Source organism: Gastrolobium bilobum, unplaced genomic scaffold (genome assembly GCF_033153095.1).
Source record: "Gastrolobium bilobum isolate Gb01-03AN ecotype WA unplaced genomic scaffold, APGP_CSIRO_Gbil_v1 utg1982, whole genome shotgun sequence".
NCBI classification, from domain to species: Eukaryota; Viridiplantae; Streptophyta; class Magnoliopsida; order Fabales; family Fabaceae; genus Gastrolobium; species Gastrolobium bilobum.
The window spans coordinates 107387-179475 of NW_026897008.1; the positions used below are offsets into that span (position 1 = coordinate 107387).

Consider the following 72089-nt stretch of genomic DNA (forward strand, 5'->3'; position numbering starts at 1 on the left):
AAGGTGGGGGAAACTGTGGTTAGGTGGATAAAAGAAATTTTTGAGGAGCCTAACAAGGTGGAAAAGATTAATCAAACTCTTATTTGTTTGATTCCCAAAATTGACAGCCCCGAATTGATAAGCCAGTTTAGACCTATTTCCCTTTGTAATGTGGTGTATAAGGTGGTTACAAAAATTGTTGCAGGGAGGGTGAGGAACCACTTGTGTGAGTTGGTCATGCCAAATCAATGTAGTTTTGTGAAAGGTAGACACTCATCAGATAATATTATCATTGCTCAGGAGATCTTTCATTCTATGAGGAATAAGAAAGGAACTAAAGGGTGGATGGCAATAAAGGTTGACTTAGAGAAAGCATATGACAGATTAAGTTGGGAGTTCCTTCAAGAGACTCTTGTGGTGGCTGGTTTTCCAGACTCCCTTATTAGGCTTATCATGGCTTGTGTGTCAACCTCAACCATGAACCTATTGTGGAATGGCTTTCAAACAGAGGAGTTTAGACCCAAGAGAGGGGTTAGGCAAGGAGATCCCTTATCTCCTTACCTATTTGTCTTGTGCATGGAGAGATTGGGTCACTTAATTAATAATGCTGTTGATCAGAAGAGTTGGAGGCCTGTGAGGTTGGGCAAGAGGGGTCCTCCCATTTCTCACCTATTTTTTGCGGATGATCTCCTGCTTTTTATGGATGCAGAGATTAATCAAGCTGAGATGGTTACTGGAATTCTTTCTCAGTTTTGCTTGGTTTCGGGCCAAAAAGTCAGTGAGGACAAGACTAAGGTGTTCTATTCAAAGAATGTGAATCACATTAGAAGAAAGGATCTTGGTCAGATATTGAAATACTCCTCTACAGCAGACTTGGGTAAATATTTAGGTGTGCCTGTCCTGCATAAAAGAGTTAACAAAAACACTTTTAGGCACATCCTAGAGAAGACTAGCAATAAGTTGAATGCTTGGAAACAGAGAACTTTGTCTCTTGCAGGGAGAGTGATTCTAACCAAATCTGTCCTTGAGGCTCTACCAGTTTACACTATGCAGACAGCACTCATTCCAGTGGGAACCTGTGATCTTATTGAGCAAAAGATTCGGGGGTTTGTGTGGGGTTCTGATAGGGAAGTTAAGAAGGTTCATGCTTTGCCTTGGAATTTTGTTTGTAAACCAAAGAAAAATGGTGGTTTGGGTATTAGGGGACTTAGACAAACAAACAAAGCTTGTATCATGAAGGTTGCTCATGGTCTCCTCACTAAGAAGGATCAATTATGGGCTAAAGTGTTAAGGAGTAAATACAAGATGGAGGAGACTTTGATTCCAAACATAGTTAAGAAGCCTGGTACTTCCAATTTATGGCAGGGAATTGTTCGAGTGTGGCCTCAAATTATGAATGGTTCCAGAGTTATGGTGGGTAATGGGAAGGGCACTTCCTTTTGGAATGATAAATGGTTATCTGTTGGGCCATTGAAAGATCTTACCACTCATGAAGTTCCAGCAGATTTATTAGGTTGTGAGGTTGGGGATATGGTAAAGGAGGATGGAGATTGGAACTGGTTGAAGTTTGGCCACCTAATCACGAGAGAAGCCTCAGATCATGTTGCAGGTATTTGTCCTCCTAACCCTTCGAATGGGGAGGATAGGGTCATTTGGGATTTTTCCCATGATGGAAAATTTTCTATTAAATCAGCTTTTGAAAACTGTGATACAGATGGCAGTTTGCAGGATAATCTGAATTGGAGTCTTATTTGGGACTGGGGAGGGCCTCTTAGAATAAAGACTTTTCTTTGGCTTGCTCTTGGGGAAAAATTGCTCACAAATCAAAGACGGATGCAGAGACATATGTCAGAATCTGAGGTTTGTCCTAGATGTAATTTGTTTGCTGAAAATTGTACTCATGTTTTGAGGGATTGTGGTTGGGCAAATTCTGTGTGGAAAGTTTTTGTAGATTCTAAATTCTGGGGTGTATTTTTTAATATACCCTTATCAGAATGGTTACAATCTAATTTGATACAAAAGAAGAGCTGTGTGGGGGGTGACAGTGGGCATATCCTGTTTGGTATTATATGCTGGTCTCTTTGGAAAGATAGGAATAGTTTGGTTTTTGAGAATCAAACCTCAAGTGTGGAAACTTTGGCTAGAGGATCTAGTTTGTTACTGTCCAACTATATGGAGGCAAATGTAATGTACAGGAAGGCTGGGATAGGAAGCAGTCCTAAGTCTGAAGTGATGATTCGCTGGAACCCTCCTCATCCTGGCTGGGTTAAGATCAACATTGATGGTTCAGCAAGAAGCAATAACACTCAGAGTGGGTGTGGTGGTCTGCTACGAGATGACATGGGCTGCTGGATTATGGGATTTACAAAAAACTTAGGAAGAGGCAGTTCTACTAAAGCGGAAGTGTGGGGTCTTTATTTGGGCCTTTTACTAGCTTGGAACAAAGGGTATAGAAGGGTGATTCTTGAAGGAGACTCACAGGTGGCTTTGCAGCTTGTCAAGGAGGGATGTGATTCAAACCATCCTCTGGTTTTTTTGGTGCAGAAAATTAACCAGCTGCTGAATTTCGACTGGCAGGTGGAATTAGCTCATGTGTATAGGGAAGCTAATAGTGTAGCTGATTATTTGGCTGGGTTAGCTCATGATTTTGGTTGGGATACTTTCTTTTTTGATGTTCCCCCAGAGGGGTGTATAGATCTAATAGGGAGGGACCAAAGGGGTGTCGCTTGGCCTAGATTGGTCAGAGTGATGTAGTTTTGTGTCTGTTTTTTGTTTCTGTTGATATACAAAAAAAAAAAAAAAGGTTGCACACTAGCTTGGCCCAGAGGGCCTACCTGCCCCGCCTGACAACACATTTTTATAATTAAATTATAATTCCATTATTCTTCTTTTATAATTAAATTTCTAATTTAAATTTCAATTTACGTAAATACAAATTTATAAAATTCTAAATATTAACGACACAAATCTTTGCAAAAAAATAATTTTTTATTATTATTTTGTAAATCAAATTGTAGTAAATAAAAGTTCATCTCTGAGATAAAATATAAAAACCTAGACTTAACTATAAGAGCTTTTTTTGTGGATAAATATAAAAATCTATTACAAGCTAATAGTTAGAGGTGGCAAACTGGGCTCGACCCGAAGGGCCAGCCCACCAACATATTTTTATAATTAAATTAAAATCTCATCCTTCTTCTTTTATAATTAAATTCCTAAATTTGATTTTAATTTTTGTAAATACAAATTTGTAAAATTTCAAATACAAACGACACAAATCCTTGCAAAAAATAATTATTTATTATTATTTTTAAATATGATTGTAATAAATGAAAGTCTATCTCTGAAATAAAATATAAAAATCTAAATGTGACTATGGCGTATTTAAATTTTACATAACTCATCGAGTAGCTAACTATATTTGATTTGTATAATATTGATCACTGAATAACAAATTTTTGTTTATGGTTGATATTTCTAAAGTTTTGTGTTAATGCTGTAATTTTTTTCACCTAAAATATAGAACAAGATAGCAACACATTTTTTTTTGTAAGAATAAAGTTTGCAGTGTAATTAACCAACCACAACGGACGACAAAAAATATGATCTTTTTCTCCCGTGCATCGCACAGATAATACACTAGTATATATATATATATATATATATATATATATATATATATATATATAGAGGCAGGATCCTTTGACACCGGTGTCAAAGAAAAAGTTTGACACCTCATATGATAGCCGTTTGATCAAAAAAGATCAACGACTTTGATTTGTAAACATGTGACACCATTATTTTTTTTAATCTAATGGTTCTCAGATGAGGTGTCAAACTTTTTCTTTGACACCGGTGTCAATGGATCCTGCCTCATATATATATATATATATATATATATATATATATATGAGGTAGGTTATACTTACAACTTTTTTTTTTACAACTTCTTACAACCATATCTTAATACCGTTGATTTCCGCCAATCAACTGTTATCATTATTAATTCACAATAAATGATAACCGTTGATTGGCGGAAATCAACGGTGTTAAGATAGGATTGTAAGAGGTTGTAAAAAAAAAGTTGTAAATATAACCTTTCTCGTTTTAAAAATGGGCTCGAACAGGCCGGTTCAACCCGATTTCCGGTGAACCGGACTTGTGAGCGGTTCGAGTTACGCATCATATCGGTTGTGCATCTAAACCGGTAAAAACCGGATCAACTCGGCGGGTTTGACTAAAAACCGGAGACCCGCAAAAGCAAACGATAATCATTCGCCAAAACGCAAAAGCAAAAGCGCAATGGATGAAATTGAAGATAAAATGAGCGAGAAGAGAATAATAACGAACTCGGATTCCGGTGGCCGTCGTCAGAGACTTTGATGTGCAACAAACAACCTTCAATTTCGTAGGAAAAGTAGGAAACATCGTCGAAAGTGGTCCTTCCATTCCAGCATTATTCAGGTATACTTCACATCTCATTGAATTATGGGTATTTGGGTAGTCATTTTTAAATGCAAATGCTCAGTTCCTGAAGATTATGTGTTAAATTTATACTTTACCTCTCTTTTTTAGTTCTAATAGCATCAGTTTTTTTTTTTTTTTTTTTAGTTGAGCACACTCAGTGCTCGCCATGTGTTTGATGAAACAATTCAACTACAGCACATCTACAACACTCTTAGGTTTTGATTGGTTACTGAGGTTCTATGAATTTTTTTTATCTTTGGTTTTCCTTCACAAAATAGAGTTCGTCACCTTAGTATCTATATTTTCAGTTACTTCTTGCTTCCTTAATCCATAGATAGTTCCATTTCCTCTGTCACATTTCTGTGGTTGTTCTCCACCAGTTCAATCTATATATAACTAGTAATATATTTATATTTTCTTAATATGTGAACAGTATATCTGGTTGAACCCGGTTCAACCCGGTTGAACCAATAACCCAGTGACCCAGTACCTCGACCGAGTCGATGACCGGTCCGAATTTTAAAACACTGGTAAGAATATCTCTCCTCCATTTAAAAAACCGGTTTTATGTCAAACTATTTTTTATTTTTTATATCCGTTTGGTTACCGATAAAAAAAAACTTGCAATAATGGATATCCATTTGTTTTGGTCTTACACTGTTGTTATTTACTCCAAGGAGTAGTAGAGGAGAAATTTTTTTTATCCAGCAATCTTAATTTTTCAAAAATACGATTTTTACACTCAGTTTACGATAATATTCAAAAATTTAAAATTTAAAAAAATTCAGTTTTCAAAATTCTATAAAAACCGTCGTACCAAACACCCCCCAAGTGACGCCGTGAGAGGGAGCATCGTCGTGAACATGTATAATTTTGAACCCTATGTTCAATTTTCCAATTTCTCCCTTTTCTGGTTGCAAAAGGCTCAACCCTCTTCTCTAGTTCTCTTCTTCGATTTTGAAGGGAAAATTCATCCCAATCCCAACCAAATTGGGGTTTTTGCTTTGAAGGACCCTTCTTTGCTTATTTGGTGACTTTATTGTAGGTATTTTCTCTTTCTTTTCGTTTGATTCATCGATTTGTTTTGCTGCAAAGAAGTTTGATTTTTTCCTCCCTCTATAGGATCACAATTGCTCATTTCTGTGGTGCCGATCACAGGTTTCTTTCAAAACTTGGGTAATTTATCTGTTTCTTCTCACTCTACATGATTAGAAATTCTGTGAATGCTTAAATGACTTGCTTGCTTCTTTCTTTGTTAACTTTCTGATGTTCAGTTGGTTTTGTTTTAGTATGTTCTTTGCTCCCTAATGTTATTTACGATCTTATGGGGTCTCTAAGTGATTTTGTTGGTCTTGGATCCTCTGTTCATAACTTGGGGCTTGGTTAGTTTTCTCATTAATTTTGCTGATATTCCTGGCAAATTTTCCTGAAACATGCCTTTTACTCTTTGATGAGGGGTCCATGATCGAATCTTTCTTACAATCATCATTGAATTGGTTTTTTACGGAAACATAATATACCAGTTTCAGTTCCGAGATTTAATGCTTCTTAAGTATTTCATTCACTGATAAAGTTGAAGGCTTTTTCTGATAGTTTTGATTGCTCTGGAAGTGATGTTCACGTCCATCCAGGCGATGCATAAAAAAGTTTAAGCAATAACATAAAAAGAAATTTTGTTGACTTGTGTATGTCCTTGACATTTATGGTCTTTGGTCTGTGTGAAGGGTGTTTTCTTTTAATTTTCTTGAATTCTTTTGAGTCTCTATTTGAGCTTCATCAGATATAAAGTTTAGTTGCTGTTTTTACAATAGCAAATAAAGGATAGCTTTATTTTCTTTTTCTTTTCACTGAGCATATCTTTATAAGGAACAAGAAGAAATGGGCACTTTTCTCTGCCTAGTTTCTAGGAGTAGTAGATGAAGATCATTGTTACGGGTCTGACCTTATAACTAGTGATGCTTTCATCCCACATAGACAGACCCACATAAAATGCCTTCATCTAATGTTCATTATTTCATGCTTCTTTAATGTGCTTGTAATGTTTGGTTACACTTTTGAATCTTTCAATGCAAATTCTGTCTGTCCCTTCCCTCTCTAGTTTTGGTTAATGAAGTTTCCCCTGTTTTGACAAATTTACTCAAACAAACTAGTACTGCTGCTATATATTTCCTAAATCTATGCACCAAAAAAGGAAGCAACAAAATCTTGCAAGATAATGTTAGTATATGATATGAAACTTACTATTACTGTTCCTTTGGGGATTTTGATATTCTATATCTTGGATCTAATTTAAATTGGATGATGGCACAATGTATTTTATTTTATTTTAACAAAAATAATAAAGGTATCTTTTATTTTATTTCAAAAAAAAAATAGCACATTCATCAAAAACCGGTTTTGAAGTTATTATAAAACCGGTTTTAAACTTGATAACCGGTTTATGGTTCATAATCGGTTTTGAATTAAAACCGATTTTGATTGATTTTAAATCAAAACTGGTTATGAACCATAAACCGGTTTTGAAACCAGTTTCAAACCAGTTTGGATAAACAAAAACTGGTTTTAAAAAAAAAAACCAGTTCGGTTTGAAAACCAAACCATTTAAAACCGGTTCGGTTGGGATTTCGTCAAAACCGGTTATGAACCGCTCCATGCACACCCCTATTAATATATATATACATGTCTCTCTCTCTCTATCTATATATCTCTCTCTCTTTCTCTCTCTCTCTCTCTCTCTCTATATATATATATATATATATATATATATATATGTCTGTCAGTCTGTGTGTGTGTGAACAAATGCTACTGTATTAATTTTCCTTTTAACTGTTATGTGAGAGACTGAGAGTGTCTATGTTAGTTCTTTATCTAAATAGGTGGATGATTTTGTATCTGTTATTATTCTCTTCTTTATGTATTCAACTTTCATTGGTTGATTGTTCTGACAACTTACAGCTTCAGTCTTGAGAAATTGATGGGCCACCTTCTGAATCTACTCCATGGAACAGTTTTGTTAAACAATTTCTGCTTCTTTGACTGCCCTAAATTGCTCAAACAAAAAAAATGTTCCTATAATGGAAAAGTTTCAAAATTTCAGAAATATAATGGTGCCTCACTTGCTCTGCAAGGTTGTTTTACTTAAGGGAACTTTTTTTATTTATTTTAAGTTTTAAATTTTTCTTAAGCCTTATAAGGTTGTTTTGTTTTATGTTGTTTCTGACAGGCAATGGGGAGTTTGGGGATCATGTTGCTAGCTCGTTTAACCATAAGGTACTATATTGTCTATGTCCCTTTTGTGCTACAATCTTATGTTTTTATAATTCACCATTGTAAAATTCAGTTCCTTATAATATGTGCTTGAACTTGATTTCATATTTTTTGAAATTTAATACAATAAGCATGCTTCTGGAGAAGTGCCAGAATTTTCTTTGCTCTGATAAATGATAACACTTAAGAAGGAAAAGAGAGAGAATGAAAGAGGGTGGAAGACATAGAGAAAGCAAATGCATTGAGTCTGGTCATTATGACTTCTATTTGGTGCTCTACTCATGAGTATCTCAAGAGGATTTCTGTGGCTGATGTTAAAGAAATTGGACAGCTTTGTTGTATTTTTGAGAACTTTAGTTTCCTCGTTTCTTCATATCTTTTTCTTTTAGGATTAGGAGGAAATCTTATTGTCACCCAAATGCATTTTCTCCTCTTTCTTACCAAATCTCCTGAAAGTTTAAGCACAACCCCATCATACCTTGTGTTGAAATTTAACTCAATTATGAAGGGCAAGGGTGGCATGGATCTAATTCCTGACCCTTAGGTCATAAAAGCTTTGATAGTATGTCAAGGACTTAAAATTTCTTCAAAGCTTAAGCTGATGGATGTATATCTAAGATGACACCTTATGCAAAAGCCCTTTGGAGTTTGGACTCAAAGTGTGGACAAAGTACATTCCTTGTGTTGAAACTCACTTTAATTATTAAGAACAAAGGAGCTAGGAATGAACTCCTGAGTTCTAATCACTTGGTCGCAAAGGTTTTGATACCACATGAAGGACCAGCTGTTCCAAAACTGTAGGTTGTTAGGTGCATGCCCAAGAATGATTTTATATCTCTAATACTTTCTAATATACTATTTCAAAAAAAAGTCGTGCCTGATGGTTATTGGCACTAATGTAGAAATAAATATGCTTTGGTTGTTTGGATATCAAGTTTTCCATTATGTGTTGTTTGAGTGTTGTGATTCTTTTTGTCTTAAATTCTTAAAGTCAAATATCAATTAGATAAAATCAGAGACCATTAATATCATATAGTATAACCAATTAGAATATATGTTATTGGTTGTATATCAAATAATGGTTGTTGTAATCTTACTTGAAAGAATGTGTTATTGGCTGTATATTTCATTGTGGCTCTAAAGATTATGGTTTTGCTGTTAGATTTACGTTAGCAATGGAGGAGAGTTGAATGATATTCCTCATATACAAAATCTTAGAGAATTTCCTAGGGAGGAGCTTTTTGGAAAAGTTGTCATGGTTAGATTTGATTCTAACATATTGCTCAAGCAAAAGAGTTACCAGGAGAGTCAATCAGTTTTTAATGCACTATTTACAATTAAATATTTATATGAAGCCGGAGCGAAGGTGATCCTGGTCAGTGATTGGAATATGAATACTTCACAACTTCTTCAGACAGAGTCAATTGCAGGTACATTCTTATAGGCTATCTTGCAATCCTTGGGTTTAGTTGTCTCTGTGAAGTTTAGCTATTATGTGAATTGTTTATAGCAATTCTAGTTAATTTAAGGGGGGGAAAGACAAAAGAAAATTACTTGATATTGAAGCGCAAAGTTGTAATCATTATGGGCAATGAAATTAACAAATGGTTTCTATTATATAAGGAAGCTTCAGTATTAGATAATTGATGGTCCTCTATATTATAGATTTCTTATCAGCAGTTCTTCAAATACAAGTTGTTCCAGTGCAAGGCATTTCTTGCAACAAGCTATCAAAGATGAAAGGCCTCAAGAAAGAAAATATCTATCTTCTTGAGAACCTTTCTAATATTAAAGAGGAAGTTGCCAATTGTTTGGAGTTTGCTAGAGTATTATCATCAGCAATTGATATTTTTGTCAATGACTCCTTCTCCAACTCTCATAGAGTTCTAGCATCAACTGTTGGTGTTACTCGTTTCTGCTGTGCCTGTCTAGCTGGTTTTCACTTTGAGGAGAGGCTTTGTCTACTGAAGAATGTTGCAGAAGCTAGCAGGAAACCATATGCAGCAATTGTATGTCTCTACTTCTGATATAGCATTGGTTATGAGAAATAACTCTTCCATTCAAGACGGCCTTAAGTTTTTCTATCGATAAATTTATTCACTGTTTGTTTCTCATACAATCCAGATTGGAGGAGGTAATCTCTATGATAAAGCAGCTTCCTTTCAGTTTTTATCTTCCAGATGCCAGGGGTTCATTTTTGTTGGAATGATGTCATTTCAAGTAATGCATGCATTAGGAGTACCAATTCCTCTTAATTTGGTGGACCACAATGCATTTAATAAAGCTCTAGATATAGTGAGACTTGCTCGAGATAGAAATGTACAGATTCTGTATCCAAAAGATTTTTGGTGCAGGAATAAATGTGATCCAAAGCAATTGCAAGTATTTGCTTCGCATGGAATTTTAGATGGTGAGTTTTTATTCAAATCGGTAACGGGGTTGGGATATTTAGATATTAAGTCAGACATTATTTATTCTGTAAATAAAATTGATCCAGATTTGATTTTGATCTAGGTTGGGTGCCTGTTGACCTTGGACCTGTATCATTGGATGAAATAGATTCTATGCTTCCAAATTTTAAGGTACAATATCAATTTATTTATGCCTAGAATTTAAGCATAAGCTACTGTTGATTTAATTTCTTAATATGTTTCAAAACATCTTCTGATGACTATCAACATTTGGGTTGAATTATCTTTGTGTTCTAAGGATAGGTAATCTTTTTAGATTAGCATTTCATGCCTGCATCTTATCTGCTAATTTCAGTTCAAATTTGTGCATTTAATAAATATCATGCAATGGCTATTATAGAAAGTTTGAATGATGGAACCAGTTTTTCCATTAAAACTAAAAGAAAAAAAACGTACAATAAATAGACACCAGAAATATTCCAGTGCAACAAATCCCTATAATCAGGGAAAGAGATAAAACTAGAAAACTGAATCCATTTTAACTAAACAGGAAAAATATCAGAAACAAACTAATCCTAGGAATTTAAATAACAAATAACGAAACAAACTCCTAAGATTAAGGAGGAAAAATAAAACATTCTAGATGCTGAAAACTAGGGATTGCAACACTCCCCCTCAAGATGGGTGGTAGATGTCCAGCATTCCCAGCTTGGAAATTAGTCCTTCAAATTTAATTCTTGATAAAGACTTGGTTAAGATATCAGCAATCTGGGACCCTGTGGAAATGTGACTTAGATCAATAATATTTGCATCAATTTTTTCCTTGATGAAATTTCTATCAAGTTCAACATGCTTAGTACGGTCATGATGGATTGGATTATTGACAATTCCAATGGTGGCCATGTTATCACAGAAAATCTTCATAGGATCCTTGTATTCGAGGTGTAGCTCCTTTAGGACTCTTAAAATCCACATTCCCTCACAAGTGCCTAAGGACAATGCCCTGTATTCGGCTTCAGCACTGCTTCTGGCTACCACAGACTGTTTTTTACTCCTCCAAGTGACCAAATTTCCCCACACATATGAGCAATAGCCTGTGGTTGATCTTCGATCGATAATGGATCCTGCCCAATCAGCGTCCGTGTAAATCACAATATCACGGCTGGAATTTTTCTTGAAGAACAATCCTTTACCAGGAGTCATCTTTAAGTATCGTAGGATTCTGTAGACGGCTTCCAAGTGCTCTTCATTTGGGCTGTTCATAAATTGACTGACCACACTCACAGGGAAACTAATATCAGGCCTAGTGTGGGCTAAATAAATGAGTTTTCCAACTAGTCTTTGATATCTCTCAGTGTCTACCGAAGCACATTCTTGTTTGAGTCCTATCTTGTAGTTCGCCTCCATTGGTGTATCAGAAGGTTTACATCCCAACATCCCTGTTTCATTCAGCAGATCAAGAGTATATTTTCTTTGAGAAACTGAAATTCCTTCCTTAGTTCTTGCCACTTCCATTCCAAGAAAATATCGTAATTTTCCAAGGTCCTTGACCTCAAATTTGTGAGCTAACGTCTCTTTTAATTGCTTTATCTCATCCTCCCAATTACCAGTAATCACAATATCATCAACATAGACAATTAATATTGTAATTTTCTGATGAGGTGCAGTTTTAACAAACATAGTATGATCAGTTTGACATTGGGAGTACCCTTGATTTTTGACAACTGCAGTAAACTTATCAAACCAAGCCCTTGGAGATTGCTTCAAACCATAAAGGGATTTTAATAATCTACATACCTTTCGAGATCCTTGACCATCTTCCACTCCTTGGGGAATTTCCATGTAAACCTCTTCTTCTAAGTCACCATTTAAGAATGCATTCTTCACATCCATTTGCCAAAGGGGCCAATCTAGGCAAGCAGCAATGGACAAAAGAATTTTAATTGAATTAAATTTTGCTACTGGAGCAAAGGTTTCCTGGTAATCAATGCCCTGTGTCTGAGTGAATCCTTTGGCCACAAGTCTTGCTTTATGGCGATTAATACTCCCATCTTCATTATATTTGATGGTAAAAATCCACTTACAGCCAACCACTGATTTTCCTTGTGGTAAGGTAACTATCTCCCAAGTGCCATTTTTTTTGAGTGCATGCAATTCATCCTGGATAGCAGAACACCATTCAGTAGTCTTAGATGCCTCAAAGTAGGATGTAGGAATGGTTTCCTTGTCAATGTTCTTGACTAGATGCTGCATCCTGGAGGAAAGATTAGCATAGGATATAAAATTACAGATGGAATGACTTGTACATGTCCTTACCCCCTTACGAAGTGCAATTGGCATGTGCAGAGCATCATCAGAACTTGGCAGCAAGGATTCAGTTTGGTCAAGTGCAGGACTAATGGTTTCTTCAGTTGGACCAGGAGCCAAGGTAATCTGTTTGTCAACATGTTCAAGCATCTCAGAAGCTGTTCTGTATTTGGGCCGTCGCGTGTAGACTTGCAGGGGCTGCTGTTCAGGCGGTTTCTGGAGCGGGCCGGAAGAGGATAAGCCATTAGATGAAGTGTCATTTTCCTGAGATTCACCTAAGACCGGTGTAGGGGCTGTTGAAGCAGAGTTTTCTGGAGTATTAGTCACAAACAACCATTCCTTGGAATTAGGGATCTCCCCCTGAATGGCGGTTTGGGAAAAATAAGGCTGATGTTCAAAAAAGGTGACATCTTTAGTAATGTAGAATCGATGTGTGGCTGGACTGAAGCATTTATACCCCTTCTGAGTAGGGGAATAGCCAAGAAAGATGCCCTTAAGAGCCCGAGGATCCAATTTACCACCTTGAGAGTTATGAATGAACACGGTGCAACCAAAAATTTTTGGTGGGAGATTTGGGGTTAAGGTCAATGAAGGGAATGCAGTGAGGAGTGTTTGGTAAGGTGAGGAGAAGTGTAATACCCGAGATGGCATGCGGTTGATAAGGTAAGTGGCTGTAAGAATAGCTTCCCCCCAATAATTTTTGGATGTATTTGAGGCAAAGAGTAGGCTACGAGCAACTTCAAGTAAATGGCGATTTTTTCTCTCAGATACACCGTTTTGTTGTGGGGTATTGACACAAGAGCTCTGGTGGATGATGCCATGGTCTTTTAGGTAAGCTGAAAGGTCCAAGTTAAAATAATCACGTGCATTGTCAGATCTAAGGGTAAGGATTTGGGTTTGAAATTGGGCAAGGATCATTTTGTGAAAGACTTTAAAGGTGGATGTGACTTCAGATTTATTGGCTAATAGGTACACCCATGTCATTCGAGTATGATCATCAATAAATGTGACAAACCAACGAGCACCCGTAAGGCTTTTAACAGTTGCAGGTCCCCACACATCACTGTGGATAATGGCAAATGGTTTAGAAGGAACATGCATTTGTAAGGGATAATGAGACCGAGTTTGTTTTGCAAGTTGACATATATCACATGAAGGAAAATTCGAATTCTCATTAAATAAAGAAGGGTACATCTTTTTCATATATTGAAAGTTTGGATGCCCTAATCTAAAATGCCATAAAAGAGCCTTATTCAAATTGCTAGTTGCTGCAAATGTGCTGTCTTGAGTCTTCATAACCGCGGCTGTGTAAAGTTGATATAAACCATTAGAGACCCTAGCACTGCCAATCGTCCTCCCCGATGCCAAATCCTGAAAAATACAATCAACGTGGGTAAATTTGACTGTGCACTTTAAATCCTTGGTCAATTTGGTAATAGAAATTAAATTGCAGGTAAGAGATGGAACGTAGAGAACTCCAGTTAAAGATATGGTTGACGATAGGTGAACAACACCAATTCCGTGAACCTTGGCTAAGCCTCCATTTGCTGTTTTTACTGATTTTGCCTCGAAAATGGGAAAGTATTCAGAAAGAAGAGAGGAATTACCAGTCATATGATCTGTAGCCCCAGAATCTACCATCCAGGAATCACATTTATCAAGATCGGATTGGAGAGCTGTATGGAATGTACCTGATTGATGACTATCAGATGAGGGATTAGATTTGTCCTTATTGCAATCTTGCAGCATGCGTTGTATGGCTATCACTTGTTCCCTTGTAAATGTATGGCCTTCGGATTTTGCTTGCGGAACATCTTCTACAACTGCAGCAACATGATTAAAGTCTCTGTTTTGTCTTGGCTTCCAATCAGCTGGCTTGCCATGGATTTTCCAGCATGTATCCTGAATATGCCCAGTTCTGTTGCAATGGTCACACCAGAGCTTACCATTTCGCCTAGGTCTGGAGTCTGCATTGTTGGGTCTAGAGACAAAGGCTGCTGCTTCCAAAGGTGCATCAACTTTTGGGATGCTATTGGTCAAAACTTTGCGGCTTTCTTCCCACTTTAATTCAGAAAAAACTTCTCGCAAGGATGGCAGAGGGCGAGTGGCCATGATGCGGCTGCGAGCTCCATCATAGATTGGATTGAGTCCCAAAAGAAGGTTGTAGGTGCGGTCTTGTTCAACAATTTTCTTATACTGAAGAGTATCGGCTGGAGTAGTCCATTCATGTTGATCATAAAGATCCAATTGTTGCCAGAATTTTAGGAGTGAATTATAATAGCTGGTGACATCCTTGTCCTCCTGTTTGAGATCACGAAGAATCCCCTTGATGTGAAACAAGGCAGCTCTGTTATCTTCCTTAGAGAAGGCTTCCTTCACGCCATCCCAAATTTCCTTGGCTGTGGAGCACAACATGTATGTTTCAGCTATTTCAGGCACCATGGAATTCAGCAACCAAGACATCACAAGGTTATTTTCAATGGACCACTTCTTGTATTGTGGATGACTGGTTTCCAGAGGAGCAGCATCACCCGTACCGGTGAGATGATCTCCCTTGCCACGGCCTCCAATGAACATACGAACGCTGCGTGACCACAACAAATAATTGTCTCCATTGAATCGATGACCAGTGATGACTAATGCTGGACTATCGTTGGTAATGACAGCTGCTGAGTTGTTGTTGGTTTGGTTTGATGCTGAAACATTGAGTGGGGTTGTTGTTGGAGTGGTATTTGTACCGGTGGTATTGGAAGAAGTAGTTTGGTAGGCTCTCATGGTGCCAAAGAGTGGCACATTGGTAGCCATGGGTGGATCAGTCCCTTAAAAATCAAGCTCTGATACCATATAGAAAGTTTGAATGATGGAACCATTTTTTCCATTAAAACTAAAAGAAAAAAAACGTACAATAAATAGACACCAGAAATATTCCAGTGCAACAAATCCCTATAATCAGGGAAAGAGATAAAACTAGAAAACTGAATCCTATTTTAACTAAACAGGAAAAATATCAGAAACAAACTAATCCTAGGAATTTAAATAACAAATAACGAAACAAACTCCTAAGATTAAGGAGGAAAAATAAAACATTCTAGATGCTGAAAACTAGGGATTGCAACAGCTATATATAATAGTTTTAAGATAATGGATTATTCATCCATTTTAAAATGTAGGCACCAACTAACATTTTTCTTTGAATCCACTACAGAAAATTATTTGGATTGGTCCAGTGAAATTTGTTGATTCAAGTAAATACACAAATGGGGCATCCAAATTGGCGAAAATTCTTGATCAACTAAGCCAAAGCAACTATGAAATAACTGTTGTTGGGACTATGGCATGCCAACTAGTGAGACAGGAGAAAAGTTCATTGTCCTTTATAAGTATGATTGAGAATGCTTCAGTTGTATGGGCATTTCTCAAAGGAAGAAAGCTCCCTGGTGTTATGGCTATCGACAAAGTATGTTTTAATAAACTCTATTTCTTTCTATTACTCTTCAACTTCATATTTCAGGAGAATAATGCAGTATATTCTGAAAAAAAAATTATTTTGCATAAACTATCTTGTATGCCTCTTATGCTTGATTGTATGGCTTTTGCCACTGGAATTTCTGGAAATAGACTCACTTTCTTGAGATTATATTCACCATCTGATGTGAGTTTTTTATGATAAAATAACATGGTCATCAAGTCCTTTATTTTAGATGCTATGAATTGGATCAAACCCAAATATGCAAATGATGTTCCTTAAAAGCAAAAACGTTTTTTCTGTTTAACGAAAAAATTTCTAAATTGGAAAGAATTTGGTGCACAAAATATTTTGACATGCATATTAAGTGATGAATGAAGCTGTAAAAACATGATCTTTTTCCATAGTATGTATAGCAATTCTTCTGGTTGATAAATGTAATTGACATTAAGGCATATGAGGAGCACAATATTAGCAATGTTGCATGAAAATAGTGTAATAATTAAAGTAATACCTGGATCAAGGGTAATTAAGTTGAGTCTCAATTTTCTAAAATAACATCAAATCAAGTACTTGTGTAAGCTATATGTATCTATTAATGCTGACGAACGAATCTGCCGGAACTTTTTTCACTTGGAACTTGGAAGAGCTGAGACCTTGTTTCATTTGTACATCATCATTCATACATGACAACACATACTGAATAAAATAAGAGAATTAATACAGCAAACTAAATTATAAGCATTTTTTTGTTTGGTGGTAAACAGCTAATGTTAGCATTTCATTTAATCATGCTGATAAATCTGATCTTGTGTTAAGCAACTCAAAAGTGCTAAAACATTCTGCATCAATGATATTATTGTCACTTATGGTAGTTATATTTTGCAGGCATACCCTTTTGAAATCAACTGGAACAACATTTATTCTGACCCAGCTCAACCTCTGGTTGTTGATATAGGAAGTGGTACTTTTTGTTTTTTACATATAGTGTCTACTGTGCGCATATCTTGTAAAACTGTGAAACTAGAAGCATATGATCTGCAAGTTATCAAGCAATATAAAATATATAAGCAGTTGATTTGAACATATTGTCATTGCATACATATTCTTTTAACCATAACATTGTTGTAGAAAAGACCCCGAGTTCTGTAATAGAAGATGATGGAGTGAGGGACTAGAAGACAGCAAAATAAATAGAACTTGTGGTATTGATTCTTTTTGACATATCAGCTCTAAATGATAGGCAATGGGCTTTTTCTTCTGGAAATGGCTAGAAGGAGGAAAGATTTAAACTTCCTTGGTTTGGAGATTAATGAAAAGGTTCCATAATTGTTATATCCCCTCCCTTGTATCCTTCTCTTTTTTACTACGTACCATGGTTCTTTATTTTTTTTAACTATTAACATCTTTTTCAGCTTGTTTTGCGCTGTCTGGATTCTACTCATCAGTTTGGCATAAAGAATGGGTAATTCTATTTCTTTCATAGTACAAATAGATGCAGCATCTGTTTGGTTTTTGTTTTGATTCAATAAAATGGAATTTATTCAAGTGATGGCACAAGAACATTCTGGACTTATTATAAGGGCATATTCAATTACGATCATATATAACTAATGTTTGAGTTCCTTCATTGTTGAAATTTTATTCTTTTGTTTAACTTTGTAAATTACTTTCCTGTTTTATACATTTCAGGTACTTTGTTGCTACTAATGCAACATCAACATTCCGCTCCATCGTTTCTTCTTACCCAGGAGAGTTAGTTCTTGTCTCAATACAGGTCAAGCTTAAATTTAGTTACACTTTTAATTCTAACATCCATTTCTTTTTTCATTTAAAGTCATCACTGATGTGCTTGGTATACTGAACTGTAGAAAATAGGCATAATCTTTAGAAGCCTTCTTGGTCATGTCCTGAGGCATTATGATGTGATTGATGGTGTTTTCTAGAATTCAGAATGGATGATTGCTGAAGCAGAAAATGCTTCCTCCCTTGCCCCTAAGGCCTAAGAACCAGCCCCAAAAGAAAATTATTATTTCAGGATTATATTCTTACAATGAATTTGAATAATGTTTATTCTTTGGATTGACTCATTAGCTTGTTCATTGTCTTTCTTTGTGTACCTTTGACTTGTCAAAACCCAAATTATTAAGTAGACACTGTTACTGAGACTTGGAAGTGACCTTGTAATTATATCAATTACCGAGAACTGTCTTCTGGATGGGAAGCATCATTTGCCAATTTAAAAGAATATATATTCGTTTCTTTAGTTTTTTTCCCATGGCATATCTTAACAAAAATACAAGAATTATGGCGATGACCAACTTATCCCACATCACTCTCCATGTCAATATAAAAAAAAAAGACACCAAGTTCAACTAACTGTCTATTAACACAAGCTCACCTTTCTTTCTGTTCTTAGACCTTTTGTTGGTCTTTTCTGTAGTGTTAATGCTGCCATATATACACCTACGGCGATGCCACTGCCACCATTGCACCAATGAATGAATTTGCAGAATGTTAGCCCTGCTATTAGTGACATAAGCTTTGTGGGTATCATTCATCCTTCGGTATTTTATACACACTATTATCACCAATAAGCAATTCCTTGAGCACAAATGGCTTATTAGCATACTGCAAGCTAGCTGCCATTTGCCTACAATTACCTCCTTACTTTTAGTGTTTGCTACTGACATTTTTCTTATGACATCACAACTAGTCTTTTGGCAAGACTGCCATTCATAGAAGCTTTGATCATTCCTTGTATATTGGAGTGAAATGTCGTGTTTTTTTTGGTTTATGATGATCACTAACTTGCAGACACTGAAACAACAACAGTGTTAAATCCATTGGTTGGTGAGAGAGATCCAGTAAAAGGGAGAGAATTCTACTTATACCTATTAAACATTCTTCTAATAATATTGCTAATGCTAATTTATTAAAACAAACATTTATGGCCTGATTTTTCTTTTTCCTCTCAATATTTTCTCGTAAAATTATTTAATGTCACAACCTTCCCAACTTGATTGGCAAACCTCTGAGCAAATCTTCTATCACAGTAACAAAATTTTACTGAAAGACATTAGCTGTAGGAGTCTCAACCTTGCTTATTACTTGTAGTAAATAAGCCAGTTTGAGTTTAATGTAATGTGTAATCAAATATTTTTTCTGTAATTCTTTTTTTTTCTCCATCAAATACTAATAAACCTTAATCTCATTTTTGGCTTTCTTTTCTTTAGTGTCCAAACCCTGATTTCAATAAACCTGAGCATAGATGGAGGATCCTGCAGAGATCTTTAATTGAAGCAGTAGTGGATCTTCTAGCATCTAATGGGAAGGTAAATATACTTTGGAGCAGCTTTACTTGATCAATGTGCAGTATATGGTTAGGTCCCTTCCATTTATCTTATAAAACATCATTGCTTGTCATATCTGAGTGGAGAGCAATAAACCTCATTGTAAAGGAAAATAGTTGTTTTCAGTATTATATTTATAGTTCCTTTCTCTGTGTAATGACACTTTATTGTGATGAGTAGTGACTTACTCCACTTACATTCTTTGAATAGTTTGAGTTATAAATATCAAGGCTTATTTAGATTATTGACAATAACCAGGTCTTTCTGCAATCTGATGTAGAAGCTGTAGCAATAAGAATGAAGGAACAATTCTTGAGATATGGGAAGGGTAAGCTTGATTTGGAGCATTGCCAAACTGTGTGGCTTGAGGAAAACCCATTTGGAGTTAGGTCAGATTGGGAAAAACATGTTCTAGAGCGTGGGGCCCCAATGTACAGGATGATGTTTTCTAAATCATATGATGATATTAGTGAAGTTTCAGTTGCAAATGATGTAATTCTGAAAGTTGGCTAGTCCATCAAACCTGCAAATTGTTACTGTTTTTGCAGAATCTATCACAACCAATGGTTTCTCCATGTTTTAGGTAATATGAGAATTACACAATACAGATATCTTTATGAAAATTATCTTTTATGATATTGATCAATTAATTCATCTGAAGTATTCATCCTGCTAGCATTGCAGGGTTGAACATCCTTACAATTTGGGGGATGAGGAGTGCAGAATTGTTGTTGATGTGGACAGCCAAAAATGTTCAGTAAGTGATTCCAAAGTCATTGTGCGTGCAATGTGCATATGATTCCTAATGTTCTAAGATATCCCCTCCAAGAATGCATGTAGAAGCCAACCAATGAAATTAAAATTGTGGGTCAGAGAGATGTCCAAAGTTAGTGTTGTGTATATTTGTAATGAAATTGTATAAGGCCTAGAAAATCAAAATTTCTATACATGGTATTATGATATTTCATGCCCATGCATTTTATTTTGGTTAAAAAGATACAAATTCGTGTAGGGAATGCTAAAACTAACGTCTAAACTTGACAAAAATACCAGCATTTTGGACATTGGTTTTGATTTGGACTGATAAAGCATAAATTTCCTTAGTATTTTCAAATTATATGAAATGTAAATTTGTGATTTATTTTACAATTAAAATTACATATATTTTGTTCCGTTGTCTTTTTAAGCTAGAGGTGTGCGACTCGTCTAAGCTCATCAAAATGTCTAGTTGTAATATACGTAAAACACCGAAACAAAAAAATGAGACTTATAACTGGCTAGACCTAATAATGCATCCTATCATATAAAATACCATTCAAATTAATCTTATCAAATGTTAAATTAACATGTAAATATGTCGACTTAACAGTAACTTTCTGTATGCTCGGTAATATAACGTAAAAATATATCAAAATCCATTGTACATTGATATAAAATAAAGATGCAAAAAGGTAAAGTGGGATTAAAAGGATATATCAATGCTGATTTGTTTGCCTTTACTCAAACAAGCTTATAAGTGTTAGTTAATTAATGTTAAATATGATGGGGATCATTTAGAGATGCAAAAATTAAGTATTATAAAGTATAGTGCTTAAACTAATCTATATGCACATATGCACATACGGTTGCATGGAACACACAAAAATCAAAAACAATGAGCGACGAAAAAAAGTGTGCATCGGGTTTACTTACTTAATACACTATTAATTAGTCAGTTATTTTTTATTTTTTCCCAAATATAATAAGAATTCCTGTGTTAAAATGCATACATTGGTTGATAATGCTTTGCTTGTAGGATAATTAATTTTACATTATTCACAATAACGTTAATACTTTTTTTTTGTACTTCAATAATGTTATTTTTAGAATACTTCTAAAACGTTACAAAGAATTATTTAGTTGTTTTTTGGTTAAATTATTCTTAATAGTATTGAAATGTGAGATTTCAAATTCCCGTAACATAACCAGTAACCACTACCCCTTATTTACATTATAAATTTCGCCAATGAACATACTGCATAGTACAAAACTTGTATAATAATAGAATTTGATATTACATCGACCAACCATGAAGGATACGATTCATTTTTATTTTTGCAGACTGAAAAGGAAGTTTGTTTTGGATAAGGCTATATGATTCCCGTTTGATTACCAATCTTACAGCATAGTATATATCACCTACATGTAATATGACACATGAACCAAATTCCAATCCACCCTTCTTGTGGCCACAATGGTATAGTATGTATTATAATAAAATAGTAGTGCTAATAAAGTTTTGCAGTCACATAAAGTTGACCTATAGGATCTCAGTGATACCCTTTTTCGCCACACAATGATTCTTTCCCTTTCCTAATGTCTGCTTCATATATTAGAATCAGTTGTGTTCTAGTAGTCAATTCGTCATTTGCCCCCGGACTTAATAAACCGAAGATTTGGAAATTGGTACATAATTTTGGTTTCAATGACCATTTAAGCATTAGATCAAAAATATGCAAACCTCCAAAAGTCAGGAATCATACCATACTCTAGATTAGGTTCAATCATTGCCACTTCAAAATGGACTTACAATATGTATTAAGATAATTAAATATGCAAGCAAATGCATAGGGTTAAACTTGCACTCCACCCCTTTTCATTCCTAAGGACCAAACATATAAACACAACTCCACACTGATCTTCTAAGAAGAAAAAGATAATGAATTGGGTGTTGGTGAATGTTTGAAATTTGCTATGATGACATGAGTTGTATATTCACTAAATTTTATGTTTTTTCTTTTTTCTTTTTACAAGGGAAAAATTCCCTCATGGCAAGTCCACGCATAGATGGGACATAGAAATGTATGGCTGGGGTGCCATCCCTAAACATAACTCGAACGACCATTCCATGGACCAAGAAATAATTGAACTCACCATCAAAACTCTTGATTCTCAATATAACCATGATGTCACTTCTAGGACACACAATAGCACCTAAGTTGACTATTTAGTTGACAACATAACAGTAGTACAACAAACAAAGTCAAGCATAAGATTACCCCAAAAGAATGCAATTTAAATTCAGGGCTGCATCAGGCACCCTCTAAATACTTTCTATATAGCCACAGAAAATTCTCTCTAATAATTTTAATGCTGTCTAGGGGAAGCAGCATCAAATAAAAATCTAGAAGTCAAAATTTTGGATATAGTAAAACAATATATGTAATGTTAATCGAAAAAAGAAGCAATAAAATAGTCTCCATTGAACCAAGCAATAATTCAGGCTTCTGTGATCGGATACTCAAATACTACATCTTTCCCGGTAAGCTTCCTGTAAACTCCAGAAAAAGTCTCCAGCTTGTACTCAGTGTTATTGCGCTCCTTGGGGTCCAAGAAAACCTTAAATTGATACATTGTCATCAAGAAACTTAGAAACAATTTATTAAAAAGAATCTAAATTAACGTCAACTTCACAGGCAGTTACCTTCATTATTTTTGACCCATCAATTCTATATCTGACCCGTTTGCCAACAATCTCTGCAGGATGCACAACATCCTCCAGCATGGCATCATGGACTGCAGTTAAAGTACGGGTTCGGGGACGCTGAACAGCAGAGCCTTTCTTAGGCGGCCGCACAATCCTTCTTGTGGCAATCACGACAACATCCTGTGATTTGGTACAATCCTCAGTTAATATAATTGGGTGACCCAGAAAACTGTGTAGCAAGCATGACATGGTAAACAAATACATTAGGAAAATACAAGCTAAGAGAAATCAAAGACACTTTAATTTCATATGAAGGTGCATTGCAGAACAAAAAACAACCTTCCCACTAAACTTCTTTTCCAACTCTCTGACAAGTCGAAGATGAATCTTGCGGAAAGCCTTCCTCAATCTGAAAGGGACATAGATGACTACAGCCTTGCGATTCCCAGACACATCCATTTGACTGCATGAAACAAGTTTGAATGGATGATGAGAAAGAAAGTTTTGGTGACAAAACATACATCAATTCATCATTCATAACACCCTTACATTGCTTGATTGATATAGAGATCTTTCAAGTCACTTTTCAGATCCTGATTGGTATTCTCCAAGTCAAATAAGTACTGCACAAAGGCATCAATCAAATTGCTGAGTTTCAATAAAGAGAATAGTAGTGAGTTCATAAAAATAGGCTTATTCTCCCAAAACATAGATCGCAATAATAACCTGTGCAACAGTCTCTTCAAATTCAGTGGGTTCAGCATCCTTATCCTTGTGGATTTTCTTCCTCGAAGTGTACATTTTGATCAATCTGTTTCATGACATAACATCCACTAATCAGAACCTAAGTAAAAATAAGAAATCACAATGAATACAACAACAAAAACTAACATATCACAAACTAGTTGGGGTTGGATGAACCCATATAATAAATAATATCAATAAAAACAGAAAAAAATAAAAAAAATAAAATAAAATAAAGTAAAGAATACCTTCTACGAAATGCTATTAAAAGCAACTCAAATCAATATTCATAGGGTTAGAAGGGTCAAGAAAAAAAAAATAGCATAATACTAAGCATGCCGAAATCATAAGGAAAAAAAAAATGAACAAAATAAAATAAAATAAAGCTTCTAGATTTCAGACTCGTAATTATTCAATTAAACCTTGAAGGAATACATATTGATGCTGACTTACATTTTCTTAACAAAGATATAGACCAAATGTTCCCGTTCTTAGTTTCAATAAACGAGAGTTAAGTGCAATCGATTAAAATAAGTCCTACATTGCTGAAATAAATAAATAAATACAAAAACTCATTTAAATTCAAAAAAAAAGTTATAAGAAAAACTCATTTTGAGGGAATATTGGGACGATTATGAATTGGAAAACAAATAATATATAGAAATAGAAGAATGGGAATTGCGTCGAAATTGTTGCTGCACAAAAACCAAGTGAGAGAAAATTGGAGAAAGCATATGATATACCCAATAATCGAAGTGAGTGAAATTGATGAAAAAAAGCAGCTTTTAGTAGAGAGTGAGTTAAATACCAAATGGAGTGAGGAACCCTTCAGCTTCAGCGCCAGAGAGCTAGAGAGGAAGGAGGCGCAGACAAGAGGATAACAAATAGGGTTCAGGTTGCCCTAATTTTGCACGCAAAAATTTTTATATTACCTTTTTTCTTAAATCATAAAAAAATTAAAAAAAAAAAAAAACATATTTCAACAATTTTTTTTCCCGAGGTATTTGAACATAATTTTTTTGGCTGCCTATGACAATAAATAATATATATTTATGATCAATCCAATCCCACTAATTTATGGATTAAAGAAGACACCCACAAAAATCAATGGGCTAACTAATAAAAAGAAAATAAAAATTATAAATGAACTGCTTGATCCAATATTAACTAATAACTGGACACTGGATGAGATACTGAGTTATTAGTTGAACCCATGATTATAAAAGTAATAAAATATATCATAGGAATATTTGACATAGTAATAAATTATTCAATACAATGTGGCTTGGGTTCAACCCTTGTTGGGTGCCAAAAACTAGTTCAACCAGTGAACTGACCTGTGTTTTCACTAGTTGAACCCGGGTCACTGGTTCGTCACTGTCTCAGAAACATGTCTATGTTATATGATAATTTAATAAATAATGCATTATCGCTTCCTTGAAATAAGTTATTTCATTTATTCCTACATTATCATATAAATATACCTATCTCACAAAAATCAAATGACAATCCATTGGCGGATATGAATTTGTGCAAGTGCACACACAAATTTTTAGAGAAAAAAAAGAATAAAATATATTTTGGATCCTTAACAAAAATTACGGGATCTAATTTAATCTCTTAAAAAAAATCGACTCGTGATTCCTATGAATTCCAAAATTAATCCATGTTAGTCCTATTGAGAGACTAATGTGGGTCTTCTTTGAAATTTAAAGGGACCATGATTTCGACTAACTGTGTCTATTTTGGAATTCAGAAAGCCCACGAGTGATTGAATTGGCCCCATGATTTTTATTCAGGATCGAAAATGTTCTATTGTAACAACTTAGTTGTCTTTTAATTACTATTTTTTTAATGTTAAGTTGAAGTTTTTTCTTTTCTTTTCTTGTTTATATTCTTTTGTATTTAATGTATTTAAAACTTTTTTAAAAAAAAAATCGGGAACATTATCCTCAAACTCTCGCCTCTAAGTATGCAGACATAAGTAAAATTTTATGAGTCCGCCGTTGTGACAATCCATCAATATTTCATGATTAGGCAAGGTTCATTAGAAATACGTGAAATTATGAAGGTTTATAGCCATATTATTATGAAGGTTTATCTTAATTATACGTGTTAAGTATTAGATACAATTTTGCATATTTGCTTCACGGATTTAGGTATTATATTATAAGGGCTATATTTTCTTCTGCCATAGAAGATATCACTTTTTCCTGCACACTCATGGAAAATCGTGTTAACAATTTTTTCTTTTTATTTTATAAAATTGTGGGACCTACTTAAAAAAAATGTATCTAATGCATAAGAGAACAATTTTCCAGTGACAGAAGAATATGATTTCCTTATGTTATATTTTCTTTACACATTCCTTATTTTAAGAATAATAGAAAGATATGTTATAAAATTATGGATTAAAATTTAATACTAATAATACCTAAATAAAAATACTCTTAATTTCCTTGCTTTAATCTTCTTCCTTTTTTAGAGCTTTTCCATTTTTTAAATGATACTAAACTCTTTTTTCAGTCCTCTCTTCTATGTCAAAAGAAACATGTTATGACCTTGTTATAAAGATTTATATTCTAGAAGGATCAATAAGGACAAATAACTAAGAAAGGAAAGATTTCCAAAAAGATACAAGTTCTAGTGTGACAAAAAGATACATTCTCCAAGTAATAGTTTTTAGTTTTCATTTACGACATATGAAATTGTGTTATTTATGCTCTTATATCAAAAGAATGAAAGTCTAATTTGTTTGTTATATATTAAATTAAAACCTTTTTTGTAGTGATTAAATTTTATTATTTATTTTTTACAGAACCATAAATGTCATTTTTTATTTTTTATTAAAATTTAAAATTTAAATTCATTTATTTTCTTTGTGTATATTTTTTTATATTTGTAACAAAAATATAATGAACAAATATGGGTTGATACAAAAGAATATTCTACTAAATAGAATATTTGATGAATTGAATTGAACTACATTTAATATAATAAAATATTTTATATTTAAACAAAAATATAATTAAAAGTATATATATATATATATATATATATATATATATATATATTGGTCTTTAGAAAAAAACGTAATTAGAATACTCTGTTTAATCAAATTTCATTTTTTGATAATTTCATTTTTTTTATACTCTTTTCCCACCTATCAAGTTTTAAATTCAAATTTGAAAAGTTTGAATTATAAACATTAAATATTTTCCCCCCAATAGATATAATAAATAATATTATTAATAGATTTAACAATTTTCCATGCAAAAGATAATAAGAAACATTAAAATAGTCTGTAAAATACTTAATGGCAAACATCTTTTTACGATGCCAGAGTTGGATGGTTAGTGGTCACTGAATGATCATTCATTTTTATAATGATTAAATTTTTATATTTTAATTTATACAGAATGATAGATTTAATTTTTTATTAATTATACATATTATTCGAAAAATTATGTTTTTTATCTTTTAATTTATAATTTTTAGATTAGATATACTTATATATATATTCATAATATTTATGTTAATTGTTTTTTAAGAAAATACTTGTACGGATTTTTTTCTCTTTTGGTATTAAATTTTTAAGTTCATTTATTTATTTATTTTCTTTTATAGTATAAATGTGTCATTTTTTATTTGTTTTTTGCATTTAAATTTAATATTTATTTTATATTTTAAAAACTATGCATATATTTTTATAATTTTAAATATTTTTTCATTTGATCTATAATTTTATATTAAACTTAAATTTATTATATATATATATTTATCTTTGCTCTTTAGAAACATTAATTGTTGAATAAATGCTAAACATTAAATTAAAATTGAAATTTATTATTATATATAGGTGAAATTTTATTATTATAATATATGATCATTTTTAATTGATCAAAAAAATTAGCCCAAATAACATAATAATAAAAATTATTAAACGTAACCATAAGAATATATTTTCCAATAAATGTATAATAAGCACAAAGGATTCATTCAAATCTGGTCAGTTAGATTCATCGTAGCTTATTGAACCATAGCTTATCAAGACTACGCATTTGAAGTTTTGATAATAGCAATCACTAACAAAGCACCAAGAAGCTTAACATGAATGAACAACATGGAAAGAAGTGCAACAAGTCCCAAATGGTACTAGAAGACCAAGATAAAGTGCAAAAATAAAAAGACTACTCAAATGTACAAAGTCAAACTCAAAGTCAAAGGACACATATCCCTGTACGTTGTTCTACCTACTTTTTTTATGCCTACCTTACTTACCACTCTCCAACACTGTTATATCATAATCTCAACTAACCTTTATTGTTTCTCTCTTCTCTTAAGATTATGATCTAAGAATATTGGAGAGTGATAGATAAGGTAGGCATAAAAAAATGTAGGTAGAATAATCTATCTCTATAAAATATGATTTTTATAGCTTGAAAATATATTTTTCTCTTAATGAACTCAATCCTAATATTTTATTTATTTAATATAACATAAATTAGTGTGAATAGAAATATATTTATATTGCTTAAATTTAAACTTGACTATTATAATTATAAGCTTAAATTTTTTATTTATTTATTAAAATTTATTGATTCAAGTGATCGGAAAATTTTAAAAATCAAACTTTAAAAATAAAAAATATAACCGTGTACAAGGAATGTCTCTAGTTTAATTCGTAGGTGGATTAGTAGAAAATATCTTATATGCAATGAGCGGAATTAATTTTATCCAAATAAATAGAAAAATCTCTGAAAAAATAAAATATAATTATTTGAAGAAATTTACCTCTACATAAATTGAGCTGACTTAGTTAATTCTAATCCACTGGTTAAAAGATATAATTATTCAGTGATATAGTAATATACTAAAAGGAGTAATTTATACTCATGATTATGATTAAACTCATATAAGTTAATAAATTTCAAAGTAATTGTTTTCTTATTTTTTAAAACTTGTCATGGTTATTAAGATAAAAATTTTTTTTGTCATAAATTGGAATGAGGGCCCAACAATTTATGGTACATGGTTGGGCCCATATTTCTATGAACCCAAAAAGCAAGGAACTGAAAAAACTTGAGGAAGAAGAGTGTGTGAATGTGACTTGTGACTGAACATGAAGAAGAAGAAATCAGCCATGGATTTGTGATTTGAGCTTCGCTTACTTTGATTTCAATCCTCACACTCTTCACTCTTTGCTACCTCCATTCCTAACTGCTTCTCACAATGATGTCACCGAACCAATTCTCAGAGGATCGAGGGTCTCCTCCTCATCATTTCAGGTAAACCCAAAATAAAAACAAAAAAAAATCCCCTTTTTCCGAATAATTTAGTCATAATCATTTCTGGGTATGGCCCATTTTTTAGCCTCGGTTCAAATTAATGGAAAAAAAGTTTTTTTTTTTTTTTAAATCTTTTGAATGGTTTAGTTTCTAATTTTCTTTCCTGTTTCAATTGAAGTGTGCCAATGCTTTTTCTGATTCCTTGAAGCAGTAATCCTAATTTTTCAAGCAAAATTTACTCTGTTGTCTAGTATCTATTAAGTTTAGTGGGAGAGTTATATAAGGTAATATGTGAAAAATAATCTTAAAGGTTGAGATTTAATCTTTAATTTATTCAATAGTATTTGTAATGTAATCCAATGGCATGTATGGTTGTATTGTTCACATGTTATGCTTTTAGTAGTTGTGCATATTTGGTGACCGTGTGCTATACCATACTTATTAGTGATTGATTATTTATATGCTGAGATTTTTGTAGAAGAGGGTTGTATATTTGAAAGTTTTGACTTGGTTTGTTCTTATTGTGCTGATTATTTTTTTCCCTTTGTAGAAATACACCCTTGCAGATAATTCATATTGTTGCAAATTTCATGAGGATATGGTCAATATACTCAATGTACCGATACTTATCCCAGACTGGAGCTTCTGTTGTTCTTTTTCTGTTCGCCTGCCTAGCCCCGGCATCGATCCTGTTTTTGGTTCTGCAAAAGCCTTGGAAGGGCAGGCCACTTTCTAATACACAGGTAAATTTAATTTCTACTTTCTGCGTAGAGTACCAACCAGGAAACATTAAATTTGAAGTAAAAGTTATCATGAATATGCACATTCCTTTACTAGTACCATTTGTTTTTTTCAGGTTGTGCCTTCTATAATAAATGGTTGTATAACAGCACTGTATCTGGTCTTGTGGGGAAAGGGACTGAAATCATGTGGACCAGTTAGGTTGGTTTTTGTATTCGCGAAGAAAAATTCAGTTGGTAACTTTAGAATGTCAAGTGCTTATTCTTAACTATATAAAGAATGTCAAGTGCTTATTCTTAACTATATAAAGAATGTCAAGTGCTAAAATACCTTTGAGTTTTGTGGCATTAAGGCTGATGCTCAGCCATGTAGATCCCTGATTTTCAGTTTGTCATAGTTCAATTGAATTATCCACCATTGTATAGTTATTTCTTAATCATGTTGTTATTGATGTGTTGACTGGTGCTCTGATTTGAATGAGAATATTTTTTTTTTTTTGTTATTATTGGTCTATGAACTTGATGTAGTTATTGTTTTTCTTATTAATTTAGAGCAATATTGGCTGAGTATTCTGGTGCTGTCCTTGGAGTACTGTCTGCAGTGTTATATGGTAGGAGAAGCCATTTGTGGAAAAAGGTAACACTTTCAGATAATTATGTTAGATATGCTATATAAATGATACCATGTGCTCCAAATTAATTAAATACCTATCCTCCAAGAGTTAGTGTTTTTTGCACATGTTTCTCCTTTCTACTTTATCTGTATTGATAATAAATTTCTTCCAAAATTGTAATTGCTTCCTGAATTGTTCCAATGAAGATGTCGTTTTTCTTTCCCATCTCTTTAAGCTCTTCCAGTTATATTGCTTCTTAAGTTTTTTTCATGTTTCTTGTTGTATTTAGTCTCAGCTGTTTTAGAGGATCTCCTATCCTTCCCTTGTTGTACTTTCCTCCTTTCTCTCTAATAGAAAACATTATTTTTGCAACAAAAAATATATAAAATTTTTAAACCTTCTTCTTTGATAAAATAATAAACAAATAAAACTTATTTCCAGATTGTATTAAGGTATATTAAATGATATGATGTGCTCTGCTGGTTGTGCTTGATGTGTTTGAAAGATAAGTTTAGGATCTTCTCTAATCTGGTGAATAATTTCTTATTTTGAACCAGATAGGTGGCCTAATTGCCATGTTGGCATCTTTATACCTGCTATCTGAAGGATGGGCTACAGCGACATATTCTCCATTCTATATCCTCATTCAGACTGTATTATTTTCTTTTTCTTAATTTGACTAAGTTTACTGCTAAAATATCTTTTACACCATGTATTACTTCTCTTGTTTGTCAATATTTTCATCCATTTTCATCTTTTTCATATCTGTTGTAATCTTAACGGAAATCTACCATGGGAAGATAGAGATGATTCTGAAACTCAGACTGAACAAGTTTTGGGCTTGAGGCAAATGTTAGTTCCTATTTTTGCTGGTATTCTATCAGCCCTCAGGAGGGTAATTGCGAGGCGCGTTTCAATCAAGGTGGTATTATTCATGTTATGTGTTATTACTACTTTCTCTTTGGTGTGAGATGCTTTATTTATATACTAATATCTAACCCCAAACTTCTTATGTTTTCAGAATCAACTTAAAAGGCGACTCCATGCTTTAACTATTGCTTCTGCGACATGTTTTATGTTTCCTATTGCCATGTGGGACATAATCATAGTGAGTTCTATATCATGGTTTCCATTTTTAGGTCTAAATTTGGATAGACTTTTGTCCTTGTAGAGTTCTTCTTGTATTGTTTTGTGGTCTTTGCTTGATTGTTGTTTGACACTTTCTGTGACCCTCTTACTTCCCCCCTCTCATTTGAATCCTGCAGGGATCACCTTCTGACAGCAGTGGAAAGTTGCCATTCTCTGCTTGGGCCTTCTTGAGCACTATTCTATTTGGAAATATTGTGATATTCTATGCTGACAGTATTGCAGAGGAGAGGTATGCCACGATAGTCTTGCCATAAGTAATGGTTAAGTGAGTAAAAATGAAGGCATATTTGCATTTTGGCAACCGGGTTTCTTTTGCTCTTTAGATTATCGGACAAGGTTCTCCATGATAACTATCAACTAATTGCATTCCAGCTGTAATATTCTCCTTTTTCTTATTGGAAAATCGGCTTCAATTTTCAATTTTATGAAATTATAATGCCTTATCCAGAAATTAATTACCTGATTTTTTTCTGATTTTATGCAATGTATGAAGAAGTTTGGTTAAGATTAGGTCAAATTAAAATTCAATTTTGATCTGGTAAGATTTTAATTGTATTTGAAATTTCTGTATGGTGTAAGATAAGATAACTGAAAAATCATATATTTATTGTAGATTGCACATGGTTTTCTCCTCACCAAGGCATTTAATGGTAGCTGGTGCATGTATCATCATCATGGAGATTGTGTACAAGATGGATTTTTCTCTTATGGGCTTCATGGTTTGCTGCTTAATATTAGGTTTTGGTATGTTTAGTTGTTAGTTTCGAATATTAAATATTCTCTTTAAATTTTAATTTTTATGGATTATTTTAGATCTGAACTAGTTGTGAATTCATTGTCATGGTTTTTTTTAATTTTTTTCATTAGGTTTGCAATTTCAGTTAGTGGGGAATGTGTTGAAAATAACCACTTACGTACAGTAGCTAGTTGTTGGACTCATCAAATATTATGATTTAATTTATTAGTTTTTTGTTTCTAGTTCTCGCTTTTAGTAGTAAAATGTTAGTAGCAGGCCCCATTTAGGAAAGTGAATGTGAGAAGAAATAAGGAGTTTGACTATGACCTAAAAACTTCACATAATTTTGTTAGAGATGTACCATACATATGTTTTCACTTAACAACTTAAGCTTTTGAGATAAGTTGTTCATGACATAGTGATCTAGAATTCAATTCTTGCTACCTCCATTTTTTTGATAAAAAGTTGAGTTCCATCACATGGTAGATGGGTTTGTGTATTGTCCAAACTTCAATCCCATTGCATAAAGGGGCATATTAGAGATGTATTATAAAACCATTCATGTGTATTTATCTAGCAACTTAAGCTTTTGGGATGGTTGGTTCGTGACAGTTTTTATAATATGTCAACTCATGATTGAGTGATAGTGTATAAAACTTTACACTGACAGTGAGTCAAAATTAAACTTGAGTTCTTATTGCTTGAGAAGTAGTGCTGCAATGTTAATGGCTGAAGTAATTATTTTTCGGGGGAATAAGTGAGCTTAAAATTAGACTTATACAGTTACATGTGGGGGTGGAATCTACATTGTTCAAGCAAAATTGTTTTGTTTACTCTTCTGTCTGATTATTTTTCTTGGATTATTGGAATGAAACTCAAATTTTCAACATTAGTTATCCATCATTATTGGAATCGCTATGCCTATACCCTTTTGGTTTTCATTTTTAAAGACAAAGTTGTTATTATATATGGTGTTGTAGAACAAAGCTTTGGTGAAAAAATACTATGGGATATGCAGTACAGTGATGTATACTTATTTTCACAATCAGTTTTGTGAAATCTGATAAAAGATTTATTAAAACTTCACAGTATACTTATTTTCAACGTGCATTATTTCTGCTTTCTTGTTTCTGTCCCCCCCCCCCCCCCCCCCCTCTCTCTGTCCCTCTTTTTCTTGATAGTTAATCTTAAATGCTCATTGCAATGAAATTTTGTAGGGATATATGAAGCAACTTCATTGGACCGCAATAGAAAAGATTCTATCCGAAATTCTGATTTATCAAATGGAGAATTTGATGATCAAATCCAGATGTCGTCATTACCTACTTGAAGTATGTGCATTTTATTCCTGTAACTTCTTATTGTGAAATGTGAATTTGTTGCTAATTGTTTATTTGGTGTGTGTGTGTGTGTGTGTTTCTATACATTTCTGCCCTGAGCTTGTATTTAATTCAATTTATAGGTATGGAACATCTAATTGACACTTGACACTAATTTTGTAGCATCAGTATCAACATTTTACTCCTGATTCTAATATATAATGAGGCTGATCGCCAGTTTTTGCAGTTGTCCATTTAATATTCACTGTAAGCAATAATCATAATATCATATAAAAATATATAGGGATATCAGTCCAGAACAATATTATGAATTGAAAGAGCACAGAGAAATATGCACCTTTTGGATAGTGATAGGCACACTTTCATACAGAAGGTTGCACGTGGAGCATAATAGTCTAGTGATAAGAATCAACCCTCATCTATTCTTACATGGTTTGGCTTCTTTTTTTTGTTTATTTTTATGAATAAATTGTTTGGCCTTCTGGTGAATGCTGGGTGTGTCTAAAGCTTTTTGTGGTTTTGGTAGAAGTAAAGAGGTTAAATTTTGGTGGCAATATGCAATGCATGCTGTTATGCAGTGTATTTGGTTGGAGGGTGTAACACCAGTCCTTGTGTTTTTAAGTAGGTTTCTTAGGCTCAGCAGCTTATTTGGGATAAGATTAGGCGATTAACTTCTCTTGTCTATTTAAATAGGTTTCCCTAACAGATATGCAAGTGGATTGGATCAGCTTTGTTCACTTGATGTTTCCCTTTTTCTTTGTTTTATTTTTCCCTTTTCATTTTGGAGGATGGAGGATCCCCTAATCTCCAATTTCCTTGTAATTTTCTTCTCTCCGTCCTAATGAATTTCTTCTTTCTTAAAAAATCACTCCCCATAAAATCCCGACTTATAAGGGTAAGGGTGAGAAATCATTTACCTTTACATTTTTTGTAAAGAGGCTATTTCTTGGATGTGAACCTGTGTCATTCTGATCGCAAAGGAGTAGCATTACCACTACTCCAAGCTCGCCCTCGTGAATTTCTTCTTTTATCAAGAAAAAATATAATTACAGCAACATAAACCTACTTTTGTTAATTAGTCTGAGAATGTTATTATATTTTGACTTCTTGATTCTGCTTGATAGAATATCTGAAAATATGAAAAATATCTTATCATACAATCATTCTATCATAAAATATGTTTAAGAGTATCTTATACTATCTCGTAGGAATGGTTTCCATATTTCCATAATTCATGATTTGTTTCCTTATTTAATTAAGATTAGTAGTCTAAGTCTTCTATTAGTATAAATAGAGGTTAGTGTTTTGTCTTTTGTATTATCATCATATCACATCCTTCAGACCAATATCACTATAATTTTATTATTCTGAGAATTCCTTTACTCCCTTCCTTCTTCCCTACCTAAAATCCTATAATTTCAACACAGTTGTTGTCTATACAACATTATTGGTTGCAATTGCAAAGGCGATTTCTTTATTTTCTTCTAGTCATTATTCACTGTCAATAGCATTAGTTGATGTGGAGGAGATAGTTTGCTTTAAAGATTTAGAGCAACTGTTAATGTGTGATCTGGAGATAATTAATCACATTCTGATTGGTTTGCTTCTCTTGAAATCAGATTGAAATGAGGTAAAACTCTTCCTGAATTGAAATTCACAATTTATTGCCAATCAATTGCCACGTTGAAATCTTGGAGGAACAGATAGCAACAAATATCATATGAATTGGATTCTTCACAATATACAAACTGAACATATTTCCCAATATGTAAAAACTTACTGAGATGAAAACTATGTCCAAGAAAATGAAAATTAGAAAACATGGGATAAAACTATAATGATAGTTGTTGGGTCGCAAGTAGTTTTATTTCATACACTTGGAAAGAGATTAACCATGTTCCCTTGTGCGCCCAATTATAGGGATTTAACAACAGTCAACACTATCTCTTTGCCTCTAATATTATTGCTGGGGAAGCTGGTGCAATCACTTGTTTTCCTGTACCCTTATCAAAACAACATTTTAGCTAAAAACAATATATTCTGACAGAGAATTGGAAAATAGCTCTTATGCAATTTCCATGACAGAAGATGGAAGGATAGAAATTGAAAACTTTGGATAGGATTAATAAATAGTTGCAATAAAGATGGCGAGTCTCGAGTAGTGGTAAAATTGCTCTTTTGTGATTGAAAGATCACGAGTTCGAATCCAGAAAACAACCTCTTTTGCAAATACGTAAGGGTAAGGCTGCGTATAAGGATTGCCACCTATACCCTTGCTAGTCGGGATTTAATAGGGAGTGGCTTTTGGCTGTCCATTTTTACTTGAGAATGGGGAGATGATGCATTGTGGATAACTTAATAATGCTGGTTTGTTTTTATGTGAAGGAGTCTTAAGTTAGTTTGTGTTCTTTTTGCCAGGCAGGTTGGGTACACAAAGATAGGATGGACTCTGTTGACCCATTAGCCTCTTGCTATATCTTGAGTTACACTTTGTCACTGGCAATTTCATTTTGTGCACTAGTTGCAGAAGAAAAGCTGTTATCCACTGTCAAGATGTGTTATCCACCACTTCTGGGGACTCATGCGGCGAGCTTGTTATCCACGAAATTGTTGATGATTGATCTGATCTTTCGGGTGGTTGAAGTGCATTTTTAACATACAAAGTTCATTATTTTGCTTCCTACAGGAGCATTAGTCTAGCAGTTCCTTGTGTAGTTTAGGAGGAATTTTCTATCAAAAAAAAAAAACTCATTATTCGTGATCCTGGTAGAAGTTCTTTGAATCTTGATATAATTCAACCCACATGATGAAATTATTGAATGTCAAACAGTTGGTTATTCTTTGCATCACTTTCCCTTTTATCTTTTTCCCTTTCTCTCTCTTTTGTTTTGCCCTTAAAGTATATTTTGACCATCTGGGTTCACAGTAGTGTTTTGTATGATGGACCACGCTGGAAGTGTAAAACCACCCTGGGTTTACAATAATATGAAAAACAGAGGCATTATTTTTTAAAATACTTTTATTAAGGTTGATTATACTTACAACCACTTTATACTTATTACCTAGCAACTTTTTTCACTTACCTCCTTTATTGATCGGGCGGTAATAGAGATGGTTAGTATAAAGTGGTGGTAAGAATAACTAGTCTATTTTTATTTTATTTTTTATAACAACAAAATTTGGGGGAGGGAATGTTGGGGACAATGACCATATTGCCACCTTTTAGGCAAAAATTTACTTGATTGACACGCCTGAAATTTTTTTGTCAAAATGCCACGTCACAATCTCGCTGGTCTGACAAGCGGGAATGGACTGGACACGTGTCAGCGTCTGAATGGTCAACTATTCTCGTGTGCTGCCCAACTAGAATGACAGAATGCTGACATGGCAAAAGTAAAGGCATTCTCTGGGTGTCTGTATTTTTGCTACGTGTCAGCATTCTGTCATTCTAACTGGGCAGTCCAGCGAGAATGGTTGACCATTTAGACGTTGACACGTGTCCAGTCCATTCCCGCTAGTCAGACCAGCGAGATTATGACGTGGCATTTTGGCAAAAAAAATTTCAAACGTGACAATCAGGTAAATTTTTATTGAAGAAGTGGCAATATGGTCAAAGTCCTGGGAATGTTTCCATATTTCAAGGACATGACATAAAACTCTACGAGAGCTTACAATAGTACAAACGGCTTCTGACATCATATTTTCATCTCTTCAGTTCATACAAAAACATTGAATTTACATCATGGTAGCAAGCTTATCCCCATTTAGAAATCCATAAATTGTGAGCTAATAGGGCTAAACAACTAGTCTCAGTTAAATTTTGGAAACAGAAGACACACGTAGACGGTTTTTGATAATCATAGTCCCAACACTTTTTTATATATTAGAGGACAAGCACATTGAAATTTAACTCCATTTTATTGTATAGAAAATACTTTTCAGACGATATTGCAAGCAGTTTTGTTGATTCAAATAATCAACAAGCAAACATATTCACTAATGAGACATTTAGTGTACAAAAAGATTATATGGCTAGTCACGAGATGCTTGAGCATAAGTGGTCATGTTTAGTATAACTTCGTGCATGCCCAGACATAAGTAATGTCCTTGGGGATTCTGGTGCTGCAACTTGACAAAACATGTTGACTTCGTGCAACTTAAGGGAAATGTATCAAACATTCCACCAGAGAAATTGATACACTTGAGATAGAACAAAAAACTAATGATGTAATATTTTGATTGAGGTAAAAAAAGAAAAGAAATTCCAATGACATTTAGAAGTAACTTTAACTCAAACAAGAATTTCTGAAATTCTTAAACTTCAAATACAGTTCTCATTTTTTGTTCTGTGCCAGTGCAAGCAGGTGCCCTCTATAAGTCATGTTTGTTTTTTCTGGTAGAATTAGTCATTCCTTTGGTGATGACATGAGTAAGAATCCCAATGGGACAAAAGAACAAGCAAAGAGAAACTGAATGCCGAGTCTCAATCTGATTCTCTAATCCATCTAGAAAAACCTGCCTGAATTTATAGACACAAATATGTTATTTACAAGAATAACTAAAGAATGAGAAAGCAAAGTAGAGTAGAGAGGATGGAAGAGGAGGAAAGAAAAGATGCAGAACCTTGCAGCAAAGAGATCAATAACAAGTAGGTGAATCCAAGCAGAGGATAAAGTCACCTCACTGGAGAACATTTTTCCTATACTAGTCAGCTGCATCAAGTATAAAAGAAGATAGAACATTAATATATAAATGTTTTGGAAATGGAAACTTGACTTTATTGATGAATACACACCTCTGGTAGCAAGTATTTACTTGCAAAAATCTGTCCAACTGTCTCAGGTGTCCAAGAAAGGTACAATAAATATGTATATAGAATGCCAAGCGCTACATACGGTACACTACTTTCCATAGTCTTTTTAGTCTGCATTTTTGCATTTAAGGAAAATGAATCAGGCACATGAACTACAGAAATCAAGATCCAATGCATGGTATGAACAGTGGGGTAGTAATTTGAGTTGACACAAATTTAACACGAAAACAAATACACCTAACACGAACACAACACAAATTTAAAAACAAGTCTAAACCTTCGACACGAACACAACCCGTTTATTTTATTGGTTGACACGACATAATAAGACACGAATAACGTGTATACCGAATGTAGCTTTCACCAATATCATGTTGACATGACACGACGCAACACGAATAACTTGTAGAAAGATTAATGCGGGTCAATTTCATATTTGCGGGTTGACACATAACACGACATAAATGTTTTCATGTTAGTGTTTGCCACATGAGCACTACACAAATTTAAAAATGAGTCGACCCGAACTCGAATTTCTTGTGTTGTGTCAATTGGTCGTGTTAAAAATTGTCATCCGTAATGAATAGAAAGAATATCGGAAGATCCATAACTTAACAAACATATAATTTGGTAATGGAGAACAATAATACATGGAAAGAGATATTAAACAAAAAACATACATGTATATCTGCATAAAACATAAAATGTTTTTATGCATATTATCTATACTTCTAAAAAGATATTGTCAAGAATGAAAAATTGAAGATGTTTCCCAAATATAGTAAAAAACATACTAGCTCAGAATTTGGAGCTAGAACCATGAGCGTGTAAAATGGGAGCACTGCTGTTGTTCCCAGTGTAAAGACACCGCTAGCAAGTTGCGGTCCTGACAACCCTTCAACATGAAGATAGAGAAATGAATATAGAGAATTAATATAGTCACTACCAGTTATTGCAAAAGGAATGTTCAGTGAGCTTAATACAAAGTGTATAAATAGGACCAAAAGAGATTAAGTGAGCAGCACCCTTTGCTATATAGAACTATTGATAATGATAGGAACACTCTTTAGCATTACATTTTGCATCACAGTGGAAAAAATACAACAGTTAAAAGTAAAATTTTATACACTAGACCAGAATGATTCTAGTATAATTTTATACAAAGTTATATCAGATAGAATACTCACCCTCTTTCAATAGTGTACTTGTATTTAATGTAAAAGGTCAATCAATACACTCTTAACATTGCTTTGAGTGTCCATATAAATATAACGATACAATAGAACATGTAATAATTTAGGTTAAGGCAATCCCACCACAATAGGCAAGCTAATTATATAAATGAATTTCGTATATCAATTCATTTATTTGGAAACTTCAAGTTATCCAATTTAATTTACTAGTAAAATAGAACAAACAATTTTTGCATAAGAATCAAAATGTCCAATACTAGTCCCAGAAATTTCTCACAACCAATTGGTTGTTTCTATTGAATTAAGGGACAAATTTCATGGGCTAAATTGACACTAGACAATTAAAGTGACTTTAAAGCAGAGAGACCTATAACAGAACCTCCAGCTTCTACTGCAAAAAGTTAGATGGCATGAAATAACATCATCATTTGTGCAAAACGAATATGCTAAAAAAACTTTATTAGAGTGCTTAAATTAATTTGGACCAACACCAGACATGTGAATGGTGGTATTGTGAAACTGGGTTTCAAAAGTAGCAAATGTAAGCACAAAAAAGGATTTACATGAAGCATATACTCGACTGGCTTTTTGATAAGGAACCAATTTCACAACTTTTGGTTTCACAGCAACTCTTGATCCTCCTATGAAACTCCAATCTCTGATTAAGTTGACTCTACTTCTCACAATGCGTTGGTTACAAAGCTCAGCACCATTGCTTCTGATAGGGAAGGGAAACTTTTTCCCCTTCTCAATTGTTCCACAAGGTGTCATGGCCTGCCTCATGTGATCAATCTATAAGAAATGGAACCTCAATTGTAAGCAACCTTCTTCAACCCAGAAACACACACATGTTATTTAGACATCAGAATAAATAATCTACATGATTGATCTTTATCTTACACACAAGTTATCTGGCAAGTATTGAAAAGTTGCATGTTTTATATATGTGCAAGAGTGTGATGGTAATAAAAGTACTTCTTAAGTGGACAAACTGCATGAATTTATAGGTTTTGTGACACACAGAGCCAACTTTTTGACATATAACATACCAACATGCCCCTTAGTATATATGTTAGAAAAGAGTAAAACTATTAGTATAACCTCACTTAACAGCTTCAGCTTCTGAGTTGAATTAGTTCTTTACATGATAACAGAGCTAGCTTTATAATATAGATCCATAGAATGACAAACATTTATCTCCAAATATCAAAACATGTACTGTTCTGGACCCACCTAATGAGTCCCAAATGTTCTTCTAGATATTGAGCTTTATCCACTAAAGACAAACACTTTATAAATAAAGGGTTAAACCCCATATATACACACAATTCTGAAACCTCAGCATTTTTCATTATGCACACACACTGCCTCTTTAACTTCTTACCTATTATTTGTACACAGTGATCCGTCACCTTTTGCGGATTTCTCTTCTATAGACTCTAGTACCTCACAAATCCCACATTAATTACTATACTCTCGGATCGAACATGCACAAATGCCCGTTTCATTACTAATATCTTATTTATTCAAGTTCAAAACCTTAAAAGAATCAAAAAGAAAGAAAGAAAAAACTGGAGATATTAATTAGAACCACTAGGAGCATATCAAACACTGGATAGGAAAACACAGAAACTGTACCTTCAATGCTAATGGAGAATGGCAAAAGCAAGAAGAGAAAGCCATGATTGAAGCAAAACGAGGAGGACACCCAATACCAGATTCAGCAACTATGACCGCTTCATAAAGTAATATAATGCATAGATGATAACAGTGACACGAATTTCCACTTGATGAGAAACAAAGTACCAAAGCAAAGACCCAAAAAAGAGGAGAAAAAAGGGTAATAGTCCACTAACTCCAAAGAGTTAAGAGTTAGAGTTATATGGAAGACAGGTACATGCACCAAGGACCAAAAAAGTTGGCTAAATAGAAGGACAACGTTCATATCCCACTCACATTGCATCATCTTTGTGGGTCTTATAATTCAGTTCTTTATTGGATGGTTATGTCTACTTGAGTTGACCATTGCAACAAAGCGTACACAGAATAAATTTTTGATACTGCTCTGTCATAGATTCAGTGTATCTTATCAATAAAATTATTACATTAATTTTTTTTTTTTTTTTGTCAATTTTTTTTTTCTCTCATCTGATATGTAATGCTGTCATTGATAAAATGCACTGAATTTAAGTACACTACTGGTACCAAAAATTTATTCCATGAGTTCGGTGGTCACTTCACTAGTTGTCTGTTTATTTGGGATGACCAATTGTTACTTTTCATGTTTTTTACCTTTTTTATTTTAAATATTACACTTTTTATCAAGTTCTTAGTAATAATATTTTCACAAAGTTACATTTACACTTTTCTTCTATATTCTAATATAAATTTCTTAATTTAAGAGTTCTTGATCTAGTGATAATCTAAGCTAGATCCCATTGACTTACTCAAAGTATAGTGGGTTCAATTTTGGAGAGTCGCAATTTCTAAAAAAGATAGAGAAACTCAAATCCGAAATTGGATTAACAATCGTTGATATTCACGAAAAAAAAGTAAAATAATATAAGTTACTTATAACATGCTATAATTTTGTCTAGAATGATTTAAATTGTGTACACATGAAGAAGGAAAGTTTTTTAAGGGTTTATTATTTCTCCTATCATAAAACTGTACTGCAACCCAAAATTGTGTTGTTTTAAAAGTTAGGAGAATTAATGAAAGATATTTTAGTAAAATTCATATAATCAATAAACAAATAAAATTACTAAAACACCCATCATTAATTTCCTTAATTCTCAAAACGACGTAGTTTTAAAATTGTAAGAGAAAATTTTATCTCTTGTGACAAGAGAAACAATAAACCCTTTTTATAATGATTAGTGTTGTTATCACGTGGTTTTAAAGTCACAATTCAATTATGTAATTAGCTTGTAAATATAAAACAAGCATGCCTATTATATCTACGTTATTGATTTGGCCCTTCCGTAAACCTTGTTCAAAATATGAATTTTATAACAAGAAATTGTCTTTACATTTAACTTGTGTACACACATAATATAATTTGGGTAAATATTTTTTCTTAAGCATATATAGTAATCTATTAATTAAAGTTTACTTATAAGAATATATGATCTAACTATTGTGTTATCATTTCTCTAATCTTTTTAATAGATATTTTAGATTGGATAGATCATATAATTATTATTTTTTCAAATAATTGATATTTGTTTAAAGTCCTTTAAGTATGATTTTTACTTTTTTCCAGACTTAAGTTTAAACAGCAGTTCCTCATTTGATGAGGCTAATAATGTAGAGGTTTGATATAGTATAAAATAAATGTATGTCCTTTATATAGGATTACATTTTCAAGGAATATATTAGTGAAAGTTTGAGTCATAACATGAGGTTTGCACTATATTTGAACGAAATAGAACACAATATATGAATTTTATTCTGTATTTAATATATTTAAAAAGATATAAGAATAAGACAAAACAAAGCAGTCAAATGCAACTTTAGTTTAAGGCAAAAATATTTCTTATGTTACTGCAAATTACTCTGCACATATTACTTTCACTTTCTTTCTCTCTCAATTGCAAAATCTGAACTTCTCGAAGTTGAAACCCCTTAGTTTAATACCATAAGTATTAATTCATTGAACTAATTCATATATGAAAACTCTTCAAGATTCTATCCCAATTAATGAACTTTGAGTCCTTAGCCAAAAATATTAAGTTTGAAACATGCTATGACCCCTCAAATCTAAAGTGTATATATTAAACAATTATGAGAAAACGAATGGAGTAAATTCACATATATCTATAATTTATTATGTAGGTACATGTATTTTACAAAATTTAAAACCATTTATTTTCTCGTCAATATTTATCAATGTTATATTTTACTCACACTCTTATTTTGAAAAGATCAAAATTCATATAGAATATAGTAGGATAAGAACTTAATAAAGGAGCTGATGAAATTTTACACTACCAGGCATTTGATGTACAATTATATAAATAGCTTGAGAATCAAATATTCTTTCACCCTTTCGTGTTCCCTTTATTGTTGAAAGCTCTGTTAAAAAAAAAAAGTTATGACTAATTTATAAAGAGTAAATGAGTTTTTTTTTCCCAAGCTGTCAACATTTGATTTAGAAGAAACATAAATGGAAGATTTGATTCAAAAAGCTTAATAGTATATGTTTATCGTCAAGTAAGAAATAAATAGATAAAAAATCTCTAATGAGAATGGTGACCAAGGCAGACCCAAGGGGTAGCTAGGATTGACAGCCTCCTCTTCTCTAAATTTTGAATTTTTTTATTATATATAAAATAATATTTTTATAATATTAGTAGATTATTAGTTCTAATAACAAGCTCATCCCTCAAATTAAAAAAAAAAAAAAAAACTAAAGAAAACTCTATCCCCAATCCAACCACTGTTGTCTCAACTCTCAAAAATAAAAATAAAAATCAAATACGCGAATCAATAATCAATTGACACGGGGTTGTTTCACCTTTATCAGTGATTTTGAGTTCTAACCTGGATACACAACTGTGTTAAAAACTTAATATGAAGAGGTTTGCCGCATTTATGATATTGCCTGGCTCGAATCTGATTTAGTCAATGGTTGTTGATGATCAGATATTAAATAGTTTATTTATACAAAAAAAATCTTCTATAAAAGCAAAAGAGAAAATATTAATTAGAGCAACGTCTACCTCATTCTCCCCTAGATATCTCAACTCACAATGCTATTCGCAGCTTTTGATACTACATGAAACCATTATGCAATTTCACATGATTTTATAGGGAGTCAACAATTTTTTATTTTATTTTTATTATCTCATTCAATTTCTTCTTATGCATCCAAGGCTGCAACTTTATATATGTGTTACTTTCTTCCTATTTTATTGAAGGTTGAAAAATAAATTTGGCATAACATCAAAGCCCAAAAAATCTCAAAACAAGTAGTGTAATTTAGTACAAATAGAGTAAAAACTTTTATGGGAAAACATTCTATTAATTTTGTATGTAGAGAGTCCTTTGAAATGAAATGAATTTTGATCGAACTCTCTAACAAATAAAAAAAATAAAAATTAATAAAGTTATTTTTGTTTATTATGTCACATTATAAGTACTTTTATTTAAAATATTTTTTTTATTTTATTTTCACCCCATCATACAAGTTCTAGGTCCGCCATCGATGGTGATTGGTGATAACAATTTTAGTGATGAATGAGGGTTGCAATGACAACAATAACAATAGCCACAGTAGTAGCATATATGGTAATGACGATGACGAAGGGGATGGACCAAGTACTAGTGCAGCAATACACTATTTCTTTTTTTAGTACAGATACACTATTTAATCATATGTTATTGCATTTTTAATTAATTTTGGGCAGTTATATTTAGTATATTTTCACCCTTATTATTCTTATTATATCAATTTGAAATTAACGGTTGGAAAAGAAAAGAAAAGAAATTTAAATGTCGTCGATTTCAAAATGATCCAACGATAATCAAAAGGGTAGTAAAATTAATAAGGCTAAAAATATAGTAAATATAACATTCTCCATTTTGGGGCGGTTATACTTACTACCTTTTTAGTCTTATTATTTTCTAGTATGATGATAATTATATGGGGAAATTAAATTATTTTAATGTATAAAGAATCGTTTCAACCCTGAGAAGTGAAGATCCATTAATAGTTTATATATATATATATATATATATATATATATATAAAACAGCCCCTCGTACAAGAGTCATTTGGGTCTGAAGTATGAATATTGCACGGAACCTTTTTTTTATTTTACCTTGTGCTGACTTAATTCCACTAGAAAATAGAGGACGATGAGTATCAAATTCTTGACCCCATGGTCGATGATCACCGACCATGTAAAGCAATCCTTTCACTGAACAGCTTAAGTTAACAAGTAATAAGTCTTAAATGATTTTTATATTATATCTCTTTAACATAATGTGAAGATAATGTGAAAAAAAAAATTCATAGTGGTATAGATGACAAAAATAAAATCTCAACCACTATTGCATAAAATTTGTACACGTCCTTATAGCTAAATTAAACTTGGGCAGTAAATCAATTGAAACATGCATTTTACTTGACAAAATTTATTTAATTAAGAAGGTTGAGATAGTGACCCAAGTATAGAGAATTTACCTATGTAACACTTATTATAAAGGGAGAAAAAATTAATAATTTCACTATGCTACAAGTGGGAGCTCCTCAATTTCAACGAATAGTTTGAATGGATTCTAAGACTTTTACACCCTATAAATAGGTCCCTTGGTATATGGGGGGGCAAAGAGAGGCAAAACAAAAGTATGACGCATCATTGACAATTAGCACGCAACAATTTTAGCACAAGTTCTCTTCATTTCGTTCTCTACTATATCTGGCAAAGACTTATCATGTCTCTATCTCCACTTTACTGAAGCTTTGTAATTTACCAAACTCTCACGATACATATTTATTTTTAGTTATTCTTTTCCTAAGTTAATTTAGAAATCTATCATTGTCAAAGAGCATGGTGTTGTATGGGTTCCTCCAATAGGTGGATATCTAATTGGGATCACCACCTTTGTTGGAACACTCTCAAGGGCTTTTTGACACAAACAATCCAAAATCGGAAATATTTTATCTGTTTGATTTAATTTTTTTGGTATTTTATCTGTTTGATTTAATTTTTTTGGTATTTTATCTGTTTGATTTAATTTTTTTGGTTATGAAATGGTGACAAAGTGTGTAACTACTTCGGGTTGAGAAGTTATTTATGATAAAGCTCTTCCCAAATGGGTGTCTCCAGGATTCAAACCTTTCCCACTTCATTAGTAGGGGTACGTTCAGGGACCTAGCCAACAACCGTTAGGCCAACTCATTTTGGGTATCTGTTTGATTATTGGGAATTGTAAGAGTCATGTAACAGGATGGAAGACACATCGTTCGGTGGGACCCACAAATTTTGAAAAAAGAAAGAAAATGAGGCGCTCTTATCGATAAAATTTGTGAGTGCAGGATTGTTTTTTTTCATTCTTATTACATAACTCTTGCAATTCCCTTGATTATTTTGATAAATCATTTACTACTGTAATGCAAAAAGACGTTCATTTGCGCGTTTAAGTCGTACATCACTCTGTGTGTGACTTGTGCAAAAGTCATTGTGTGGATGTAAGACGCATATGGAGAAGTGCACCACTTGAATGCACACATGAATGATGCGTATCTTGTAGAGCATGACACATGGTAGGCATGCGCTGACTTTTGCACAAGTCGTGCATGGGATGATACACGACTTGAACTTGCACATCCCATATGCACATTTCACTTGTATTAGATTGGTAAATTGTTTAACTAAAGAATTAAATGGGTGAAATATTTCCAACTTTTAGGAGTGACAATTCGGGTTGATATGTCACGACACGAATATAAATACACTTAACACAAACACAAACCACTTATTTTGCTGGTTGACACAACATGACACGATTAACCCGCAACCTCAAAGTGTGTCGCTTATTACGCGGGTTGACATGACACGAATAACTTGTCAACCTCAACGTGTATTGCTTATTATGCAGGTTAACATACACGATAAAACACAAATAATCTATTTATGACACTATACAACATGAATAACTTGTAAGAAGATTAAAGTGGGTTAATTTCCAGTTCGCAAGTTGACATGCGACACCACAAATTTTTACTTGTCAGTTTTTGTTAACACGAACGCAACATGAATTTAAAAATGGGTCGTCGTCCACGTATTGTGTTGAAAATTGTCACCCCTGCTAATTTTGGATTTTATGGGTCAAAAAGCCAACTTTCAAGACCACTTAACATAAAACTTTAAGGGATTAGGTCTTTCCTCTTTATATAACACACTATTTATTTTTTATCTAATGCGAATTTGTATTTTTCATTCATCACACTCAATTTATATTTTCAATATTGTTTTCTTACACTCATTCAAAGAGTAGAGTCAATTATTTTTTTCTCCTAGTCGGGTCACATTCAGATGTATGACAACATTATAAATCTTCAGTTTTCATTTTCATTTTTAACTTTTTTATTATTTGGACTCTTAAAATAGCTGTCCCTAATATAGACCCAATGCTTGAATTCATTGTACTGAGGAAAAAATTGTAGGATCATCTTCAACTAATAGAAAAGAAAATTCTCAGACGAAAAGCTGAGCAAAGGCATCAAAGTACACGAAAAATCTCTTAATGTATAAAGAATCGTTTCAACCCAAAATTTAAACTGAGAAGTGAAGATCCATTAATAGTTTATATATATATATATATATATATATATATATATATATATATATATATAACACCCCATCGTACAAGAGTCATTTGGGCCTTAAGTATGGATATTGCACGGAACCTTTTTTTATTTTACCTTGTGCTGACTTAATTTCACTAGAAAATGGAGGATGATGAGTATCAAATTCTTGACCCCATGGTCGATGGTCACCGACCATGTAAAGCAATCGTTTCACTGAACAGCTTAAGTTAATAAGTAATAAGTCTTAAATGATTTTTATATTATATCTCTGTAACATAATGTGAAGATAATGTGAAAAAAAAAAATTCATAGTGGTATAGATGGCAAAAATAAAATCTCAACCACTATTGCATAGAATTTGTACACGTCCTTATAGCTAAATTAAACTTGGGCAGTAAATCAATTGAAACATGCATTTTACTTGACAAAATTTATTTAATTAAGAAGGTTGAGATAGTGACCCAAGTCTAGAGAATTTACCTATGTAACACTTATTTTAAAGGGATAAAAAATTAATAATTTGACTATGCTACAAGTGGGATCTCCTCAATTTCAACGAATAGTTTGAATGGATTCTAAGACTTACACCCTATAAATAGGTCCCTTGGTATATGGGGGGCCAAAGAGAGGCAAAACAAAAGTATGACGCATCATTCACAATTAACACCCAACAATTTTAGCACAAGTTCTCTACTATATCTGGCAAAGACTTGTCATGTCTCTATCTCCACTTTACTGAAGCTTTGTAATTTACCAAACTCTCACGATACATATTTATTTTTAGTTATTCTTTTCCTAAGTTAATTTAGAAATCTATCATTGTCAAAGAGCATGGTGTTGTATGGGTTCCTCCAATAGGTGGATATCTAATTGGGATCACCACCTTTCTTGGAACACTCTCAGGTGCTGTTTGGTTTGGGTCTTTTTAATATTTACCCATCTATATTAACTAAGGTGTTGTTAAAGCCAACGTTTGTTTCGAAAGATTTTCTCCAAATAACCATCTATGTAAGTTGCATGTGTTTCACAACTTTGACTCAGAAACCAACGTTTTTGCACTGTTTAGAAAGCAAAGTTGCATGTGGTTTTTGATGAGAACCCGGATATGCTACCGTAGACACACTTTTTGCACTGTTGATTTCATAAAGTTACCTAATTTTTCCAGTAAAGTTTTTCCCCACCAAACAACTTTTTTTTACATTTTTCTACCTATCTCACTTTATCTATCTTTCCAATCATTTCTCTATCTATTACATTTCCCTACTATTCCAAAAAAATTTCATCAACCAAACGCCCCCTCAAGGGCTTTTTGACACAAACAATCCAAAATCGGAAATATTTTATCTGTTTGATTTAATTTTTTTGGTTACGAAATGGTGGCAAAGTGTGTAACCACTTCGGGTTGGGAAGTTGTTTACGATAAAGCTCTCCTCAAATGGGTGTCTCCAGGATTCGAACCTTTCCCCCTTCATTGGTAGGGGTATGTTCTGGGGCCTAGCCAACAACCGTTAGGCCAACTCACTTTGGGGATAAATCATTTACTAGTGTAATGCAAAAAGACGTTCATTTGTGCGTTTAAGTCGTACATCACTCCATGTGTAACTTGTGCAAAAGTCATTGCGTGGATGTAAGACGCATATGGAGAAGGACACCACTTGAATGCACACATGAATGATGCGTATCTTGTAGAGCATAACACATGGTAGGCATGTGCTAACTTTTGCACAAGTCGTGCATGGGATGATACACGACTTGAACTTGCACATCCCATATGCACATTTCACTTGCATTAAATTGGTAAATTGTTTAACTAAAGAATTAAATGGGTGAAATGTTTCCAATTTTTAGGAGTGACAATTCGGGTTGATATGTCACGACACGAATATAAATACACTTAACACAAACACAAACCACTTATTTTGCTGGTTGACACAACACGACATGATTAACCCGCAACCTCAAAGTGTATCACTTATAACGCGGGTTGACATGACACGAATAACTTGTCAACCTCAAAGTGTATTGCTTATTATGCATCTTAACATACACGATAAAACACAAATAATCTATTTATGACACTATACAACATGAATAACCTGTAAGAAGATTAAAGTGAGTTAATTTCAAGTTCGCAAGTTGACATGCGACACCACAAATTTTTGCTTGTCAGTTTTTGTTAACACGAACATAGCATGAATTTAAAAATGGGTCGTCGTCCACGTATTGTGTTGAAAATTGTCACCCCTGCTAATTTTGGATTTTATGGGTCAAAAAGCCAACTTTCAAGACCACTTAACATAAAACTTTAAGGAAGTGTTTGGTTGAAGGTTTATTTTAGGATTGATGGGAAAATGTAGGTGGATATTGGAAAATACCACGTTTGGTTCAAGTTTTTTCAAGAAATACCAGACAAATAGGATAGATGGGTTGATTTTTGGATGAAATTCACTGTTACAGAATACCACTTGAGATGTGGCATTTTGAGATGACTGGGGAAGTGAAAAAACAGGTGCAAAGTTTCTCCCGAACATAGATTTTGCATATTTAAATAAATTTTCCTGGTAATATTTGGGTCAACCAAACAACTTTTTTTACATTTTCCTATCAAACTCACTTTCCAACCATTTTCCTATCAATTACATTTCCCTAGTAAAAAAAATTTCTCTCGAACCAAACACACTACCTAAGGGATTAGGTCTTTCCTCTTTATATAACACTATTTATTTTTTATCTAATGCGAATTTGTATTTTTCATTCATCACACTCAATTTATATTTTCAATATTGTTTTCTTACACTCATTCAAAGAGTAGAGTCAATTATTTTTTTCTCCTAGTCGGGTCACATTCAGATGTATGACAACATTATAAATCTTCAGTTTTCATTTTCCTTTTTAACTTTTTTATTATTTGGACTCTTAAAATAGCTGTCCCTAATATAGACCCAATGCTTGAATTCATTGTACTGAGGAAAAAATTGTAGGATCATCTTCAACTAATAGAAAAGAAAATTCTCAGACGAAAAGCTGAGCAAAGGCATCAAAGTACACCAAAAATCTCTTCTACCATACAGATGAAAAATAATTAGTGCACCAAGATAGAGTATTATATCATTTTTCGTAATTAAGTATAATACTTCATTGTGGTGCCTTGCCTCTTTGGAGACTTCTGTTCATTTTAAGAGTGTATTTTTCAATTAACTTAATTAATTTTCAAATAATCTAATCAAACTCTATACTACTTAGTCATTCATACACTGATATTGTGTCATAACTTTCTCAAAAACTTAAATTATTAAGTAAAGGCACATGAATGAATTTTATATTATGTATCTAATAATAACCTCTCTAATTGATCTCATCGCTGGAAAACTTTTTTTTTTTTTTTTTTTTGGGACCTCTCACAATTAAGTAGGATTCGGTTAAACATTAGCATCATTTCTTAACCATCAATTTTTTTTTTCTTTTTTGGCAATCTGTAGGAAGGAAATAAGCAAAAATCATGTAGTAAGCATATATGAAATAGCTTAAATTTTAGGGCAAAATTACTTCTTCTTTTTTTTCATAAACTCTTTCAATAAGATTTAGACTAAGTTGTTTTGAATACAAAATAAACTAATAGTCTGTTTGGATCCTCTCTTTTTTAAGCTAGAAGCTACTTATAAGCTAAAGCTAAAAAAAATAAAAAACTTAAAAAAAAACTAAAAGCTGTTTGGTGATTACATAGAATTTCTAGCTTAAAAGTTACTTATAAGCATATATTTCAAGAAAACTCTCTCTCTCCCGCCCCCTGTCTCTCTCTATCTATCTATCTATCTTTCTATCTTTATAACTCTTCGTTAAAAAAAAAAACATACAATTCAAGAAAAGCTGACGAGAGCTTAAAAAAAACCTCCTCCTAAGAGCTTCTGCCTTATAGCTTTTTTTTTCATTATAAAAAAAACTTTTTATTATAAGAGCTTTTCTCAAAACCTGTTTGGTCAGCTTCTGCTTATAAGTAGCTTCTAGCTTAAAAAAGAGGATCTAAATAGACACTAATTCAAATACAATCTTGTGAAGATTGATAGGTTCATACTTAGTCACAAATCAAGGGTGAATACAATATTATAATGGGAAAAGCTATACCATGCAGTCACATATACACCATATCAAACAAAGGAGGTTCCTAGTTAAGCCTTAATCAGCCTCTTCCCCTCTCTTTCCCCAGAGCAGGCATAAAAGCCATTATTTTTGTGTTCCCACTATATTTCTTTTTTGCTTATGTAAAGATATAAACATTATATATTATTCACAGAAAACATGGCCAAGGTCTAGTAATTAACTAATATTGTGAAGAACTAACAACTTTAAAATTTGATGCTCTAGTTACTTTTATAGAAGCAATAGCAACTTTCTTTTTTTCCCTTAGCTGAAAACAATCTGAATGTACTTGTTTTGAATCGAAAGATAGTGAAAGTAATCAGTATTAAGAGGAAGGTTGAGTATGTTTCAAGCTGTGTTCATCTAGCCATGAAGTGATGTCACCTAAAGCTTGCATTATTGTTTCATCAGGCTCACCCTCAAGAAGAGCATGGTATGCATCCTTGTAAAGCTTAAGCTTCTTGTCTGAACAACTTGCTTTCTCATACAAGGCTTTGCTCACTGATGGATCAGTCACAATATCAGCCTCCCCATGAAGAATAAATATTGGTAGAGAGACCTGTAATCACAGTCATCACACATGTAAATATGATGAATAAGTTTCATTACATTATTCTCAAAAGACTATACTCCAGGGGAAAAAGTGAAATTTCAGATTTAAACATTAGTTCTAGAAATGAAAGCTCAATACGAAAAGTACAATATTTCTACAGAAACAATCTAATAAAGTTCCAAGATATACTACCATGTAGAAAATGACATAAGTCATTAGCAAGTTAACCATTTTTAGGGTTGTTAGATACATATTAAGGGTATTGTATTGTAAGTTTTACATTTGAGAATATTAGCATCTGCCACAGTAGTACAATGATATATGTAAAGAACTAAGGTTAGCTCTTGTTTAGTGAGATGAAGTTTTCAAAAAAGGTTGCTGTGTTGTGAGAAGCATGCAAATATATTTATTGCGTTCTTTACTATGTATTTAGATCAATTTAAGCATATTATAATTAAGATATTCAACCCCAGTAGCATTTTCAATGCCAAAAAACCTCTACATGTTATGCCATATCAGTTCAAAGATCCCATAAAGACTGAATAGAATTAACATCAATAGAAATCAAACTATTTTATTTTATTATTAGTTAGAACAATCCTCAATCAAAGACCACTTCTGCTATGTCTTTATTACAAGGGATTTGAGCATTTGACTTTATTTTTAAGACTAAGCATGAAAATTATCCCAAAAGAGTTCAGGGACCACGGAGGGAGTTTCATCATACAGGTCCAGTTTCTTTAGACATTTAACAACAAAAGATACATAATTCAGAACATCAGAACATACTTCATTCAATCGCCGTTCTATTTCTTCTGTAGTATTAAGCATTTCTAAAGCTGTCCTTAAGCGCGGTTTATCCTTGTAAGCAATAACATTAAAGGCTGTCTGCATAAAAATCAGAAAAGTGTCAAACACTTAATAACACACACAAATATCTTCAAGGTTACATGGAAGGATGTGTTAATATGCTTAATCTATAGATTATCTTTGTGTTTAAATTAGCAGACCAAAAATAAAACTATGTTGGATTACAAAATACAAACCAGTCCCTTCTTCTCTCTGAAAGCTGCCTCTGCTAAATCCTTTTGAGGAACTAACTTATGCTTTGGAAGAACTTTGGCTAAACCAATCAGGATCTGAGTGACCAACTTTGGTGGAACCATGTCATCTGCAATCTACATAGAGTTTCAACTCAAAGGGAGATCATAACAAAGCCTATCAGAACTACTAAGATGATTGTGTTTGAGGAAAATTACTTTACACATAGGTGCAACAAGAACGGCACCATCCCATGCCTTAGGTTGTTTCAAGTGTATCTTTAATGCAACAGCTCCACCCATAGATTGCCCAAATAGGAAGCTGGGAAGAGAATGGAACTCTGGATTTTCTGCCATAGAATAAACCAAATCTTTTGCATGAATACTCCCATATAGTATTTAGTTGTATAACTTGCATCCAATGTAAAATGAAAACACATGTAATTTTTAAATTGGAAGATAAAGAAGCTTTAGCCTATAATTAACAATGAGATAAAAAACTTCAACCTGATGAATTGCAATTTTATAAAGCCTACTAATTTCCTTTTTCAAACAAAGGTGAATCTATATTCCCCTCCTCCAACCCTCAAAACATATAAATAAATAATCTGAAGTTCCCCTTAGCTTTTAAGTTTACCCTTTCAAAAATTTATTTTTTTCCCTAAAAGCACAACTTTTTTGCTTTGGACCACTGCAAAACACAACTCATCAGTTGACTCATTTTTTATGATATTCTCCGTGAACCTTTCTATTATGGAGCATTACTTCATATATACTACTTTCAGAAGGGAAACTACAAATAGTTTATTTTATTCAACAGAAGTAAATACTCTACAGTTCTGGATCCCTTAACTTTATCCAAAGTACACAGACCACCAGCACACTATGATATGATATTTGATTCCCTTCCTGAGAAGAAACTAATGCTAACACAACAGCTTTATATTGGTTGAATTTCATGACAGGGAGGTCAATGGGAGTATAACTGTATAAGTACCTTTGATTTTCGAGTACTGCTCAATAACATCATCAACAAGCCTATCAAAACTGGGAATATAGCAATGTAGACCTTCTGAAAGACCAAATCCTGGATAATCCATAGCAAAAACTCCATATCCAGATGATGCCAAATTTCTAGCTATTCCTGCAAATAATTTCATGATACAGTTGAGTTGCTAATCCACAAGGTAACTGAATTCAGTTACTTATAGCTCTACTAGTTCTTAATACCAGCTACATGCCTTCAAAGAAAAAAGTGCAAGTGTCTCCATAACCGTGACAGAAAAACACTGTTGCTTTGGGCCTAGATTCAGGAGGAAGCCAACTTTTACAGAAGATTTCTAGACCCCTTGAGTTCTTCTCATACCACTGTTGCATAACAAACACACACACTAAGTGATCATCACATATCAATAGCAAAACAGGACAATGACAAGGTGGCATTGATGATGATTCTTAGCATGAAACAGTTTTAAACTAAACTTCTTACCTCTTTCATTATTAGTCCTTCACATGGAGCCTGCAAAGCAACAAATTATAAAAGAATCAATATTACCATTAAAAGGAAGTAATATTTTACTTAACTTCAACTGAAATAGCACATCAGATCAAATGATTACTGCACCATGTACCCAATTAAAAAAAAACACATACATACACAGATGAAATAATCACTGCACCAAGATTATGTAAATGTCAATAAATTGATGAATTTGAAACAGTATGGGGGGGGGGGGGGGAACTGTAAGAATTTTATTGAACATGATTAGTGAGTGTGATGCAACAAAGAGTAAGAAAGAATTAGCAGGCCACAATAAATAAAAAAAAAATACTCCTCATTAAACCTCGAGAGTTAGGGTGGGGACATTTCTTCGTAATCTTTCTATCACAAAGGAACAGTTTTACTACTCTTTAAGGCTCGCTCTCTTTGAGCATGGCAAAATACTAGACCAAAAAAAAAAAAAACAGTAAGTTTAAGGAGGAATAACTACCTAAGCAATTCATCATTCAACTGTCTTAATTATCATAAGTTCCTAAAGATTGTTGAGCAGTTTTATCTCATATAAAGCATTGATGGCTGACACTATTGACTTTTAAGGCAACATCCCCTTCACCTGTTGCACCTAACTATAAAAAGTTACAATTCAGCTAAAAACATTTAATAGCTAGAACAGACCCTCTTCTCCCTCTTTGATTTCAATTTCTACGGAGTTGCCAACTAGCAATCTCTAAGTCAACGTTTTAAATCCACCTAACCTTTCTTGAACCAGGTTGCAACCACCACGTACTATAAAAATTAATATCCCTCAAAACTAAAGAAAGAGAAAAACATCACAACCAAGTTTATTACAATAGTAGCTGGATGATGCAATCTTCCCCCTCCCCCCCAAAAAACAAAAAAACAAAAAAGAATAAAAATTTACTCACAAAACCAAACCAAACAAATTTTTAAAAAAATGGGGTAGTTGGATTCATTTCATCAATTCGACAAACAACAATAACAACAACAAAACAAAAAACAAGATCAAAGACATATACACATACCTTAAACAGTATATGATCAATTCCAAGCTGAATATCTTTGATGGCCTCACGAGCACGCCTTCTAGAAGAAACTTCATCCATGTTAGCATCCAAAATCTTCTGTAATTCATAATTAACACCAGGAAGCTTCATGGTTGATTCCTTTATCTCTCTCCTCTTTTTCCTCTTACTCTGCAAACAAAATGCAACCCTGAATTCTACACAATTCCAAACACTTTGATTCAGCCTGATTTATATATATCAATAAAAAATCAAAAAAAAAAACTTTTTTTTTTTTTAAAGCATTTCAAAGCACCAACCATCCACAGAGTGGCGTATGTAAAGCTTCATGGATCTCAGAGCCAACGTGGATTTAATCATTACTTTAATAACTCCGAAAAATAAGGTAAATCTGACTCATGAAAAAGGATAATGACAGGTGTGGTGAAAATATAGTTAAGCAAATTTTTTTTTTTAAAAAAAAAAAATTTAAATGGGAAGAAAGGTATATTATTGTTTTTGGTTTTCAGTTTTCTTAGAATGAAAGGTTGTTATGGAAACTGGGATTTGACCAAAGTTATAAACTTTGTTACAAAATAAGAAATAAAAAATCGAGGGAAGAAAAGTATTTTTTATTTTATTGTTTTTTTTTCCCTTAGTAAGAAAGTTAATTATGGAAACCGGGGGAACGTGGAACGTTCTATTCCAACACCAACAAACAAGAGATAAGATGGCAAACGTGTGAGACAACGAGAAAAGGATTCATTAAATGAATTTTTTTATGTTATACTTACAATTTTTTCTTATACAATTATTTTGTTATAGTTAAATCAAAATCAAATTAATGATTTGAACTTTTAACTTGATTTTATTTTGTAAATATTGATTTGATTTTGATCTAATATTAACAAAAATACTTGTAAAAGATTGTAAGTAAAACAAAATTACAAGTAAAACGTACCTCTTTTTTAATTAGTGAATAATTATCCGACTAATTTGATTCAAATGAGACTTATATTGAAATGTAGCTCTTTTGAAATTATTGTTTTCATTTTAAGCTCAAAGTTGAGATCTCCAACTAAAGATAATAAAATTCATATCATTAAGACAATGGTTATTGATTAAATCATAAATTTTGATTAGGGATGATATACGATAAATATTTATACGATTCTTTTTTGGAATTAATGTTTTTCATGTTGTATACGCACATATAAAAATATTTGTATCCATATTTTCTTTTTCTTTTTCTTCTATTTACATGGGACCCACACACTTTTATAATGTGTAGGAAATAAAATTATCTGCTACCTTCTTTTTCAAATTAATTAATTAAACCTTTAATTAGTTGGATTCAATCAAACTATAAAAGGTCGTTCTTTCAAGGCCATGACTCAAATTCAACCTCTAATTAAGGTAAATTAATTAGTTACTTAAATTAATAATTATTGGTTATATATTATTCTTCAAAAAGTATAAAATCATATGTAACCAAAAAAAGAGAGTATAAAATCATATAAATTATATCATTAATGAGTCTATTTTTGGCATTTTCCCAAAAATAAAGTTTGTATTTTTTTAAATTATATATTTTATGTTAATATAATAAATCGAGTAAAAAATTTATAAAGTAAATAATATAAATTATTAATTTATGAAGACTATAATCTCAGGTAAATAATAAAAGTAATAAATTCATGAGAATTATGTATTTACCACTCAATCTATCGATTTTGTCATTTAATTTATAATTACAAATTATAATGTGAAATTTTTGAAATAAATTAAGATTAACCCGTATCGTTAAACGTAGTTGTATGCATACATTAAATAATAATTCCAACGTCTTAAAATATAATTCATTAACATGAGAATTATTACTTCTTGTTGAACACGTATGCTGTTGATTGTAGCACCAGCAGTAGAAACGTGTGAGCAACATTTGATGTTAGAATCAACTAATCAACCTTCCGCAAGCTGATTCTGACTCTTCATTTTATTTTCTTATTTTGTATAGTCGTTTTTATTTGGAGTTTTTCTTCGGGTCAACATTAAAAGAATGTTCTAATAATATATATATCTATATATATAAAGGAAACCCAAACTTTTGAAAGTCCGCTGATGTGTCACTTTCTGGTGAATTCTGAGTTTTGCTTTCACACTACATAGCACCTGCAAACTTTTCTTTTTGGGTAAATTGGAAGAAGAAAAAACTTTTATAAATCGAAATTCACTTTTAAAATCCGAAAAAAATAAAGCAATTGTGGTGGAAGACAAGTTATTTAATGAGCCACTTGCCTTCACATTGGAATGGTCATCTGATTTAATGAGTCAGCTGATTTCAAATTTTGAATTTTGAAATGGAGTGTTTCACCTTTTTATAATGACCCAGTTGTTTTTACATTGGATGTTCATCTGATTAACAATTCGAAATTTGAATTTGTTTGAACTTTTGAAATTAAAATAGGGATGATGGGAAAACATTTGGAGAGTTTTGGGTGGCACTCAGCTGCTGATTTTTAATCTCTGACTCCTTGCCTCTATAAAAGATAACGTTTTCCATTGTTTTTTCGTTTTTTCCCTCCGGTTTTCTATTACGGTCATTGTTATTTTTTCATCTTTTCCCTCTACTGCTTCTTTTCGTCTTTTCGTTCTTCCCAAAAGAAATGGCTTCTAGATATGATTTTATAAAGGATCTGAATCCTACAAAAGAGGACTGGAGGATTAAGGTTAAGGTTGTTCGATCTTGGGAAGTTCCTAACTTTCAACGTAAGGGTTTGGACGACAATGTTGAGATGGTTTTGTTGGATGAACGGGTACATGATACAGATCGTTGTTTTATTGTTTTCGTTGCTGCTGTTATGATTTTCATTTTGTATTGATACTTTGTCTTTCACTTTTTTTGTAGGGTGGAAGGATCCATGCCACTATTAAGGGAACTCTTCAAGTCCGAAAAAAATCACTGATGGAGAAGTGTATTTTATTAAAAATTTCAGAGTTGGATTCAGTAGCGTTAATTTTAGGCCAACCCGTCATGAGTACCGTCTGTCTTTCAACTTGAGGACTGATGTTAGATCAATTGTTCAACCTAATTTTCCTGCGAATGTTTTTGATTTTGTTGATTACGATCACATTGAGAAAGAATCGTCTGATTCTCCGTATTTAGTAGGTAGTGTTGTGTAATGTTTAATAATGGCTGTTGTTGATTAACAGTGTATTTTGCGATTTAAATTATAAAATAGTTCTGTCTTCTTTGCTGTGTAGACGCCATTGGTTTACTGTCAGGAGTTGGGGAAGTGTGTGAGCATGTAGTTTCCGACAGGAAGACAAAGATGATCGTGTTAGAACTCGACAATCTCAGGTATATAGATGTGAAGGAAAAAATTTGAACGCATACAGTGAGCCAAAATATCAAGTATCTAAGATTTGTATCAGCGAGGAGATAATCACAGCATTCCTGAATGATTTGGTTGACCCCAATGTACGATGTTGAATTGTTCATATGAGGTGTCCACAATTTGAATTCATTTATATGACGATTTTTGGTTGGTGTTGATTACAGGATGAAGCAACTTTCGATAATGCTCGCGAAAATGAAATGTTATCATTAGAACCAGAAAAGGCTGCGGTAATCCATTACTTCAATTTATATACGTGTTACATAATGTGTGTTCAGTTAGTAATTTTCCTAGAATGTGTGCTTAACATAATATTTGTTATTTTATTTGATCGACTAGGATGTTGAGAGTCAGACGTGTGACAGTGCTGATGTTGGTGACATTTCTCTAACTTTATTGACACCTGTGATGAATTCTCATGATTCTAACGCTAAGGAATTTAAGTCTTCGGTTGTGCGAACAGCAAAAAAAATTAAGCTTGAAAAATAGTTATGTAGATTCTAATTTTTATTTATATTTTAATTCGTAATAAGAAAAAAAAATATGTTACTCGTTGTGTCATCTCTGTTTGATTACCTTTTTTTCATGCAACCAATAATTGTCCAAACCATTTCATTTGCATAAGCGATACAAATTACTAATTTGTGTAAAAAAAATTTTGGTTTTTGAAATAGGTTTGATGCTGAAGCGTATACAGATTCTCAGTGAGCGAAGCAACCATGACTGAATGTTTGATTATTTTGTATTTCTGAAAATAGCTTATCCAAACATTTCTTGTGTTTTATAATTCCCTGTTGTACTTTTTTTTGTTTACGTCAAAATTTAAATATTAAATCTGTGGCACTTGTGATGTTTTGCTTCTTTCGATGTGTAATGTGTTTAGTATGTGGTGTCCGTTGGCTATCTATTGTTGATAGATTTTATAGAGCACTGATTCTGCAGTCCTAAATTTAAACTGAAGGGTTTGGTTTTTTCAATTCTTCAAAAACAATATCTTGAATTTTAAAGTGGCATGTAATGGAGCTATGAAATTACACATTACGTTTTGGACCCTAATAATCTGTGCCACTAGAAATTATAAAAATCATCAGTTAATTGTATACGTGTGCTTTCTTTGGATATCAAGTTCTGCATATTACCGAGATATATGCACTTGCAATTTAAGTTTTATTGACTGTTGGTTTGCCACTACAATTTACATCTGGAGGTTTATATAAAGAGGCCACATAGGAGTTATGTTTCATCTTACAATTTTCATTTCATCTATCTGTGCATCTGTCCTGAGTCGATGGATTCTTTGCCTTCTGCAAAACGTACAAGGATGGCTACTGATAGTCATGTGTCCCTGAAGGATCTTCCAAGAGATATTCTAATCGAAATCTTTGCTATGGTGGACTCCCAGAGGATATTTGATATCTATAGCCTTGAGTTAACCTGTAAAGAATTTCTTGGAATTGCAAGGGATCCTTTGATGAAGAAACGCTCTTTGGAAATGTTTTACACTAACTTTTATCGTAATCTTTGAGTTGTGTTTTCGCTGTTTGAGTTATATGTTGGAATAAGTAGTCTTTAATTTGTTTGAGAGAATTGTTATCACCTATTGTAACCTGTTATGAAGTGAACTGTCGTTGTAACCTGTTTGAGAGAATTATGTGTTAGAAAAAAAAATTAATGTATGAATTGTCTTTGACATTGTCGTTTTTCACATTATATAGCAGAATCCCAATTTCTAAAATGCATTGTCTGTTGTTTATCGCAAGAAATCTAAAACTGACTCCTTTAATAGTGCAATTCAAACTGTTATGAGTTGCACTCGAAAATATAACATCCATTAATGAATTCACGGTACTTCTTAATTCTCTTTTTAATTGTGCATGCTACCGAGATGTTAACAACTGCATATAATTTTAACACTTCCTTTTAATACTCACCTGGGAGCGGAACCCCAGTTGCCTTTCTGCTGACCCCGATAATTAGGGCCCTCATCAGCATGCGAAGTATGAGCCATACCCAACAACAAATACTACTTTCAACATCGTCTATAAGGAAGTGTTTCAAAGATTAGTGTAGTATACTTGGTTATTTCTACAGAGAGATAACATTGTTGTTTGTTATCAGGTGAGAACTCAATTTCTTATAAGAAAATATTTTTTCATTTTCTTTGTTGCATTGCTTTAATTGTTATGCCTATTTTTCTGCTAATTTTTTTTATTGTTATGCATTTTAGTTCTGAATTATTCGTCTGCCCTGAACTATATAATTACCTTCAATAATGTTTTCTTTTCCAATTATTGTTTATATATTGTTTATGATTCATTTATAATAGGAGCAAATACAAATAGTGCATGTCGAAAGAGATTTACAACTGTTTGGTATCGCTTGGCGATATTTCTTATTATATTGCTGTCAACATGACATTTACATTTTTGTGATGGAGATTTTCCTGTCAACCCTGGAATTTACTGTATTTAAATTATTATATTCCTTTTTTGTTCCTACCTTAAAAGTTACACGTTTGTGTCATACGAACAAACCGATTTTTTATCAATTCGTTTCAGGGATAAACAAACCGATTTCTTTTTTCTCCGTGCATCGCACGGGTAATCAACTAGTTGTTATAAAAATAAGGGTTTAGTGTGTGTAATTTAAAAGGACACAAGTTGTGTTCTTTTAGTGACTTACACAGAGTATGATCGGTCATACTCTACGTAATTCTGAAAAGTTACTTTTTTTCATTTTACACGTCAGCGATGTGACTGAGGAGAGAGAAAAAAAGTAACTTTTCAGATTTACCCAAAGTATGACTGGTCATACTTTGTGTAAATCATCTAAAAGGACACAGCTTATGTCCTTTTAAATGATACTTATTTTTACCTAAAAATAAAGAGAGAGAAAAAAGAAGAAGTATAAAAGATCAAGAACAAGTGAAAATAAAGAGATTTAGAAGGATATCAAGAACACAATAGATCAAAAGAAGATTAATTCTTCAAGAATTTATTTCTTCTCTTATAGTTTTTTCAAGAAGATATTGTTATACATAGGGATCAAGGATGAAAGGGGTTACAAGTATATATAATATGTAGAACATAATGACACCTCATAATCTCTAAGTTATAACCATCAAACCTAATAATCCCCAATTAATATAGTCATGCACCATGTAAAACATGTGTATTTTACAACACTTCTCCTTGGATAACTACACATTATAAATATGCCTCATTAAAACCTTGCTCAGAAAAATTCCAAGAGATAGAAATTTAATGAAGGAAAAAGAGTACATTATTTATAATTAATTTACTTCTCTGACATCAACAAATATTGCACAGACGACATAAATCAATCTTGTATACAAACTGCTCAAAAGATTTAGTAGGAAATGACTGTGTGAACAAATATGCATGATTTTTATTTGATCGAATCTAATGAACATCTATCTTACCATCCCTTTGAAGATCATGTGTGAAAAAAAAAACTTTGGCAAAAGGTGCTTAGTTCTTTCTCCTTTGATGTAACCTTCTGTTATTTGAGCAATACATGCATCATTTTCTTCGTAAAGTAATGTTGGTTTTTCCTTGATCATTACAAGACCACATGTTTCTTCTATGTGTTAAATCATTTATCTTAGTCATACACATTCTCGACCAACTTCATATAGTGCAATTAATTCTGCATGATTTGAAGATATCACCGTCAAAGTCTGTTTCATTGGTCACCAGAAAATTGCAGTACCGCCATATGTGAATACATATCCTGTTTGTGACCGTGCTTTATGTGGTTCTGATAAATGTCCAACATTTGCATAACCAATTAATTCAAACTTTGAATTCTTTTCACAAAATAATATCATATCATGTGTTCCGCAAAGATAGCAAAACATAAGATTTTATTCCATTCCAATGCCTTTGTGTTGGAGTAGGCTATATCTTGCTAGCAAATTTACAAAAAAAAAATTATATATCAGATCATGTATTATTAGCAAGACACATTCATGCCCCAATTGCATTTAGATCCATTACTTCAGGACCAAGGACTTCTTCATAATATTTTCTAGGACAAAAACAATATTTCTTGAAATTAAGATATCAAACAACCATTTGTGAAGCCAACGGATGATGAGCTTTGTCCATGTTAAAACATTTTAAATATTATCTATGTAGTTTGGTTGATGAATAAACAAAAATTCATAACTTCTCGATCTTCAAGTCGGGACAATTTAGTTGTTTCAAGATCATTCATTTTAAATTCATTATTTAAATATTTTATATATTTTTCGAGCTCTTTAGGAGTCCCAACTATATTTAAATCATCAACATATACTGCAATAATGTTAAATCCTAACAATGATCTTTTAATAAAAACATACATACTTATGGAATCATTTTTAAATTATTCTTTGATAATATATTCACTAAGACGATTGTGTCATATCATATTCGTCAGCTTTACTCCATATAAGAGCCTCTTTAATTTTATGGACTACACCTCTTGAAGTCAAAGATCAGGAGTTAGGATAAGATGGAGAAACTATTGCAAAAAAAATTCTTACCTATTCGCTACAGGCATGAGGCATTTATTGAGTACCATAATCTCAAGCAGCGAGACTTATCAGTTGAAAAGTATACAACTGAGTTTGATCGTCTGTAAATGTGCTATAATATCGTAGAGGAAGACAAATAATTGATTGCTCATTACCTAGGAGGATTGTGGACTGAGATCTCAGATGTTGTATACCTACAACAATATTGGTCATATGAGGATGAGTGTCAACTAACTTTGAAGGTAGAGGGGCAATGTAAGAGAAAAAGAGATACTTCAAAATTCCAACACAGATTTTATGACAGAGAAAATTTATCAAGATCGACAGCCAACACTAGTGCGGGAAAGTATTCTTCTAACCCGAAACTAGTGAGCAAGGGGGAGCGACCAATGATAGAGTAAGCAAGATACAGACTACGGCGAAAATGTGTTTCAAGTGACAGGCTTTAGGATACTTCCCTATTGATTATCCAAACCGACAGTATGATACTCTTGTCGATACTCCAGCCGATGATATACGCCCTACCTATGATGAGTACGAAGAAGATCAGGTGGAAGAAGGGTCTAAAGAGGTCAAGATTATCTATGGTAATATTGGAGAATCATTGGTTGTTCATAGGGTTTTTAGTATTGACATAGCTGATGATGAGTTGTGGCTCCGACACTATATATTCTACACCAAGTGCACCCGTGGCGGCAATATGTGTAGTATGATCATTGATAGGGGGAGCTATGAGAATGTTGTCTCTAATACCATGGTAGAGAAGTTAAGACTGAAAACTGAGGAACACCTACAACCCTACAAGCTTTCTTGGCTGAAGAAAGGAAGTGAGGTGAAGGTGAACAAAAAGTATCTCGTGCAGTTTTCTATCGGCAAGAAATATACTGATGAAGTGTGGTGCCACGTCATTCCGATGGACGCATGTCATATCTTGTTAGGGAGGCCGTTGCAATTTGATAGGAAGACACGACGTGATGGCTTCAAAAATACTTACACTTTCAAGAAGGATAGACTAACTATTGCCTTGGGTCCATCTGACTTGATGGAGGGGCGAAGAACACTATGTTGTCTAGGGTAGAGTCCCAAGAGGAATCTGCCAATACCATTAAGGTTAAGCCATTGCTAGAGTACTTTACTGATGTGGTTCCTGAGGGGATGCCACCGGAGATGCCACATATGAGAGACATCCAATACTGCATTGACCTTGTGACAAGAGTTGTTATTCCCAACAAATCGGCACATAGGATGAGCACTGAGGAGCAAAAGGAGTTACATTTATAGGTTCATGATCATATTCAGAAGCAGAATGTGAAATATAACTAGCAAGCTTATAGGTATAGGAACCAAGTCATTTTCAAGGAAGACGATATGGTGCGAATCCACCTTAGGAAGTAACATTTTCTGGCTAACAGGACTGACAAACTACCTAGAGATGTTGGTCTCTTCAAGGTGCTTGAAAAGGTCAACAATAATGCTTACAAGATTGAACTTCTTAGGGGATACAATATTTTTAGTACTTTCAATGTTGCTGACTTGTCACCTTATCATGATGACGATAAGGGCATAATAGACGAGAGTAACCATGAAGACCCGTTAGATTTGAGGATGAATTTTGTTTTGGTAGGGGAGGATGATGCACCTGGGTGACTAACTTGGATTGGCTAAAATTTGGACAGGCAACTCGAAATGGGATTCTGAGCAAGACCTATTGTTTTGCCATGTGCATCAATAGTTTTGATCTTTTCCATAGTTTATTCCATAATTTAGGGCTTTTCAATAATTGTTAGTTACTTACCTTTTTTTATTATTATTAGACTATGTTTGAGAGTTCGTTGATTGTGCGTTATCTCTTTTGATTGCGCATGATTCCTTTTGATTTTGTTTGATTTTATTTTTATTTTATTTTATTTTGACTATTTAAGGTTTGGAGAGCCTATTGTTAATCAATTATTTTGGTTAATAAAATTCAAAAAAGAGAAATAATATTTTCTCGCAATCTTTGTTTCAGTCTTTCTTTATGTTTAGCCAATGGTTTATTGCTTCGACATTACAATAGATTAACAAAAGATTAATTTTTCAATAATTCATTTCTTCTCTTCTACTTCATTCTTCATAAGAAGACACCATTATATATAGAAACAAGGATGAAAAGGGATACACATATACATAATGTGTAGGAATGCCAAAGGTTGTAACCATAAAGCATATAATGGCACCTATAATCTATAAGTTGTAACCACAAAGCCTAATAACCCTCAATTAATGCAGTAAATACGTGTATTTTACAACATATAGGTTTATTGTTTCTTCTGCCACAAGAGATAAAGTTATAGGAGATAATTTTATCTCCTATGACAAGAGAAACAATAAACCCATATATATATATGTGTGTATGTGTGTGTGTGTGTGTGTCCCCCATCTCAGCCGTTGATAGCCGAAAATCAAAGGTTGTCAATTCTAGTATAATTAATAATTAATTAATTAGTATGACTTCCTAAACTATAATCGTTGGATGAGCGAAAATCACAGCTGAGATGAAGATTAAGACTTAGAAGTCTAACTCTGGAGTCAAAATATATCTCCCATATATATATATATATATATATATATATATATATATATATATATATATGCAGGATATTTTTATATCGGTATAAGAATAAGAAGTCTTACACCAATTCTTAATCATTAATTTACTTGTATTTAACGAATCAAATACTAGTAAATCAAACCGTTAGATATAAATAGGATCAATGACCAAGATTACTTATGAGTATAACTTACATTGGTATAAAATAATCCTGCCTTATATATATGGGTTCGATTTTTCTGCAGCCGCTTTACGTGTAGCAGTGATAAATTTTCCTTATATATAGGTTAAAGAATTTAACGTGGGAAATCATAACCATACAAAATGTGAAAATATTAAATGTAGGGAATCATGACCATACACCTGCCATTGCTGCACATATAACAACTTTAGATATGATTTTACCCATATGTATATATATATATATATATATATATATATATATATATATATATATAGGGAAATAGTCTTCTTATGTTGTAGGAAAAAATTTCTCTCATGTAGTAGAAACAAAATTATAAGTGGGACCCACAGTTAAGAGGAGAGAAAAAAAATAGAGGTGGGACCCACCTCTCTTTTGTGTGTGTAGGAAATTGGCTTCTCTTATGTAACATGGGATAAATATAACCCATATATATATATATATATATATATATATATATATATGAGGCAGGATCATTTGACACCAGTGTCAAATTTGAAATTTGACACCTCATCTGAGAGCCGTTAGATTAAAAAAAGAACAATGGCTCTGATTTGTGAGCATGTGACACCGTTGATCTTTTTTGATCTAATGGCTCTCATATGAGGTGTCAAATTCAAATTTGACACCAATGTTAAAAGATCCTACCTCTATATATATATATATATATATATGAGAAATGATCTTTTGACTCCAGTGTAATAATAAGAAGTCTTATTCCTCATCTCAACTGTTAATTTTCGTGCATTAGAAGATTATAATTTATTGAAATATATCCATTAATTAATTATTAATCTCTAATAAATTACAGTCATTATACGAGGACCAACGACTACGATAGGGAGTTTATTTTTACACCGGAGTCAAAAGATATCCCCCTATGTATATGTGTGTGTGTGTGTGTTTATATCAGTGTATGGGAAGATCAACTTATATCAGTGTAAAAAAAAAATTACACTCATTTTTAACTCTTATTCACTTGTATCTATTGACTCAGATAATTAGTAAATTAAAATATAACTTATATTGATATAAGAATAAAAAAAACCTTACTTCTAATTTTCATCAATGATCTACTTGCATCTAATGACTCTAATTTATGAATCACGTGAGCCATTAAATATAAGTGGAATCTATCTTCGAATTATAATTAACTTAAAATCTCAAATATTGCATTTTTTTGTTGGATTGCTTTTGAATAAAAATTATGACAAAACGCATTAAATTTTTAAAACTAAAACCTCAAATGTTGCTTTGTTTCGTGTATTACTTTTAAATTAAAATTATAATAAAAAACATAAAAAATTGAAAAATACTTTTTCTCAGACCCCCTTCCCCAACTTTATTTGTAGTTAATTTTTGCATCACAAAAGAACACAAAAATGATAGAAAATTCTGCATATTTAATTTCAAAAATCAAAACAGAGAGCAACTATTATTATTTATTTTTTATAATATAAAAAATTATACAACTTTATATAATTTATAAATTTATGCTATCCAATAAGTAATATTTTTTCTAGAAGACTACGTAAAAATTTAATAATTATATGACTCGACTTTTATTTTTTAAGAAAATATTTCAATGTCTTTTCAATGCAAAAATAATAATAATTTAAGGAAATAATAATATATTTCGACATATTAAGTGAATATTTTATAAATAAAAGTATGCATGTAAGTTATCCATATAAATAAACAAATAAAAAGTCAAACTTTAAAATTATAAATTACTTGACTAGATTTCCCATAGTAATGAGAGTTCCAGGTCATCTTTCTTTTCAGTCAAAATATTTTTACCACTCCTACATTGTTAAGTTTTTATTATAAAAAAAATTTGGTACTCTACCAATACCATTGTATTCTATAACTGTAAAGAAAAATAACATATATAAGTATTTTTTAAATCACACACCAACTTTAAACTTTAGGATCCATAGCCAGACTCATATTAGGACTAGTTAAGCTTAGGTCTATTTCTTCAGTGAGTAAGATCAGGCTTTGTTGAATTCCTATTTAATTAAAATAGTTTTAACTGTGACTGAATCCTGACTTGAATTAGTCTTATAATTATTTAGTTCAAAGAGTTAAAATTTGTGAGGATACCCAAAAAATTGACTCGTCTTAAAAAAATAATTAAAATAGGCATTAAAAAAAAGAAAAAAAAGCTAAAATTTAAACCATTGAAAAAACCTTTCAAGCCTAACAATTTGGCCTATTTAAGTTAATGCATATAAATTATATATTATCATTGAAAATACCTTAGAAATAGAGAAAATAATATTATAAGAGTCATCCTAATATAAATTCAATAATACTCAAATCGGATTGGATTAAGAAAAAATATGTTTGATGTTTTTAGTATTACTGTCGGTGCCACAACTACAGTAGTGCCCAGTATACTGTAGAGTCACTTCCCCACATGAAATGTCTCCCATTGTGAAGAGTGGTCTTCAAGTTCAAGAGAATATCCATATATTAGAGGGCATGAGTCCCTCGTGGGAAATTGAAGCATCGGTGGCAATAGATACAATATATGTGGACTTCAAGAGAAGAAAGGGAGTGATCATATCTTGTGTTTCTTTCGTTTTTGGTGTTACGTGATGCCAACCTAACAACAGATTGAGCAACAAATAATACAAATGAAGAGTGGGTGTGGCCCCTTGCTCCCTTTTAAAGGCCACATCATCTTGTAGTTTTCATACTTGTCTAATGGGCTTCTTGCCCCACTTTCAGACTTGCAGCTTTTGCTATTTTGGATGGCTACACGCACTGTTGTAAAATTCAGCTCGACCCGATCGGGTTGATTCGGAACCCGGTGAACTGGTCATCAGATCGGTTCAGGTTAAGCATTGGACCGGTCATGCATCAACCTGGTCAAACTCGGTCAAAACCCGGACAAACTCGACTAAACCCGGTGACCCGACGACTGGTGACCCAGTCGGGCCATGCATTTTTTTTATAAAAAAAAAAATCAAAATTGTTTCATCTTATCAAAAAAATGTAAATCTCATTTTAAGATTTTTTTATAATTTTATTTATTAGTATACTCTTATACAATGACCTCTTAGTTTTCAATACTGAAGTAATTTGTGGAATAATAAATTAGAGAATGTGACACATGTCATTTTAATGCAGTTGAATTTGAAAACTATGAGTTCAATGTCATTAAGAGGTATGTTTAGGGAGATTCTGAGTTGCAAATTAAATTGACATAGTAATAGCATGCACTTTTATTTATTTATGCTTCATGCTTTTTAGCTTATTTAGTGAACCTTGTTTAATTCATTTTAGATATAAAGAATATAATTAAATTTATATGTTCATATTTTTATATATTTTTATATATCTATATATATCCGGGTCAACCAGTCCAACCATTGACCCACTGGTTCGACCAGTGACCCAGTAACCCAGTACCCTGACCGGGTCGATGCCCGGATCGAGTTTAACAACACTGGCTACAAGTCTATGTTTGTTTGGTGCTATCTCTTTGTCTACGTGGAAAAATTGAACTTATTTATTGCTACTATTTCATGTTATAAGAAATAAATTTTTCTCTTACATATAAATAAAAATATACGGAATCCATATGAACCCTTGTGAAGAGAAGATAGAGAAAGAAAAAATGTAAACCCCACATATTTTCATGTTTGTGTAGGAAATAAAAATTATCTTTTCAATAACATGAAAAACATTAAATCCTTTAAATTTACATGATTAATAAATGGGTTTGATTTTCTTATATTATAAGAGATAAAATTTTCTCATACACAATAAAAATACGTGAGGCCCATGTATGGTCATATGAAAATAAGAGAGAAAAAATATGGGTTCGCTTTTTCTGCAGTTACTGCAGATAAGTTATCTGCAGTAAGCCCAATACGACGTCGTTTTGAGCGAAAATCATAGTATTTTTTAATTTTAATTTATTTCAGGCTTATAGTAGTCTTTATATTTATAATTTTTTAAGATTTTAATACTAAAACGATGTCATTTTGAGAATAAATGCAGATAACTTATCTGCATTAATTGCAGAAATATTTTCCCCAAAAAATATATATATAGACACCACACACTTTTATAAATGTGTAGGAGATAATTTTATCTCCTACGACAAAAAAATATTAAACCCTTAATAAATTAGTTATAAGATGAAGTTAAAATTAAATATAAAATTTATTATTCTTTTATTAGTATAAGTTGGTTTTTTTTTTGTTTTTTTTATATTTACTTTCCCCAAAAGCAATAAAGCATAAACCATCAAACAGCCTTTGATTATTTTTTTGGGGGTAAATAAACAGCCTTTAATTTAACCACCAATAATTGATCTGCTAAAACTTAAATACATCCAGTTTTATTAAGTACTTCATATTTCATTTGAACAATGTTAACTATAAAAATAATGCGAATTCCATAAAGATTATGAAAATATTATTTCAAACCAAAATTTTATAAGCATCACGCCTAAAATCAATTATACTCACTGAAAAAGATTAAAAAAAATACTTTTATCAAAAATCAACTTTATTCATTTAAAGTTAATTAGGGTGTGCATGTTAATCATTATGTTCCCAGGAACTGTTTCTGAAAAGAAACATTTTTTTTCTATTTCTGTGTCTTGGAATAGTTTTTGAGAAAAAAAATGTGTTTGATAACATGTTTTATTTTTATTCCGAGAATGAGAATTGTGTTTGACAACACAACAAATAATAGAATAAAAAATCGTTCCTATTAAGCATAAAAAAATTTCGGATCATCACTTTCCTTCCCGTATGGTGTGGTGGTGGCGGCGGCAGCGGCGATAATGGTGGTGGCGACAGCGGTAATGGTGGCGATGGTGGTGGTTGTAGTAGTGGCGTCGTGGTGGTGGTGGTGGTGGTGAAGGTGATAGCGATGGTGGTAGTGGTGGAGGAGGTGATGGCGACGGCGGTTGTAGTGGTGGTGGTGGTGACTATGGCGATGGTGGTAGTGATAATGGTGGTGACGATGATGGCAGTGGTGGTGGTAATGATGGTGGTGGTTGTGGTGACGGTAGTGGCTACGACGATGGTGGTGGTGATGGTGGCGGTGGTGATAGTGATAATGGTGGCAATGATGGTGGTGGTGGTGGTGATGATGGTGATGATGGCGGTGACGTAGAGGTGGCGGTGGTGATAGTAGTGGCCACAGCTATGGTGATGATAATGGTGGCGAGGGTGGTGGTGGTGATGGTGATGACATGGCGGTGGCGGTAGCGATGGTGTAGTGGTGGTAACAATGGCATAGTAGCGGCAGCGATAGTGGTAGTGGTGACAGCAGTGGCTGCCACAATGGTGATGATGATGACATGGTGGCAGCGACGGTAATGGTGGTGGTGGTGGTGACAGCAGTGGCTACGACGATGGTGATGGTGATGACATGGTGGCGGCGGCAACGGTAGTAGTGGTGACATCGTGGTGGTGGTGGCGGCA

General features: G+C 32.8%; 5 protein-coding genes across 6 annotated transcripts; 2 read left to right on the plus strand and 3 right to left on the minus strand.

Moving 5' to 3' along the window:
* The first annotated feature begins 5485 nt into the window (after positions 1-5485).
* LOC133303376 (uncharacterized) lies at positions 5486-20307 on the plus strand. Its single transcript, XM_061503281.1, has 16 exons — positions 5486-5491; positions 5569-5604; positions 7402-7574; positions 7670-7716; positions 8876-9143; positions 9379-9722; positions 9838-10123; positions 10228-10295; positions 15637-15888; positions 16786-16861; positions 17141-17217; positions 17313-17362; positions 17590-17674; positions 19134-19232; positions 19509-19833; positions 19935-20307. Exons 3-15 carry the CDS (start codon positions 7421-7423, stop codon positions 19761-19763), a joined length of 2061 nt encoding a protein of 686 aa, XP_061359265.1. The 5' UTR covers positions 5486-5491; positions 5569-5604; positions 7402-7420; the 3' UTR covers positions 19764-19833; positions 19935-20307.
* Positions 20308-22222: 1915 nt separating this feature from the next.
* Positions 22223-24417, minus strand: LOC133303375 (small ribosomal subunit protein eS7-like). The gene is made up of 6 exons (XM_061503279.1): positions 24269-24417; positions 23443-23527; positions 23266-23339; positions 23056-23179; positions 22714-22896; positions 22223-22628 (listed from the first exon to the last, which is right to left on the minus strand). Exons 2-6 carry the CDS (start codon positions 23515-23517, stop codon positions 22509-22511), a joined length of 576 nt encoding a protein of 191 aa, XP_061359263.1. The 5' UTR covers positions 23518-23527; positions 24269-24417; the 3' UTR covers positions 22223-22508.
* A 4123-nt stretch (positions 24418-28540) lies between these two features.
* Positions 28541-36144, plus strand: LOC133303378 (uncharacterized). The gene is made up of 11 exons (XM_061503283.1): positions 28541-28748; positions 29299-29491; positions 29605-29690; positions 30041-30125; positions 30660-30738; positions 30894-31024; positions 31124-31210; positions 31368-31480; positions 31865-31995; positions 33205-33318; positions 35746-36144. The coding sequence occupies exons 1-10, from the start codon at positions 28693-28695 to the stop codon at positions 33315-33317; spliced, it is 1074 nt and encodes a 357-aa protein (XP_061359267.1). The 5' UTR covers positions 28541-28692; the 3' UTR covers position 33318; positions 35746-36144.
* A 1532-nt stretch (positions 36145-37676) lies between these two features.
* On the minus strand, positions 37677-41016 carry LOC133303380 (protein ABA DEFICIENT 4, chloroplastic-like). Its single transcript, XM_061503285.1, has 6 exons — positions 40972-41016; positions 39897-40125; positions 38935-39035; positions 38123-38251; positions 37951-38039; positions 37677-37846 (listed from the first exon to the last, which is right to left on the minus strand). The coding sequence occupies exons 1-6, from the start codon at positions 41014-41016 to the stop codon at positions 37699-37701; spliced, it is 741 nt and encodes a 246-aa protein (XP_061359269.1). The 3' UTR covers positions 37677-37698.
* A 10729-nt stretch (positions 41017-51745) lies between these two features.
* On the minus strand, positions 51746-56272 carry LOC133303370 (caffeoylshikimate esterase). 2 transcript variants are annotated; one of them, XM_061503276.1, is made up of 9 exons: positions 56227-56272; positions 55928-56124; positions 54873-54902; positions 54625-54751; positions 54381-54527; positions 53603-53733; positions 53390-53521; positions 53133-53231; positions 51746-52349 (listed from the first exon to the last, which is right to left on the minus strand). In XM_061503276.1, the coding sequence occupies exons 1-9, from the start codon at positions 56255-56257 to the stop codon at positions 52116-52118; spliced, it is 1128 nt and encodes a 375-aa protein (XP_061359260.1). In that variant the 5' UTR covers positions 56258-56272; the 3' UTR covers positions 51746-52115. The 2 variants fall into 2 exon arrangements, with proteins under 2 accessions (XP_061359260.1, XP_061359261.1); XM_061503277.1 differs by having other exon boundaries at positions 55928-56098; positions 56227-56250.
* Between the last annotated feature and the right edge of the window lie 15817 nt (positions 56273-72089).

Excerpts from the sequence above, each read along its gene's own strand:
- LOC133303376 (XM_061503281.1), top strand. The coding sequence starts at position 7,421 with ATGGGCCACCTTCTGAATCTACTCCATGGAACAGTTTTGTTAAACAAT. Across the intron at positions 10,124-10,227 it reads TTCGCATGGAATTTTAGATG|GTTGGGTGCCTGTTGACCTT; the intron begins GTGAGTTTTTAT and ends ATTTTGATCTAG. Across the intron at positions 10,296-15,636 it reads CTATGCTTCCAAATTTTAAG|AAAATTATTTGGATTGGTCC; the intron begins GTACAATATCAA and ends AATCCACTACAG.
- LOC133303375 (XM_061503279.1), bottom strand. The coding sequence starts at position 23,517 with ATGTACACTTCGAGGAAGAAAATCCACAAGGATAAGGATGCTGAACCC. Across the intron at positions 23,340-23,442 it reads TTGAAGAGACTGTTGCACAG|TACTTATTTGACTTGGAGAA; the intron begins GTTATTATTGCG and ends GCCTTTGTGCAG. Across the intron at positions 22,629-22,713 it reads ATGGGTCAAAAATAATGAAG|GTTTTCTTGGACCCCAAGGA; the intron begins GTAACTGCCTGT and ends TATCAATTTAAG.
- LOC133303378 (XM_061503283.1), top strand. The coding sequence starts at position 28,693 with ATGATGTCACCGAACCAATTCTCAGAGGATCGAGGGTCTCCTCCTCAT. Across the intron at positions 31,025-31,123 it reads CGAGGCGCGTTTCAATCAAG|AATCAACTTAAAAGGCGACT; the intron begins GTGGTATTATTC and ends TTATGTTTTCAG. Across the intron at positions 31,211-31,367 it reads CCATGTGGGACATAATCATA|GGATCACCTTCTGACAGCAG; the intron begins GTGAGTTCTATA and ends TGAATCCTGCAG.
- LOC133303380 (XM_061503285.1), bottom strand. The coding sequence starts at position 41,016 with ATGGCTTTCTCTTCTTGCTTTTGCCATTCTCCATTAGCATTGAAG. Across the intron at positions 39,036-39,896 it reads CAGTCGAGTATATGCTTCAT|GGTTGTCAGGACCGCAACTT; the intron begins GTAAATCCTTTT and ends TTCATGTTGAAG. Across the intron at positions 38,040-38,122 it reads GTAAATACTTGCTACCAGAG|CTGACTAGTATAGGAAAAAT; the intron begins GTGTGTATTCAT and ends TACTTGATGCAG.
- LOC133303370 (XM_061503276.1), bottom strand. The coding sequence starts at position 56,257 with ATGAAGCTTTACATACGCCACTCTGTGGATG. Across the intron at positions 54,752-54,872 it reads AAGGACTAATAATGAAAGAG|TGGTATGAGAAGAACTCAAG; the intron begins GTAAGAAGTTTA and ends GTTATGCAACAG. Across the intron at positions 53,232-53,389 it reads TCAGAGAGAAGAAGGGACTG|ACAGCCTTTAATGTTATTGC; the intron begins GTTTGTATTTTG and ends ATTTTTATGCAG.